The sequence below is a fragment of the Choloepus didactylus genome, chromosome 4 (genome assembly GCF_015220235.1).
Source record: "Choloepus didactylus isolate mChoDid1 chromosome 4, mChoDid1.pri, whole genome shotgun sequence".
NCBI lineage: Eukaryota > Metazoa > Chordata > Mammalia > Pilosa > Megalonychidae > Choloepus > Choloepus didactylus.
This window is the reverse complement of record NC_051310.1, coordinates 195,481,593-195,553,681: the sequence shown is the minus strand read 5'-3', so window position 1 is coordinate 195,553,681 and position 72,089 is coordinate 195,481,593. Positions and strand designations below refer to the sequence as shown.

Sequence of the window (72,089 nt, the reverse complement as noted above, 5' to 3'; positions counted from 1 at the left end):
CAGACCAACTTCCAGAGTGCTGAACCATTATACAGTCCCACCAACAATGAATAAGAGTTCCAATTTCTCCACATCCCCTCCAGCATTTGTAGTTTCCTGTTTGTTTAATGGCAGCCACTCTAATAGTTGTTAGATGGTATCTCATTGTGGTCTTAATTTGCATCTATCTAATAGCTAGTGAAGCTGAACATTTTTTCATGTGTTTCTTGGCCATTTGTATTTCCTCTTCAGAGAACTGTCTTTTCATATCTTTTGCCCATTTTATAATTGGGCTGTCTGTACTATTGTCATTGAGTTGTAGGATTTCTTTATACATGCAAGATATCAGTCTTTTGTCAGATACATGGTTTCCAAAAATTTTCTACCATTGAGTTTGCTGCCTCTTTACCTTTTTGAGAAATTCCTTTGAGGTGCAGAAACTTCTAAGCTTGAGGAGTTCCCATTTATCTATTTTCTCTTTTGTTGCTTGTGCTTTGGGTGTAAAGTCTAGGAAGTGGCCACCTAATACAAGGTCTTGAAGATGTTTTCCTACATTATCTTCTAGGAGTTTTATGGTACTTCCTTTTATATTGAGATCTTTCATCCATTTTGAGTTAATTTTTGTATAGGGTGTGAGGTAGGGGTCCTCTTTCATTCTTTTGGATATGGATAGCCAACTCTCCCAGCCCCATTTGTTGAATAGACCATTATGACTCAGTTCAGTGACTTTGGGGGCCTTATCAAAGATCAGTCGGCCATAGATCTGAGGGTCTATCCCTGAATTCTCAATTCGATTCCATTGATCTATATGTCTATCTTTGTGCCAGTACCATGCTGTTTTGACAACTGTGGCTTTCTAATAAGCTTCAAAGTCAGGGAGTGTAAGTCCTCGCACTTCGTTTTTCTTTTTTAGAGTGTCTTTAGCAATTCGAGGCATCTTCCCTTTCCAAATAAATTTGATAACTAGCTTTTCCAGGTCTGCAAAGTAGGTTGTTGGAATTTTGATTGGGATTGCATTGAATCTGTAGATGAGTTTGGGTAGAATTGACATCTTAATGACATTTAGCCTTCCTAACCATGAACATGGAATATTTTTCCATCTTTTCAGGTCCCCTTCTATTTCTTTTAGTAGAGTTATGTAGTTTTCTTTGTATAGGTCTTTTACGTCTTTGGTTAAGTTTATTCCTAGGTACTTGATTTTTTTAGTTGGTATTGAAAGTGGTATCTTTTTCTTGAGTGACTCTTCAGTTTGTTCATTTCTAGCATATAGAAACATTACTGACTTATGTGCATTAATCTTGTATCCCACTACTTTGCTAAATTTGTTTATTAGCTCTAGTAGCTGTATCATCAATTTCTCAGGGTTTTCCAGATATAAGATCATATCATCTGCAAACAATGACAGTTTTACTTCTTCTTTTCCAATTTGGATGCCTTTTATTTCTTTGTTTTGCCGGATTGCCCTGGCTAGCACTTCCAACACAATGTTGAATAACAGTGGTGACAGCGGGCATCCTTCTCTTGTTCCTGATCTTAGAGGGAAGGCTTTCAGTCTCTCACCATTGAGTACTATGCTGGCTGTGGGTTTTTCATATATGCTCTTTATCATGTTGAGGAAGTTTCCTTCAATTCCTACCTTTTGAAGTGTTTTTATCAAAAAGGGATGTTGGATTTTGTCAAATGCTTTTTCAGCATCTATTGAGATGATCATTTGATTTTTCCCTTTTGAATTGTTAATGTCTTGTAATACATTGATTGATTTTCTTATGTTGAACCATCCTTGCATGCCTGGAATAAACCCCACTTGGTCATGGTGTATGATTTTTTTAATGTGTCTTTGAATTCGATTTGCAAGTATTTTGTTGAGGATTATTGCATCTATATTCATTAGGGAGATTGGCCGGTAGTTTTCCTTTTTTGTAACACCTTTGCCTGGTTTTGGTATTAGATTGATGTTAGCTTCATAAAATGAGTTAGGTAGTGTTCCCTTTTCTTCAATGTTCTGAAAGAGTTTGAGTAAGATCTGTATCAGTTCTTTCTGGAAAGTTTGGTAGAATTCCTCTGTGAAGCCATCTGGCCCTGGGCATTTATTTGTGGGAAGATTTTTGATGACTGATTGGATCTCTTTGCATATGATGGGTTGATTAAGGTCTTCTATTTGTTCTCTGGTCAGTCTAGGTTGTTCATATGTTTCCAGGTAATTGTCCATTTCCTCTACATTATCCAGTTTGTTGCCATACAGTTGTTCATAGTATCTTCTTATAATTTTTTAAATTTCTTCAGGATCTGCAGTTATGTCACCTTTTTCATTCATTATTTTGTTTATATGGGTCTTCTCTCTTTGATATTGTCAGTCTAGCTAGGGGCTTGTCAATCTTGTTGATCTTCTCAAAGAACCAACTTTTGGTGATATTTATCCTCTATTGTTTTTTTCTTCTCTATGTCATTTATTTCTGCTTTAATCCTTGTTATTTCTTTTCTTCTACTTGGTTTAGGATTGGTTTGCTGTTCATTTTCTAGCTTCTTCAGTTGATCCATTAGTTCTTTGATTTTGGCTCTTTCTTCCTTTTTAATATATGTGTTTAGTGCTATAAATTTCCCCCTCAGCACTGCTTTTGCTGCATCCCATAGGTTTTGGTATGTTGTGTTCTCATTTTCATTCATCTCTATATATTTAGCAATTTCTCTTGCTATTTCTTCTTTAACCCACTGATTGTTTAGGAGTGTGTTGTTTAACCTCCAGGTATTTGTGAATTTTCTAAGTCTCTGATGGTTATTGACTTCTAATTGTATTCCACTGTGGTCAGAGAATGTGCTTTGAATAATTTCAATCTTTTTAAATTTACTGAGGCTTGTTTTATGTCCCAGCATATGATCTATTCTGGAGAAAGTTCCATGAGCACTAGAAAAGTATGTGTGTCCTGGTGATTTGGGATGTAATGGTCTGTATATGTCTGTTAAATCTAATTCATTTATCAGATTGTTTAGGTTTTCAATTTCCTTATTGGTCCTCTGTCTGGTTGACCTATCTATAGGAGAGAGTGATGTGTTGAAGTCTCCCACAATTATTGTGGAAACATCAATTGCTTCCTTTAGTTTTGCCAGTGTTTCTCTCATGTATTTTGTGGCACCTTGATTGGGTGCATAGACATTTACGATTGTTATTTCTTCTTGTTGAATTGCCCCTTTTATTAGTATGTAGTGGCCTTCTTTGTCTCTCAAAACATCCCTGCATTTAAAGTCTATTTTATCTGAGATTAATATTGCTACACCTGCTTTCTTGTGTCTGTAGCTGGCATGAAATATTTTTTCCATCCTTTCACTTTCAATTTCTTTGTGTCCCTGTATCTAAGATGAGTCTCTTGTATGCAACATATTGATGGTTCTTTTTTTTTTGATCCATTCTGCAAATCTATATCTTTTAATTGGGGAGTTTAATCCATTTACATTCAATGTTATAACCGTGAAGGCATTTCTTGAATCAGACATCTTATCCTTTGGTTTATGTTTGCCATATATATTTTTCCCCTCTCTCTATTAATATCCTTTATTGTACCGATACCGAATCTCTTTAGTACTGAACCTTTCTCCAGGTCTCTCTGTCCTTTCTTTGTTTCTCTGCCTGTAGGGCTCCCTTTAGTATCTCCAGTAGGGCAGGTCTCTTGTTAGCAAACTCTCTCAGCATTTGTTTGTCTGTGAAAAATTTAAGCTCTCCCTCAAATTTGAAGGAGAGCTTTGCTGGATAGAGTATTCTTGGTTGGAAATTTTTCTCACTCAGAATTTTAAATATATCATGCCACTGCCTTCTTGCCTCCATGGTGGCTGCTGAGTAGTCACTACTTAGTCTTATGCTGTTTCCTTTGTATGTGGTGAATTGCTTTTCTCTTGCTTCTTTCAGAACTTGCTCCTTCTCTTCCGTGTTTTACAGTGCGATCAGAATATGTCTCGGGGTGGGTTTATTTGGATTTATTCTGTTTGGAGTTTGCTGAGCATTTATGATTTGTGCATTTATGTTGTTTACAAGATTTGGGAAGTTTTCCCCAACAATTTCTTTGAATACTCTTCCTAGACCTTTACCCTTTTCTTCCCCTTCTGGAATACCAATGAGTCTTATAATCAGATGTTTTATATTATCTATCATATCCCTGAGGTCCGTTTCAATTTTTAAAATTTTTTCTCCATTCTTTCTTTTATGCTTTCATTTTCCATTCTGTCATCTTCCAGGTGACTGATTCATTGTTCAACATCCTCTAGTCTTGTACTATGAGTGTCCAGTTAATTTGGTCAATTGTTTCTTTAATTTCCATAAGATCATCCATTTTTTTATTTAGTCTTGCAATGTCTTCTTTATGCTCTTCTAAGGTCTTCTTGATATCCTTTGTATTCTGTACTATGGTCTCATTGTTCATCTTTAGTTCTTTGAGTAGCTGCTCTAGGTGCTGTGTCTCTTCTAGTCTTTTGATTTGGGTGCTTGGGCTTGGGTTATCCATATCGTCTGGTTTTTTCATATGCTTTATAATTTTCTGTTGTTTTGGGCCTCTTGGCATTTGCTGAACTTGATAGGGTTCTTTTAGGATGTGTAGACCAATTGAAGCCCTTATCTCTAATTTATCAGATCTACAGCTTCGTGGAGTACACTTTCTCTAACTAACCAGCAGGTGGCGTCCACGAGCCACCTGTTCTCCACAAGCCAGTTCTCCCCTGCTTTGCCTTTGTGGTGAGTGGGGGAGTGAGTCTTGTGGGGTCCAATTGGTGTACCAAGTTTGTGTGTGTAGTTGGTGTTGCCCGCCCTGTATATGGGGCGGGTTTCTGGGCAGTCAGGGAGGGGGGGTGGCTCTAACAATCAAATCTCCCTGGTGATCCTGGAGTTTTAAAGCTGCTGCAATAGTCTAATCCTTCAGTTCAGTCCTGCCACAGTTTGTCTCTGCCACTGACCCACAAGTCCTTGGTATTGGTGTATGGCTCCTGAGACTTGCAAGTGGGTCCCTCTTCCAGGCCGTGCACCCCCTGATACTCTGTTGAGGGATGACTGTGCTATGTCACAGGTGAGTGCCATCCCCCCAGGGCGGTTCTGGGCTGCTGGGCTGTGTAGGGAGGCTCCCAGTCTGCTGAAATGATGGCTGAATGGGGCTTTGTTAATTCACACTGCCCCACCTTCCCAACTCTGGGACAATCAGCTGAGGTTGCAGGGAAGGCTAATGTCCATGCCCAGTTTTGTGGAGTGTGCCTGTTATTTGAAGCACTTCTGTCACACTGGGTTGTGTGGGGCAGCTCTGGGCTATGGGGCTGGCGATGGGCAGGAGTGTTTCCTGTCCACCAGGATGATGGCTGTGAGCGGACACCCCCCTTTTCTTGGGAAGTTGTGGTGTTTAGTGAAATTTCTCAGCCACTGGATTATTGCCTTTTGTCTCAGAGCTCTCTTAGTTCTGCTCTTGTCTTGACCTGCTCAAATTGCAAGTCTTTGAAGCTTTCTGTATTGGGCTTCTTAGAGTAATTGTTTTACAAAAAGAAAAAAGGATTAAAAAAAAAAGGGGGGGCCCTCCTCATAGATCTACTGGGTTATTGAAACGCTAAGAGGAAAAGCAATTAGGGCCATTAAGGAAAGTTCCACAGGGCAGAGAGATCAGCTTTTCTTCAGGATTTGCATATGAGCCTGAGGGCCTGAGCTCTGCCCTTCCCCTTTCTATGTTCACCAGAACTCCAAAAATCCTCTGCTTTTATTTTGGAGTTTTTCATGCTGTTTTTTTCTATGTCTGTCTCCTCTCTGCTGGGCTGGCTGCTCTCAGATTCTCTGGTGTCTGGTCTCAGTCTATCTATGGTCGGAGTTTGGATCAGTAGAATGAGTTTGCGATAAGGGCTGCCACTGCAGTTCTCCCTTCTCCTTCCCGGAGCTGACAGCCCCTCCTCCCATGGGACTGAGCCTGGCAGGGAGGGGCATGGGTCCCCTGGCTGCAAAAACTTACAGATTTCACTGATCTCAGCAGTTTCACATTTTCATGAGTGTTGTATGAATTATGCCCAAAGTCAGATTGCTCTGTGTTGTCCAGTCCACACAGTTCCTGGCTTTCTACCTACTTTCCTGGAGGAGTAACTAAAACATACAGCTCACCAGTCCGCCATCTTGCCCTGCCTACTTTCCACTTCTGAAGTAAATATCATTAATCCCAAAAGGCCTAAACTCAGTGATGGACATTCTTTAGCTTTGTCCCCCTTGGGTATGTCTCATCCAAAAAACAATCAGCAAAATATACCCTCCAGTTTGCCATACCTTATTAAACAATGTTCAGAAAGGAGCACTTTTAACAATGTTTTTGCAAATGTCCAATTTCAAGCCTGTAAATCCAGTCAGAGAAAATGGAGGACTGGCAAAATAGATTTTTCAAATATTGCAGTCAAGAAACTGCTGATTCCAGGAAAGGAAGTATGATTGTGTTACATCATGACTTTTACTATGAAAAACGTAAAGAAAATGGGCAGCCAGAACAGAAGACTGACACAAATCTTAAATGCCTCAGCTGCTTTAAGTTCTAAAAATATTAATTTTATGAACCACATGAAGCAAAGGGATGAAAGCTGGGAAAGGAACAGCACCTGCCAACATGGTCACTGGCCATTCCCCTCTCCTTTCCAGCTACAATGTCATACTGAAAGTGGGCACACCCTCAGGAATCCTCCACTCTCTGTAAAATCTGTGAATTGTCATTTGAAACAGACCAGGTTCTTTTACAACACATGAAGGACAGTCACAAACTTGGTGAAAAGCCTTACATTTGACAGGCTTGCAATTATAGGTCATCACCTTTGCTGGCATGGAAACATTTTAGAATATGCCGTGCAATTCTAAAAATTTGATTTGTCCCTTTTTTCTAAAATGTTAAAAAATGACCTGACCATATGTTTGTCATTGTAGAGGGCACTGAGAAAAGAATGTGCATCAGTGTTCCAAATGCTGTCTACAGTTTTTAACTTTCAAGGAGAAACTGCAGCACAAGACCTAGTATCATCAAATGTTTAAGAAGACTAAGCAACTGGAAGCACTGTCTTCTGAAACAAAAGTGGATATTCAAGTATCCCTGGGACCTCTTCAACCAGGATCAGTGGAAGTAGAATCCATTACTGTGAGCATGTGTGACTTGGAACCATCACCCCTCTAAAAATAGAATTCAAAAGTCCCTCATTATTTCTACTTTTGGTAAATTTTCTAAAGCAGATATTTTAATCCAAATCAAAAACCCCCACAGAAACAAAATTTTCAAACCATGTATTTCTCAATAGGACCAAAAAGAGTGACACAAATGGATCATTCATGAATTTCTTTTAATTCATGTTGTACAATATGGTTTGTTTTGAAATATGAAATGTTACTTTAAAATATATTCATTAGCTTTCATGTAACCATCTAGTTTAACTTATAAAAAGTGTTTGTGTGTGTGCAAGAGAGAAAGCAGGGGGCAAAAAAAAAGGGGGAATACACTTTTTTTATTTTGAAATAAATTTAAAGTTATATGAACAGTTGCAAAAACAATACTAGCCCCATACACAGAACTCCATCATGCCCTGATCCCCCTCCCCCAATAGCTCAATCCACGAACTTTAATGTGCTGTCACATCACTATTTCTTTCCCTCCCTCCCTCCCTTCCTATCTATCATCCATCATCTATTGCTCTGTCTTCTGAACATATGAGAGTTAGCTGCACACATCCTTGAACATACACTATAATTCATGTATATACTTCCCATGAACAAGAACATTCTTTTATGCACTTCCATTAAGCACAGCTAAGAAGTACAAGAGATTCAAGAATGATACAAAGCTTACATTTTATATTTCCTTTTCCTTATGTCTCAACTGTGTCCCTTTGAGCCACCTGTCCTCTATCCTCCAATCTCATCGGAGTTCATCCTTAGCATTCAGTTGTAATCTAGACTTTTTTTTTCAGTTGTGAAAACATATATACAGCCTAAATCTTCCCATTCCACCCCCTTCCTAGCCTTCCATTAGTGGGATTAATCATATTTAGAATGTTGTAATGCTCCTTCCCACCATTCATTACCAGAAATTTCCCTTCACCTCAAACAGCAACCCTACCCTCATTTCTTAACTCCCATTGACCCTTCCCCCATTTCTCTTAACCCAAACTCTACTTTTCATCTCTATGGTTATATTCTCTAATAATTTCTTTGTGTTTACTGTGGGGCTTAAAATTAACCTATTAAATCCATATCAATCTTGTTTTTCTTTGATACCACCATCACTTCAATAGGACACATAAACTATGTTCCTATACTCCTTCATTCCCCCACCTTTATATAGTTGTCTAAAATTACATATTTTACATTGAGTTCAAAACCACTGATTTGTCCTTAGAGTTTGTGTATTTTATATCACATAGGAATTAAATAGTGGAGTTACAGTTCAAAAATTATTGACTTCTATTTGTATACCATTGTGGTTGGAGAATGTGCTTTGAGTATATTCAATTTTTTTTTTATTGAGGCTTGTTTTGTGTCCCAGCTTATGGTCCCTTCTGGAGAAAGATCTGTGATCACTAGAGAAAAATGAGTGCCCTGGTGATTTGGGATGTAAGGTACTATATATGTCTGTTAAAATTCTCTATATCTCTTTCTTCTTTCTTTGTTTCTCTGTTGGTAGGGCTCCCTTTAGAATCTGAATCAGGGAAGGTCTTTTATTGGCAAAGTCTCTCAGCATTTGTTTGTCTGTGAAAAATTTAAGCTCTCCCTCAAATTTGAAGGAGAGTTTTGCTGAATAAAGTATTCTTGGTTGGAAATTTTTCTCTCTCAGACTTTTAAATATGTCATGCCACTGCCTTCTCGCCTCCATGGTGGCCACTGAGTAGTCACAACTTAGTCTTATGTTGTATCCTTTGTTTGTGGTGAATTGCTTTTCTCTTGCTGCTTTCAGAACTTGCTCCTTCTCTTCAGTATTTGAAAGTCTGATCAGAATATGTCTTGGATTTATTCTATTTGGAGTTCACTGGGCATTTATGCTTTGTGTATTTATATTGTGTAGAAGGTTGGTGCAGTTTTTCCCCATGATTTCTTTTAATACTCTTTCTAGACCTTTACCCTTCTCTTCCCCTTCTGGGACACCAATGAGTCTTAAATTTGGACATTTTCTTTTGTCTATCATATCCCTGCGATCCATTTTGATTTTTTTTATTTTTTTCTCCATTCTTTCTTTTGTTCTTTCATTTTCTGTTCTGTGGACTTCTAGGACACTGAGATGTTGTTCAGCTTCCTCTAGTCTTGTATTGTGAATATCCAGAGTCTTTTTAATTTGGCCAACAGTTTCTTTTATTTCCATAAGATTTTCTATTTTTTTATTTATTCTTGCAATGTCTTCTTTATGCTCTTCTAGGGTCTTCTTTATGTCACTTATATCCTGGGCCATGATCTTCTTGATGTCCTTTAAATCCTTTGCCATGTTTTCATTCCTCAATTGTAGTTCTTTGATTAATTTTGTGAGAAACTGTGTTTCTTCCAATATCTTGATTTGTGTGTTCGGAGTTGGATTCTCCATATTGTTTGCTTTTATCATATGCATTAAGATTTTCTGTTGTTTTTTGTCTCTTGGCATTTGTTTTGCTTGATATGGTTCTTTCAAGTTGTAACAAAAAAAGGATATTGATCTAATTTTTCAGAAACAGTTTGGTGATGTACACTTTCTCTAACTAACCAGCAGATGGTGTCTGTGAGTCACCTATATCCCTCAAGTCAGTTCTCAACCTTGTTCCCACGGTGTGTGGGGAAATGATTCTTGTGGGTTCAGTTGGAGAACTCAGTTTGGGTGTGTTGCTGGAGCCATCTGCCCTGAATGTGGGGCATGTGTATGGGTAGCCAGGGAGGAAGGGCAGTTTTAATGTTCAAATCCTCCAGGTTCCAGGAGATTCAAAGCTGCCATAAGAGTCTAAGCCTTCATTTCAGGTCAGCCCCAGACCCTCTCTCTCACTGATCCACAAACCACCGGACTTGGTGTAGCATCCCTGGTTTGTCCAAGCAGGTCCCCCCTCCCAGCCATGATCCTCCAGGAGCTCAGCTGAGAGAATGCCATGCTACATCACCAGTGCATGCCACCCCTCAAGGGAAGCCCTGGGCCACTGGGCCATACTGTGGCACACTCTCAGCTCACTTCAGAATGCAGAATGTCTGAGGATGTCTTTACTGCAACACCTTGTGGGCTGAGAACAGCTGAGGTTTTCTCTACAGAGAGAGGGACAGAAAAACTCCCAGGTTCAACCATCAGCCAGAGATAGCACCCGATCCTCTGGGCTCCCTATCCTGAGACAGATATATCCCCTGACTCTCCCAAGGTCAGTTGTCACCAAAAGCCTCTGTCTGCTTGTTGAGGATTTGCTATCTGTATTGAGCAGTTAATATTAAAACCTCACTTGGAGCTGGGCTGAGAGAGTGCATGGCACAGCTTCCATGAAGGAGAGGCTCTCAGCTCTAGGTTCTTGGCTCTCAGTGTGGGTCTGCAGTTTTACTTACAGATTTTATGCTGTGATCTCAGGCATTCCTCCCAATTCAGGTTGGTGGATGATGAGTGGACAGTCACGTTTGTCTCCCTGCTGTTATTCTAGGTTATTTACTGGTTTTTTGGTTATTTATGAATTGTCCTGGGGGGGGACTAAGTCTTCCTCTCCTCTCTATGCTGCCATCTTCCTGGAGTCAGATGGGAATACACTTTTAATATTTTGTTATTTATTCTAAGTTTGGAAGTTTATCCATCCATATATAGAATGCCTAAGGTTTTTGAAGTACTTAATTTTATTTTCATCTTTTTCCATGCATTGAAGATTTCAATATTAACTCTTTTGCAACTGAAATGGCTTTGTTATGGGATGAGACCTGACCCTGTTCATTGCTGAACTCCCAATAACAGATGGAGAAATGTAAAATCCACAAATATGTGGATATTAAAAAACCTATTCTTAACCAGAGAGTTAAAGAGTGTATTAGCCAGCATTCTCTAGGGAAACAGAAACAATAGGAGGTATCTGCAAATATTAGGAGATTTTGTAAAAGTGTCTCACACAATTGTAGGGATGCACATGTCCAAATTCCATAAGGCAGGCTGCAGGTTGACAACTACAATGACAGTTTTCAATGAATTCCCCAGGAGAATTTGGGTGGCTGAAGTAGAGATGAAAATTTTCCCTTCTGACTGCTGAAGACATCACTTCTTTTTTCAAAGCCTTCAAATGATTGGATGAAAATATCTCTCTTTGCTGGAGAACCTCCTTAGTTTGTTGGAAATATAATCAACCCAAATGCAATCAACTTGATTTAACTCCATGAAATGTCCTCACAGTAAAAGGCTTGTGCTTGTTTGACCAGACCACTAGGGACCAATACCTGGCCAAGTTGACATATGAAACCTAACAATCAAAGTCCACCCCTTGTCAACTATATGTATCACCTTAAACCATACTTGATCTCTAAATAAAAAAAACAACAGTCATATTTTTGCCTAACAATACTCAACTGTCCTGTGTACAACAGGGAATGCACTATATCTCTCCAGAATAGGGTACACATCCTTAGGTAATGTACACTCTTAAACTTGATATCCTACAACTCAAACACTATGAAATGAACAGTACAACTTGTGCCAGATAGGGGATAAGATAGAGAAGAAAACAAAGATATTTGCTTTATATAGATATACAAATACACTCATAACAAAACAAGGAAGAAATATTCATATCATTACAACTCACATTTCTGTAACTGGTCACATGGTTGTGGTTCATATTTATCACTACCTTCTTCCACTACACATTCCATGTCCCTTTTACCCTCAGCAAGCACCTCAATAGGCTGTTGTTCTATAGCTGGTAGGGTCAACCAAATCTTCACTCCTGAACTTTCTGGGCCAATGGTAGCCCTGCCTAGATTGGGTTGTTGCAGCTTTTCATTGATGTAATCACAGGGCATGTTGGTACTAAGAGATTACCTAGAGGATCAACTGTATTCCAGGTAAACCCTTCAATTGTGTAGTTGCAGTGGTATTTCTCCTTGAGAGTCAGGATCAATCACCCAAATCCAGTACAGCAATCCCCTTTCTGCTTGGTGATTCAGAGGCATAAGAAGCCCAAAGTGGGTGCATGACCATCTTAACTTCCAGTTCAACGGAATCATTGTGTTTCCTGGTGGAAGACTTCCTCCTTTTGGAACTAAAACTTGTAGACAAGCAGAGCAGAAAGCAAAAGTTTTCTACTGGATCACTAGGGGTAATAATGAGTGATGTCACTCCTATTTTCACCCCTTGATTCCTGGACCCATGAATCCCAGTATGGGTGAGACATCTCCTTATATTGAATTTTTATTTAGAGCATACACTAGCTTCCTTGAGATAATTGTCCCAACCATGCAAGGTATTTTCACCTAGTTTGTGCCATAATTGAGGCTTAATCATGATTATTAGGCTTAATCATTCTATCAATCCAGCTGTTTCAGGATGATGAGAAATGTTATTGTTCAAGAGAATTCCATGAGTATATGCCCATTCCCACACTACATTTGCTATGAACCCTTGATCAGAAGCAATGTCATGTGAGATACCAAAATGGTGGATAAGGCATTCTATAAGACTACGGATGGCAGTATTTTCAGAAGCATTGTGGGCATGGAATGCAAACCCACATCTGGAATATGTGCCTATACCAGTTAGAAGATGTTGCTACACCTTCCATAATGGAAGTGATGCAGTGCAATCAACCCATCAACAGGTAGCAGGCTACTCACTTTGGGGAATGGTGCTATATGGGAGACTTAGCATATGTCTCCCTGCTGGCAGATTGGGTACTCAACAATGGCTGTAGTCAAGTCAACCTTAGTGAGTGGAAATCCATGTTGCTGATCCCATGCAAAACCTTCATTTCCTACCACAATGATCCTTTTTTTTATGAACCCATTGAGCAGTAGCAGGATGGGCTGAGGAAAGAGGCTGACTGGTATCCATAAAATGTGTCATCATATCCATTTTATTATTGAAATCTTCCCCTGCTGAAATCACCTTCTTGTGAGCATTCTCATGGATGCAAATATCTTCATGTTTTTTGCCCAATCATGAAGGTTTATCCACAGAACTCTTTGTCATCTGTTACCAATCATATTCCTTCCAAGTCCCTGACTATCTAGCCAAACCATTAGCAACAGCCCTACAATCAGTATGCAAATATACCTCTGGCCAGTTCTCCTTCTAAGCAAAATGAACAACCAGGTCCACTGCTCAAAGTTCTGTCCACTGGGAGGATTGTCCTTCAGGGACATCCCAGAAAGTGGTTACAGTGCTGAAGCTATCCACTATCAGGTGGTACCTGCATATCATGCAGAACCAACTATAAATCAGGTCCAAGTTTTCTACTCTTCAGTAAACTGCTTGTAATGAACTCTACAAGAGGCCATAGTTTTGGGGTGGGAAAGAAAAGATAACATGGGAGTGGAGGTTATGGGCATATAGGTAATTTCTTCATTTAACTTACTTGTGCCTTCAGGACCTGCTTGAGTCCTGTCTTGAATACCACTTCCATTTTATGGTGAAGCACTTCTGTGCCTGCCCAACATTATAGCTTGGTTGTCAGACAACACCCAGCTCATGATAGTCAAATCTGTTCTTCTGGTAACTTGGCAGGCCATAATTAATCATTCAGTCTCTATTAAGGCAAAGTAATGGGCCAAAAATAATCTGTAGAGGATAGCAAGGCTTTGCTCTAAAATCCTAAGGGCTTACATTGTGATTATCCTATAGGGCCTGCCAAAGTCTTCAGACAGTGTCTTTACTTGCCACTGATACTTCCAATACCATAGGATCTGCTGGATCACATGAGTGAAGTGGCAGAGCAGCTTTTACAGCATGCTGGACCAGTTGTAAATCCCTTCTCTTTTTCCAGTTCCCACTCAAGGTAGAAACATTTCTGGTCAATAAGTACATGGGCTAGAGTAGAACAACTAAATGAGGAATATGTTATCTCCCAAATCCAAAGAGGCCAACTAAGCATTGTGCATGCTTTTGGTAACCAGAGAGGACAGATGTTGTTGCCACTTATCCTTCACACTGACATGACCACTACCAATGAATACCTAGAAATTTCACTGAGATGGAAGGCCCCTGTATTTTCTTGGATCTATCTCCCATCCTCTGACCCACAAATGCCTTACAAATAAGACTAGAGTAGTTGCTACTTCTTGCTCACTAGGTTAAATCAACCTGATATCATCAATATAAAGGACCAGGGTTATGTCCTGTGGGAGGGGGGAATGATCAAATTTCCTGCAATAAGATTATGACATAGGGTTGGAGAGTTGATATATCCCTGAGGTAGTACAGTGAAGGTATACTGCTGGCTCTGCCAGCTGAAAGTAAACAGTTTCTTCTGGCCCTTACTAACAGCAATTAAGTAAAAGTGTTTACAAGACCAATAGCTGAATACCTGGTTCCAGGAGCTGCATTTGTAGTCACCACCTGGTTAAGTTTATTATAACCCACTGTCTTTCTTCAAGACCCATCTGTTTTCTGCACAGGCCAAAGAGGAGAATTGAAAGGGGATGTGGTGAGAATCAATAGCCCTGAATCCTTCAAGTCCTAAAGAATTGCAATGATATGTGAATTACCTCCAGGTATCTGTTACTGCTTCTGATTTAGTATTTTGCTAGGTAGGAGCCATTTTAGAGGCTTTCCTTGGCCTTTCTTTCATAATTTCCTTCACTCCATAAGTCAGAGAACCAGTGTGGGGATTCTGGCAGTGGCTGAGTATGTCTATATCAAATATATATTCTAGAACTGGGAAAATAACCACAGAGTGGGTCTGGAGACCCTCTGGACCCAATGTGAGATGGACATGAGATAAAACTCCATGAGTCTCCTGACCTCTAGAAGCCCCTACTCTGACAGGTGGGTAACAGTCACATTGTAACTGGATCCTTTCCCAAGGAGAGCCAGCTTTCCCCTCATTCAAGAGGGTATGAGTCTGAGAGTAAACTGTCTCAAGTCTGAGAACTGATTAAGGGGCCATGATTCTCTCACTTTGTAATTCAAATTAGACATACTCACTTGACCTAGATATCTTCTGCTAATACAGATCAAGTAATAATTTAGTAGAATATCCATCTATTTTCCTTCTAGGTAACCCATGATCTACTAGCCAACACCACATGTCTCTGCAAGTCAGACTATTTGGTTGCTGCTTTGAGACTTCTGTCCATTATGGTGGTCATGACCTCCTTGCCTTTGGAAATTAGGGGCTTCCATGTGGCTTCTGCCGACTTGGGATCTGGTCACCCCCATTGTGTTTAATGATTCCAGTTCAGTGACAGAAATTCCCACAGTAATATCTGCCCTTCAGAAAAGAGTGACTACAGAGCTCTTCAGAGATGATGGAGGTAGCCTCACAATTTTATTCCTCACAGTTCTGGTGAAACATGTGTCCTCTGCACATTCCTGGGGCAGGTGAGTAAGTCTTACATGATAAATCCATCCTAACATTCCAATCTCTGTAGGCCCTTGGATCCCCGTATCTAAAGTATACCATGGCAATTCTGGCATATTGACCTCATGTAATTTAAGCCACCTTTGGATCCATTTTTCAGCCAACCATCCAGATAAAGCCCTTTCTAACCTCTCAAGCTACCATATTGAATCCAGAATCTCTGCTTATTGGTCCCATATCTACAAATATTCATTCCAGCATTATCCCACATTCTTAATATCCTTCCCACATATATTCCCCCAATTTCTGTTTATATAAACAGGAAAACTCATGCAGTTCTTTTAGAGTATATTGTACCTCTTCATGGGTCACAATTTGTATCTCACTTTTTGGGCTTGTTGGGAATTACTCTAGTTATAGGTCTGGAAGATGTGGTGACAATTAGTTCCATGTGTCAACTTGGCTACATGATGACAGACAGTAGTCTGGTCAAGTATGCACTGGCTTGTTCCTGCAAGGACATTTCATGACTGGTTAATAAACCAGAAGTGTGGTTTATTAAATCATCAATTGATTGCATCTGTGTCTTATTACAATGATCAACTAAGGGAGTATCTTCTGCAAGGAGAGATTCCAATCAGTTGGATTTAATCTAGTCAGTTGAATATTTTAAGGGAGAAGAACATTCACTTCTTCAGCCAGTCAACCTCTCCTGCAGATTTCACTAAGGACCTTCATCAGAGTAGCCAGCTTGCCACGTGCCCTATGGAATTTGGACACAATTGAGACACTTTTATAGAACCACATAATTACAGCTATCCCCTGTTGGTTCTGTTTTCCTGGAGGACCCTCACTAATGCAGAGGAGTAGTAGGAGTGGTTCATGAAAAGAATTAGAAGTGCCTTTCAAGCCAATTAACTCAGGGCATTATGTTGAAGATTCAATTGCTGAAACAGGATTAATCTCTCCTTTTTCATCAGGGGAAGTGGTATCAAGCACTGTAGGGTTAACCTCTTCAATGGATGTTGCATGAGAGATTCATCAAGGCAGGCTGGAGGACCAGTTGCTGTCTCCTCAGGGCAGTCTGGAGGTCAGGTAGTTGTTTCCTCAGGGCACATCATTACCAGTTCATTTAGTAAAGACTCAAAAACTCAGCAGAATCTAAAGTTTCAATGTCCTCACTGCCATCATTATCACCCCATATACCCCCATTCTGATTTTCAGGATCCCATTCCTTTCAAATTAATGCCCTCTCTTTAACAATAGACACCCTGCAAGGTTGAGATTTTGGTTTACATATAGGTTGATTGTAAAGTTTTCAATAAGGATAGTGGTTATGTTCAAATATTATCGTGACTTTAATTAACAATTCTCTAGTATGTATAGGAGTGTGTTTGAAAGGGGGTATGTTGGATCATGCATGTTAGTAGAATGAAAGTTGGAAGATAAAAATGGGAGAGTATAACAAAGTGAATCCTTTTTTGGACAATGGGCTGGGGTTAACAATACAAATATAAATATATTCTTTCCTGAATTATAATGGATGTACAACATTAAAGAATGTGTTAAAAATAGAAATGAAAATCATTCAACATGGAAATGACAAGGAAAATTTCACTTTTGGCAGATGACATGATCCTAGATACAGGTAGTCCCAAAAAGTATCCTGCAAAATTCTGAGGGCTAATGAACAAATTCAGCAAAGTGGCAGAGCACCAAAAATGCACTGAAAGAATCTGTACTGCTTCTATACATCAGTAGAGAGTGCACAGAAGAGAATCTCAAGGAAAAACTTCCATTTATAATGACAAATAAAAGAATCAAATTCAAATCAGCTGTGTGCCAAGGAAAACCACACAGAGAACGAGGCACCAATTCTGGTTCTTGACTGGTAACTGGGTACTGGGGACTGGCCCTGAAATGGGGATTTCTTTATTTTTCCTCTTTTTCTCTCATTTGAAGTAGCTAATTAGAGGAAGCCTCAGGCATTTTCAATTGTCAGAGCTGACCTACGCAAGGGTGGATTTAAGATAGAAAGGTAAAGGAAAAAGTCAAATGTTGGATGTAAACTCTTAAAGGGATTATCTTCCCTAGGAAAAGGAGTAGGTGGGTCCCAGCTCAAGTGGTTGCCCTCCCTCAGAGAACTAGATCCTAGGGCCTGAGGAAAAAACAGAAACAGCTTATGCTTGGCTTCTGAACTTGTCAGTCCCTGGCAGGGAGAGGGTCTAATGAGAATTAACAGTAACACATTTCTTTATGTCAGTGGGGAGCTGAGGGCTGACAAGCACTAACGCTGGGCAGGATATGAAAAAGCACCATATCTAGAGTCCTCAAAGGAAAGTCTGGCAGCTTTCTGGGTCTCATCCTCAGGGAAATATAACACTGATTACACCAGCTGACTGAGAATTGGGACTGCCTAGTCTGGGAAAATCTGATTGGGGTAGTCAAGGAAACCACATGCTTAGACAACAAAAATTTATGACACACTAGAAAAAATGAAGACATGGCCCAGTCAAAGGAACAAACTTACACTTCAAATGAGATACAGGATTTGAAACAACTAATTAAAGATCTTCAAATGAATATGCTAAATCAATTCAAAAATCAAATCAATAATGAGGGAGAAGATATTGCAAAATAATTGAAGGACATAAAGAAAACACTGGGTGAACATAAGGAAGAGCTTTAAAATGTTGGAGAAAACAATAGGAAGAACTTAAGGGAATGAAATCTATGATATTGAAGAGATGGAAAACACAATGGAGACATACAACAGCAGATTTGAAAAGACAGAAGAAAGGATTCAGGAACTAGAGGGCAGAATATCTGAAATACTACCCAAAAAAGAACAGATAGGGTAAAGAATGGAAAAATATGTGCAGTGTCTCAGGGAATTCAATGACAATATGAAGGACATGAGTGTACATATCATGGGTGTCCCAGAAGGAGAAGAGAAGGGAAAAGAGGCAGAAACAATGATAGAGGAAACAATCACTGAAAACTTCCAAATTATTATGAAAGACATAAAATTGTAGACCCAAGAAGCACAGCACACCATAAACTGAACAGATCTGAATAGATCTACTCCAAGCAGATTTTCAAATGTCAAAGATGAAGACAGAATTCTGAAAGCAGCAAGAGAAATGTGATCCATCACAGACAAAGAAAGCTCTATAAGACTACATGCAGATTTCTCAGTAGAAGCCATGTAGGTAAGAAAGCAGTGATAAGATATATTTAAGATACTGAAAGAGAAAATCTGCCAACCAAGAATTCTATATCTGGAAAAACTGTCCTTCAAAATGAGAGATAGTTTAAAATATTTTCAGACAAATCACTGAGAGAGTTTCTGAACAAGAGACCTGCTCTACAAGAAATAGTAAAGGGAATACAACAAGCAGATAGGAAAGGACAGGAGTGAGAGCTTTGGAAAAGAGAGTAAAAATGAAGGCTCTCAGTATGGGTAACAGTGAGAGAGGGAAAATAAAATAAAATAAGGTATGACATATAAATTCCAAAAGTAAAAATGTTAGACAGTAGACGTTACTTTGAGTGAAATTAGCTAGAAACAAATGAAGTGCACTCTATGGACTTATTACTATAAACTAAAATGGGTAAGAGAAATTTGAGAGTTAAAGTTGAGAATAAAGGCCATCAAGACTTAGAAAGAGATTAGAGATTGTGCATTTGATGCTGAAGGAGTACGTATTGGTAAACAGGATTTCTTATATAGATCCAGAAATGGATAGAATAATACTGTGTGAAGGTGGCATAATATTGTAAGTACTGTAAGTACTCTGAACACAGATGAGTGTGAGTATGGTTGGATAGAGGAAGGCTTAAGGGCATGTATGGCACCAGAAGGAAAGATAGAAGATAAAGACTGGGATTGTATAACTTAATGAAATCTAGAGTGGTCAATGATAGTTATTAAATGTACAAATATAAGAAAGTTTTTAAAAGAGGGAGAACAAATGAATGTCAAAATTGCAAGGCATTGAAAATTGGATAATAGAAGAGAAAAAATACAATCAATGCAGACTAGAGTCTATAGTTAATGTTAACATTGTAAGAAACTCATTAATTGTAAATAAGGCAATATACCAAAGCTAAATGCTTATGACATGGAGTTATAAGGGAGTGACACAGAATATTTGGTGGTTGTTTTGTTGTCTGACCTTATTGTATTTTACTTTAGTTTTTTCATCTTTTATATTTTTTCCTACATTTTTCTCCTTTTCCTCTTTCTTTGCAGAAGAAATGTTCTCATATAAGTTGTGGAGTTGAATGTATAACTATGTGACTATAGTGGGAATCATTGAATGTTTACTTAGAATGGATGGTTGATGTGTTAATAAAACCATTTAAAAATAAACAAAGGGGTTCACTTTCCAGAGAAAATTTGGAGGGTGATACCTATTCCCTGTTGGTAGGGAAGTAGAATGATGCAGCCTATCTGGAGGGCAGTATGGTTCTTCCACAGAAAGCTAATTATGGGATGCTATATGGTCCTGCAACCCTGTTATTGGGTATACACTTGGAAGATCTGAGAGCAGGGACATGAATGGACATTGCACATTGGTGACTATCATGACAGTATTCACAACATGCAAAGGACAGAGGTGACCTAAGGGTATATCAATGGACAAATGGAATGGTAATCTAGGTATATACATTCTATGGATTATTGAGTGGTGCCAAGAAGAAATGAAGTTGTGAGGTATGCAAGAAGGTGAATGGACCTTGAAGACAGTGTGTTGAGTAAAATAAGCCAGAATCAAAAAGATATACATTATAACACTTCACCAATATGGACTAAGTATAATGTGCAAACTCTGAGAACTGAATATGAGAGTATAGGTTACCAGGGAAGTCTTATGCTAAAAATTCCTCTATTGTAAGCTCTCACAGAAGCCACTTGTCTTCATTAGTTCTAACTTTTTTTTTTTTTTTCTAAATTCTGAGATGAGGTCTTTCTGTATAACCTGGTTAGTCCCAGGAATTTCAGATATCTGTGTGACACCTGAGACTTGGAGCCAGAGTTCAGCAGCTATGGATGGCAGCATTACTCCATACAGCAAAAATAAAGAAACTGAAAAAGAGATCTAATTTTAATTACAGAAATGCAGAAAATGGACTTGGTTAGAACTAAGGTAAACCAGACAAAAGGGAAAGGGATGGTATTGACTATATTCTGAAACTTCAACTTCTATGTGAGACCAAAGGGAGAGACTTTTATTTGGTGGAAAATCTATATTTTCTGTATCATGCTATATAATTTAACATGTATGGTTAGTTTATTCAAACACCATAATTACATAGATCCTTAAATAGGCAGTAAGAACTTACTTTGCACAGGTTAGTGTGATGCCTTGACCATCCTGATGTATTTGGACAGAGAATATAAATCTATTTGCAAAGCCCCATTGAGGGACTTAGGAAATCCATGGAAATATTAAACTTACCTACCTGGGGGACTCCTGATATTCTTGCAAGCATTTGGGATTAGCAATTTAATATGCAAAGTCTGTGATCTTGGCAATTGCCCTTATGAAGCTTGTACTGCAAAGGAGAGGCTAAGCCTGCTTATAATTGTGCCTTAGAGCCATCCACAGAGAACCTCTTTAATTGCTCAAATGTGGCCACTCTCTCTAAGCCTACATTGCAGGTAAACTCAATGCCTTCCCCCCTACATAGGACATGACTTCTAGGGGTGTAACTGTCCCTGACAACATGGGACATGACTCCAAGGTATGAGCCTGGACCCAGCATCGTGGGATTGAGAAAGCCATCTTGACACAAAGGAGGAAGAAAAATGAAACAAAATAAAGTTTTAGTAGATGAGTGATTTCAAATGGAATTGAGAGGTCATTATGGGGGTTATTCCTATGCATTTTATAGATATCCATTTTTAGTATCTTGTGTATTTGAATAGCCATAAGGAAATACCTGAAACTGTTGAACTGCAATCCAGTATCCTTGATTCATGAAGATGACTATATAACTATATAACTTATATGATGTGACTGTGTGATTGTGAATGCATTGTGGTTCACAATCCCTTTATCCATTTTAAGGACAGATGAGTAGAAAAAGGGGGGGCAAAAAGTAAAGAAATAACATGGGGAAACAGTGTGAACTATTCTGGATGAATTTTTTGCTTTTCATTTTAATTTTATTCTTATTTTCATCTTTATTTCTTGGATTAATGAAAATGTTCAAAAAATTGAATGTGGTGATGAATGAACAAGTATATGATGACACTGTTGACAATTGATTCCACACTTTGGATGATTGTATGTTATGTGAATATATCTCAATAAAAGTTGCAATAAAAATGGCCTGACTTCAATAGACATTTTTCCAAAGAGGAAATATGATGGGAAAGAAAAGCACATGAAAATTTGCTCAACATCACTTGCAATTGGGGAAATACAAATCAAAACCAAAATGAGATATCATTTCACACAGCAGAAAGGCTACTATTAAAATAAAACACTGTTTGTTAGAAGTGTTGGAGAAGATGTGAAATAGGGACACTCATTATTTGCTGGTGGGAACATAAACTTTTATAGTCCTGTGGAAACCAGTTTGTCACTTCCTCAGGAAACTATGCATAGAAGTACCATATGACCCAGAAATCCTGCTACTAGGTATATACTCAGAAAAATTGACAGCAGGGACATGAACAGATATTTGTGCACTGATATTCAAACAGCAACATTAACAACTGACAAAAGATGGCACCAACCCAAGGGACAAAATGATGAATGAAAAAACAGAATGTGGTCTCTACATAGGATGGGATATTACTCAGGTGTAAAAGAATGAAGTCCAGATGCATGCAGCAACATGGATGTAACTGAGGACATAATGATGAGTAAAATATGCCTGGTACAAAAGGCAAATATTGTATGACCTCACTTATATGAACCTATTAAAATAACCACAATTGCAGTGTTAGAACCTAGCATAGAGGTTACTAGAAGATAGCTAGTCTGGCATAGAGAATGGGGAACTGGTGGTAATATGTACAGAACTTCTATTTAGGATGATTGTATAGGTTTGGAAATGGATGGTAGTGATAGTAGCATACTTATCTGCATTGAATTAACAGCACTGAATTATGTATGTGAATGTGATTGAATGGAGAAATTTGTGTGGTGTACATAACTAGAATGAAAGATAGAAGTTAAAACATGGGACAGATAATACAGTGAATGCTGTTGTGGAAAGTGGACTGGGGTTTATAGTACAAGCATAAGAATGTTATTTCAGGAATTATAAAGAAGGCACAATCCGCTAATACAAGATGTTAACATTAGGGTGGTAAATGGGAAAATATACCTAATGTAAACTATGGACTATATTTGATAATTCTATTTTACTATTCTTGCTTCAGTTGTAACAATGGTATAAAACTAATACAGAATGTCTACAATAGTTTGTTATAGGAACATTGTATATTTTACATGACTTTTCTGTAAGCCTACAAATTCTCTTATATAAAAATATAATTTAAAATCATGCTAAATGAAAGTACTTTGATGCAAAGTTCACAGCTTTTGAAAACTGACAGAATTAAATATGTGAAAGAAACCCCAAATCTGAATAGGAGATGTTGGTACCACTCTCTTAGCAGGAAATAGGATAAGAAGAAAAAAGATCAACCAGACTAGAGAGAAATAGATTTTCATAAATAATAAAGTTTACTTAATGAATGTGTAATGCATAATATTACTTACTGAGTATAAGTAAAACACTGCAAACACCAAAAACAACTATTTTTCATGCCCTAAAGAAACTATAGGGATAAGAAAGAAGAAGGGTGTTCAGGAGCCAAACATAACCATCCTGAAAGATACAAAATTGTTTCTGACAAGATTAGTAAGGAGGACATAAAGAAAAAGTGGTCAGATGAGGAGGGTTTCTGAAAGATAGATGTGAAGTGAAAAGTCAGAAGTCCAGGGAGACCTCAAACTTTGGCCTAAACACCTGTCAGGATGGAATCCATGTACAAGGAATAAGGCAGAGACCAAGGAGAAGCAGGTTTAAGGAGTTGTCTAGAGTTTGGGTTTGATATGGTAGACATGGAAATTGGACATCCTTGAGGATGCAGTGTTGAATGTGGACCATGAGAAAAGGTTTAGCTTGGTTAAATATTGGCAGTAATCATGCAAGAAAACATGGTATTTAAAACAAAGATAGTTGATATACTCAGAATTTCAAATTTCTAATCCAGTTAGTATTTTTAATTTAATGTATATTGGCCATCTGAATTCTGTACTCCCCAGTGGTGCAGTGAGGGACTGGACAGAGGACTATGTTACCCTGAAAACTTAACTTGCAGAATAAGTCTTGGATAGTTCACAGGTGAGGCTACTCATGATGTCAATGATGGGAAAACCAAGGAAGGATCTGACCACAAGGAGATTCTTGAGTTTACTTCTTTAGTTCTGTCCAGTCCTTAGAATCCTTCTCTGTTATACTCATCTCACTCACTGATGACTCATCACATTTTTAATGTCCCTTGTGATCAATCTGTGCCCAAGTTGCTTATAAAATCCTGAAAATTTGAATCATCTAACCTGATATCTCTGGGGCTTCTGAAACCTCACTACTCCCACATATATCATTCCAATTCCACTAAGTTCTCTCCTCTGCTAGTCATACCTGTTTCATGGAATGCTACCCTCATGCACATGCCCTGCCCATTTTCCTTCTCAAACTCATATCTCCCTGCTTCTCTTGCATGCAGAATAATCAGCAAGCCTCACAGCCTGGTATCTAGATCTGACCTCATTTCTGCTTCTCCATCTCTAATCTTATTAAATTTATCCAGAAACTTTACTCAAAAATTATAAAATCATTTCAATTTCATATATTTCTCACCACCTCCATGGTTAATAGTAGCCAGGTTTAAACCATTATTATAATTCACATGGGTTAACTTCCCCACAATCTCCCTGCCTTCTGTCTTATAATCTGTTAGTCTTGTCTTAACACAATGTTCAAATAGTCTACTATATCTCATGTCAGATATGGAAACTCTGTTCAAATTCCTGCAATGATGGCTTCATATTCCACTGTAAGGCCCATCTTCCTTTACTACTTTACCCTATGAAATCATCCCTTTCCCCCCCTTTGCCCACTTGCTCCCATGTTGCAGGTCCAGCAGACTCCTCACTGGTCCTCTGCACTTCAAGCCTCTGCAGCTGCTTCTTCCTTTGTCTGGGGTCTCCTCCCCACATCTGTGCATGTTCATCCCTTGCATCCTTCAGGCATTTGCTGAAAAGTCACCTTCTGTACATTTCATTATAAAATCAACCTCAGCACAATTTACTTTGTGTTCTTATATTTCTTCAAATTTTCTGAACATGATCTAACACACTCATGTGTGTGTCTATATATGTGTATTATATATGTATATACATATATATTATATATGTATATAAATATATATGTATATACATATATATTATATATGTATATAATATATATATGTATATAATCACCTGCCTATAACAAGTAAGCTCATGGTAAGGGTTTTAGCTATTGTATTCAGTGTGTGTTCCCACCTTCCATATGACTGTTGGGCACATAGCATCTGTTGAATAAGTAAATAAAAGAATATTAAACTAATGCAGGTTATTAAAATGCAAATGGTTTAATTTTTATGTTTTTAAAGGATACATTACTGATAGAATCCCTTTAACATACTTTAAGATATGTTCTGTGAGATACAATAAAAGGACATAAATTTTGAAAAAAGCCAGATCTTTGTGTTTATCTTAAATCCAAACAAATTTGCCATAAAATAGGATCCACTTATTTTTTTTAACATGGATAATGATGCTTAATGAAAGATGCAAAATCCTTTGAAACCTTTTGACCATATATAGAATGAGTCTACTCTTTATAAAATTTTAAAACAGGCAAAAACACATTGTATGGTTTAGGAATAAATAATGGGTAATACCAAACTAAAACAAGGAAGTGGTTATTGTGAAAGTCAGTAAAGTGACTGCTTGTGGGGGTGAGGGAGCATTTGTGACCTGGATAGAGCACATGGCACAGGATCCACTTAAATTTTGTAATAATGAAGTTAATTTTTGTAACGGAAATAAATAAATGTTTTCTAAAATCAAACAACAATCAATTTGTACATATAAGTCAAAGAGGTTTTATAACTGCAAATTTAAGATAATTATGCACTGAAACAAACTCAATATAATTTCTTGGATAGAGGTCCTAAGAAATCAGTGTAATTTACAGTAAACAAGGTATCCATTACCTCTTTTGTCTTCTGAATATGCCTTTGTTATGATAGTTCTTCATTCAGTTAGGTCCCAATTATCTGCAAAAGATAAGTACAGCTTAAATATTATCTATCTAGAGACTCTACTGTAAATGCATTAATCTACAAATTAATGTTTACATTAACAGATAAAGCAAAGAAAAGCATTGTACTTAGCAGCAAGTATTCCTATTAGGAAAAAATGTCTTATAATGATCATAGGCTTGTTATTTTTGATTATATTAAATGTAATAATGCTGTGATGGGCATAATTTAGTGTTAAATGAAATGAACTCTATGAGGCAGAATAATTGTCCCTTGAAGATATACATGCTCTTATTCATGCATTCTAATCCCTGGAACCAATGAACATAATCTTGAACAAATGCTTTGACAGATGTGACTAAGTTAAAGAGTTTGAAATGAGGAGGTCCTTTCAAGTTGTCTACATGACCCAAACATAATCACAATGATCCATATTAGGTAAAGAGGGAGGCAAGAGAGCAAGAAAAGGAGATGTGATGGTGGAGGAAATGTTAAAGTGATGTGATTGCTGGAATGGGACCCAGGATCCAAGGAGTGTGGGAAGGCTCTAGAAGCTGGAAGAGGCAAGAATGCCTTCTCCCCAGAAAGCATTACAAGAAATGCAGCCTTTTAAATATCTTGATGTTTACCCAAGAGTCCCATTTTGGACTGACTTTCAGAATCTAGCACTATAAATCTGTGTTTTTTAAGACACAAAATGTAGGATATTTGTTAGGCAGCAATAAGAGACTAACACTCCAATAAATAATGTTAGTTTTTAAAAGTAATTGAGACAAGTTGCTAATAGTAAATCAACCAGTACTCATGATGAGATGAAATGTGAAGACAAAGGTCTGATTGTATTCATCTAGGCACATTGTATGGCCAAAAGCAGAGGGTTGAAACTTATATATAACTTAAACATTTAATTTTCCCTATAGTACATTACTAAAGCCTTCTCAACAGGCTTCACACCAGAGAGAAACAGTCACTTTCTCTTCTTCTGCAAAAACCACATAGTGTAGAAATGGTTATGGGCCAATCTTATTCAACTTGAGCCTCTAGGTGATACCTGGGTTGTATTAACATTGAGTATTTATGAATGCCTCTCATAAATAACTGGAGGGAATGGAAATAGGTATCACTTTTCTTTTAGAGAGAACCAAAACAATATAAGTGCCTTTAAAAATCTGTGCAAGCTTCCTTTCCTAGAAAAATTTGGCATGGAAAGAATCAGATGGATGGGCAATTTTAATTTGTAAAAATTATACTTCTTGGTATTGCTTGTAATGGATAGAAACCTGAGGTATCCTAGGCATCTGCTAATTGGAGACAAGATAAATAACAATTTTTTAATGAAAGTAGAATTCCAAGAATTCTTTGAAAAATAAGGTGGATCTAGATCCATTAGCATGTGATGACAATCTCATTGTACTCTTGAGCACATTTTAAACTCCTCATTATTAATTTAATATATATATAAATATATATGATGTACATGTAATTATAACATTAATAAAAGTTTTCACTATCAGTAGAATTCATTTTTTCTGACTTTATTTTCTTTTTTAGACAATTATCATAGGTTACATAAATACAATAATTTAATTAAAAATTCAATGATAAACCATAAATTAAAAACATGGGCAATAAATAGATAGTTTTCTTCATCTCAGTATTTCAACCTCTGGATATTAACTGATGTGGCAAAAATTTACACTTGGAGTCCCATTAGTGATTTACACTAAGATGTATATTTTGGTCTCCTCTAGGAAGGCTATTCCTATGCAGGATGTCAAGTTTCTGTGACAGGATAACACACACTATTGCCCATATCTATACCTGTGTCCTAGAGAAGAATTCATCTGATTCCTCCCCAAACTTTAAGCCTCATGCTACAAAATGTTTACCTGAAATATATGTTCCCATTTTTAAATATGGACTTTGGCCACAGTAGATTATATTTTAAGGTACTCACTTATCTACACTCATAAAAAATCACGAAGTGTGAAATAAAATAGAAACAAACTAATGTAATAGAAATGTGGAATAGTTCTTCAGCAAAGAGAAGAGAAATGCATACCAAAGAATGCCCCCAAATGGTAGGGACTTGTCTCTTTGAATAAAGCAAGGTGTCTAGGGTAAATCTGTTTTCTACAGTATATCATACTCTAAGATATCATGGTACCTTTCACTCTTGGGGCAGTTCAGTCTATTAAGTGTGCAGAGTCTGGTCATAAATTGCCTGGAGTCTGCCCCTTACCAGTCATAAAACACTACGCAATTCACTACTTGAGTTCCTCATTTTGCAATGGGCATAACAATCCCCTCCTCAGTATCACTGCAAATATTAAATGAAATAATATATGTAAGGCCTCTTACAACAGTATCTGGAACTGCATCATATTATTGAAATGTTGGCTATAATTTTTAGGATCTCTCCTTTGCAAAAAGTATTTCCCCACTATTGGTAACAATGGGAAGAGAACAGTCTCCAAAATGGGAAGAACTGAATTAATTTCTGAAATCAAAACTGACCAGTATATAACAGTGTGTTTTAGTCATCTTCAGGCCTTATCTAGTTTTGCCAGTATATAGAATAGATATCATAGAAAATATACAAGATTATGAAAGCATTCATTGCCTCAAACATATACACACAATAAAACTGGAGAACTGGTTCAGTTTTCCATATTTAGACTGAAATTATGAATACATGCACAGTATATTTCATAATCTTCTTAAAAAATACTTGAAGATAAAGATGATTACAATCTTCAAAAGTCCCTTTCAATGTTCTTGAAGAGGCTATTGCCTCTGGGTTTTGGGACTTGACTGCCATAGTAGTTCTCTGAAGGATTTACATTTCTGAAGAACAAACTTAGTGAGTGAAACTTTTATAGAGTCTCAGACAGGTATCTGAGAATTCTTTAAAGTTTTCAGGAATACTATTGACTTGACATTATCATATTGTGGTCCCTTGGCATATCTAGTTAAAGCTTGCATAGGAGTAACCTCCAGAACAGCCTCTTGACTCTGTTTGAATTCTCTTAGCTGCTGAAACCTTATTTTGTTGCCTTTCTTTTCCCCTTTTTGGGTCAAAAAGGAATTCTCAAACACTCAATTGCAAGATCTGGCTCAATCCCAGGTTCTGTGTCCCAGATCACCAGGGAGAATCATTCACCTGGGGGTCCTGTCCCACATTGGGGAGAAGGTGATGAATGTATTTGCAGAGTTATGGTTGGAGGGATAAAGTCTACATTTGAGCAACAAAAGTAGTTGTCTGTAGGTGACTTCTATGCATAATTACAGATGAGCTTAGCCTCCCATTTAAAACCATAAGTTTCACCAGAGCAGATGTGTCCCCTTTTCACATAATGTCTACACCCATTTTCAACATGAACAAGTTAGGGTGTTACTGCATAGACATCTTTGAAGGTTGGGAAACTGATTAAACCAGAGAAGGGTTAGCAACAGACAAGATGGAATCTAACAAAGGATTATGAATGCTGAATCTCTATACAATTTTCTTTTTTTTTTTTTTTTCATTGCTAGTGTATTAGAATAGCTAGAAGGAAAGAATTGAAATGGTGGAACTGCAACCTATAGCATCATTTCAAATTTGTTCCATAGCTCCTTCTTATATTGCAATTTGAAAGTTATCACCTTTTTGTATGTATGTTATATTTTACAATAAGGAATAAATTGAAACTGTGTTAGTGTAACTCATAACATTTTTGGAAATATTTTTACATAACTACTTGTTAAAACACACTTTGAAAGATATTACCTTTTTGTATATATGTTATATTTCACAATAAGGAAATCAATGAATCTGTGGAAATGTAACCCATAATATTTTTTGAAATTTGATCTCTGTTTGCTAAATTGCACTGGGAAAGTTATCACTTCTATGTATATATGTTATATTCTACAATAAAAGTATATGATTTCTAAAAAGGCCCCTTCAAATAAGAAATAACCATTATTTATGTTTAATCTTGCCTTATGTCAAAATAATATTACTCTACTCCCTTAGAAATGTAGTCTGGGAAGGCAATCAATTAACTGATTTTACTTTGCCTACATTAGTTTCCAGACAGGTGAGGTCAAGAGATGTGGTTTAAACTATGTTCAAACAGGTTTCCTGATGGCAACTTTCTAAATTTCTTGGATAATATGTTAAAATCCCTTCTCACTTCAGTTAAGCACATTGAAAATTCAGAGAATGAACAATTTTAATGACAACAACAGATATGAGTAATACCAGCTTTTTCTTTTTAATCAAGAAGAGATGAAAACCCCATCAAAAGGAGTTTTATTGCCCAGCAATGTGAAGGTGAGCTGAAGCCTAAGAAAATGGTGACAGCCCCAAACTAGGGCAACAGTAGGGCTTATAAAGGATGACTGTTGGGAAGTTCTTTGTCCAGGGATAGGAAGGCTGGCAGGTATATGTTGGCAGTTTCTCAGTGGTCACTTTGGGGTATGGGAGTATCCAGCAAGTTTCCATTTGTTGGTTTGAAAGCAGGAGCTTGGGGAGTGGGGACTGGAGAGTGGGGATTTGAGTGGGAAAGTTTATAACTTAAACATTATGGCAAGCACTCAGAATTCCTGAAGGTGGGGGTGGGGGCTAATTGTAGATGTGCAGGGTTCCTAGGACATGTATGGTGGTGGCTTTATGGCAAACTTGCAGAATTCCTGGAGGAAGGGTGTTGGTTTATTGTTGAGGCACAGAATTTCTAAGGGTGGGGGTTGGGGTGAGGGCCAGGGCCTAAACCTAACAGCTTTCACATCTAAGTTTTCAGTCAATATGGAGGAAATCATCTTTCTTTTCCCCACTAGCATGAGCAAATGCCTACATAAAAGACTTACCTCCTGCTTGCAAAGGATAAAGAATATGCAAGACTATCATAAGCCAGTGATGTTTCTTCTCAGAAGCCAAAATTTTTCCAGACTTTGTAGAAACTGGAGAAAACTTGGTGAATTTGGAAAAATTTGAGTAGTTTTTTTGTTTCCAGCTCTCCTTTGACATGCAATTTTGTGTGAGCTTGTAAAATTCAACCAATTTCTTTGACCTCCAGATTCCACTGCAACTCTTCAACCCTGGAATGTGCAGGAAAAAGAAAAACAAAAAAGAATATTTTTAAATGAAATTTGTACTCTTTAGTGTTAAAGTCTTCTAAAATAAAATTTCTCATTCAATCATTCAACTAATAATTATTGAGGATATATTTGTATCAGGAAGATTTTTAGTTCTTGGAAAGCAACACAGAACAAAATAAAGATCCCTGTCTTTGCTTACATGATGAATAAAATCTAATAATTTAAATATATAAGGCTATGCAAAGTAAAATAAATATGGATTAATCACAGTTGATTCTATAGGCATATATGTATCACATATATTCTCAGCAAGTTGTACAAATCAAAGGAATATAGTGGAGAAATAAACATTTAGAATTCTCAACTTTGAAGTTCTGGAATTTTGAAAAAAGGCACATGCAGGAATGTCTGGTAAATGTGTGGCAAGATCAAGATAGATGTTCAGATTTAAAAAGATTTAACCTCAAGACAGTAATAACTTACAATGATTATCAAAGCTCTTCTGGTTTTAGTTAGTTATGTGTTTGTGAACTGGTCTCCTATTTTAGCTTCCTAACCTGTCCATGTCATGAAATAATCCAGTGTTACAATTGTCCAACCTTGTCTAACTGCATTCTGGAGTCTGGCACTGATGATTCATACATTTTGTTCTCACATTGTTTACAGATCTGTTAGCAGGAATTGACTTCATTCAAAGTCAGTAGTGGTCTGCAATCACTTCTCCACACTAAATAAAAGTCTAAATATTTTCAACTTTTCCTATTATTCCTTTTTGTTTGAAACTTTCCTGTGTATTTAATAAATATTTTGCCATCCTTTATAAGAATTTTTCATATTATTATGAAATAAATGCACAGAAGCAAGTGCTCAGTTAATATAAGTTTCATATCCCTCACCTGAAAAAAGACCCCAGAGGGGTCTGGCTGCCCCTCAATCATGGGTCATTAGGTCCTTGGTAGACCAGCGAAGATGGTGTCCTACAGAAAAGGAACACAAGATTTATTAAACATTTGCTCCCTGAGGGACACTGCCCAGGTCTTATTATTGGCCTTAACAACCTGAGAGCTGCAAACACTGTGGAGCACCCTTCTTGCCTAAGGAAATTTTCTAACAGTTGATAGCAATATCATGATTTGGCAACAGATTATTGGATGAGGATTCAGAAGATATGGTTTTGAGGCTCCCATCTGTTTGTTGCTTGGGAGAGACAATAATTTGCTTTGAATATCAGCTTTTCCATCTCCCATGTAACTAATTGCTCAACACTTTGTACAGCTTTGTAAGGATCAGAATCAAAGCCAGATATTGCAGTTAAATATGCCAAAAAATTCAGGGACACTTTTATCTTTGTCTCTTCCCCCAAATCTTGAACAATGTTTGATATGCTGCAGTTATATAACAAATTTGATTTTTTATTAATTTTATTATAATTTATAATTGCCATTTCATATTATTTTTAATAAAGGGCAAAATACAGTCATTGTAAATTTTTATTTATGAGAAGTCAGAAGACTGGGGGTATCCCTGACCATTCTCCTTTAGATTGACCTGTTCTATGTATAAGTTTGAGTTAGCACCCACCATATATATGATGTGACTTTTTATTTTAAATTTTATTGAGATATAGCATAAACACATCATCTAAATGTTAAGCATAATAAATTATCATAAAGTGAATGCTCTGTTTAACCACCACTGATGGTAAGGAATACTGTATTAACAACATCCCATGAGTTCCCTATACATAATTCCTATGATATCCCTTGGAACTCATCTAAATACACCCACTTGCTTGTTTTTCAGGTACCTTTAATTTTCATTATTGTATGTGTTAAATGCTCTTGTTAAATGTGGAAACAATTTATCTCAGAAATGCAGGAAAGAGAGCTCTTTTAGATATACTGCAATCCAGTCCTAAGTAGGATCCTGAGGAAATAGGAAAAAAGACAAAAGTGCCATGGTAAGGGAGAATTGTGTAGAACAAATTTCTTTTGGGCAGAGGGGGATGGAATGGAGAGAAGGCATTAGCATAAGTGCAGAGAATCAAAACTAATTGAAAGGGAGGAGAAAGCAGGAGTCCTTGGAGGAAGGGCAGCCACTGGGCTTGCACTCTGGATGCACCTAGCAGTGCACAGTGTGGGTGCCTGCACCTGCAGCATTCACATGTTTGGTGTGGTGGAAGGTGGAAGATGGGTTCTAGGTCTCACCCCCACCAGCCCCAGGGCTCTCACTGGTGGTAGAATGGAAAATTCCCAACTTCCTGATTTTAAATTTCCTTTTGCTTCAGATAATGAACAACAAATCCCAAGGAATGCAAGGGTCACCTGTTCCTCAGTTCGAAACACAGAAGGCTTTAGGACCAGATAATGAACAACAAATCCCAAGGAATGCAAGGGTCACCTGTTCCTCAGTTCGAAACACAGAAGGCTTTAGGACCAGATATGGGACTATAAATACATTAGCCAAAGTTTCAAAGAAGAGAAAATTGGTCACAGGCAATTTAGTGATTTACTCCATAAATCTCTTCCATGAAGTAGCAGTAGCATTAAAAAAAAGTACAAATATTTAATTTAATGTATGGCAAAACACATTCTAATTTCATCAAAGAAACAGATCTCCTTAAGCAACTCAGTCACCCAAATGTAATTAAATATTATGCATCATTCATTGAAGATAATGAACTAAACATAGTTTTGGAACTAGCAGATGCTGGTGATCTATCCAGAATAATAAAGCATTTCAAGAAACAAAAGAGATTAATTCATGAAAGAACAGTTTGGAAGTGCATTGTTCAGCTCTGCAGTGTATTGGAACATATGAATTCTCAATGAGTCATGCATAAATATATATAACCAGCCAATATGTCTGTTACAGCCACAGAGGTGGTAAACGTTGGAGATCTTGGGCTTAGCCAGATTTTTAGCTCCAAAATCACAGCTGCATATTCTTTACTGGGTATACCTTATTATGTCTCTAGAGAGTATACACCAAAATGGATACAACTTCAAATCTGACATCTGGTCACTTGGCTGTCTACTCTATGAGATGGCTGCATTGCAGAGTCCTTTCTGTGGTGAAAGAAACTAACTTATATCCCCTGTGTAAGAAGATAGAACAGTGTGACTATCACACCTCTTCCTTCAGATCACTACTCAGAGGAACTATAGCAGTTAGTTAATAGGTGCATCAAGAAGAAAAGCAACCAGATATCACCTGATAATGACGTAGAAAAGAGGATGCACACATGCACTGCTAGTAGCTAAACACATGAAAAATCATGAAGAGCAAATAACCAAAATAATTTAAAGTATTTTTGTGAAAACCATACTTCCAATTTTTGTCTGCATATTGTTTAATATTTCAGAGCTAATGTGCTTTGAATCCTTAAACAGTTTTCATATAACTTCATTTTGTACCAATTAAAGTCACCTTCTTGGAAACCCCAAATGACTTTGAAAGAATCAAATTTTATGTTATGAGAATAATGAAACATGATGGTATTTAATAAGTAATGGATTTTGCATTTAATTGGACTTTTGTATACAATTGTGTTCATATAAATTTCAGTGCCAAATATTGAATTTGTGGCTTGATATACATCAGCATAGTCATGCAAACTGAGAAAGAGTATCTGAACATGTGACTCATTTGGTTTTTTATCATATATGGATTTGAGATTAAAATTGTGAAATTTTGTAATTATTTTATTTTTAAAAGTTTGAAGTATGTGTTTTAGTTCTTAGCATTGTTGTTTTCAAATATAATTCTTTAGATACATGTGGACAAAATATTTGAAAAAAATTTAAAATTCTTAGCTTACACCTTCAAAATACAACTGTTAAGTGTGAAAAGGTTTGGGAGCAAAATGTGAGTCAGACACTTTTTGTTTCCTTCTAATATCTCTAATATTCTCTTTGCATTAAAATGGTATAATGAATCATTTTAAAAAGTGGTTAAGGATTTGTTTGGTGGGTGGGAGAGTATTTTTTTAAAAAATATATTTATACCTTTTATTGAGCACCCTAGGTTTCCCTGAGTTACACAGTCCCAGTCTTTAACTTTTGTCTTTTGTTCTGGTGTCCCACATGGTCCTAACCTTCTTCTTTCAACCATACTTACAGTCATCTTTTTTCAGTGTAATTACATTGCTATGCTACTATCTCCTAAAATTGTGTTCCAAACCCCTCTCTCCTGCTTTTCCTTTCAGTCTGCAGTGCTTCCTTTAGTGTTTCCTGTAGAGCAGGTATCTTGTTCACAAACTCTGTCATTTTCTGTTTGAAAATATTTTAATCTCTCCCTCATATTTGAAGGACAGTTTTGCCAGATATAGGATTCTTCATTGGTGTTTTTTCTCTTTCAGTATCTTAAATATATCACCCCACTTCTTGCTTCTATGGTTTCTATTGAGAAATCCACACATAGTCTTATGAAACTTCCTTTGTATGTGATGATTGCTTTTCTCTTGCTGTTTTCAGGATTCTCTCTTTATCTTAGATGTTTGATAATCTGAGAATTAAGTGTCTTGGCATGGGCCTATTCAAGTTTATTCTTTTTGGGGTTTGCTGCACTTTTGGATCCATAATTTTATTTCTTTCATAAGAAATGGGAAATTTTCATTGATTGCTTCCTCTGTTATTTCTTTTGCTCCTTTTCCCTTGTCTTCTCCTCTGGGGACACCAATGACATGTACATTCCTGATTTTTGTTTTGTCCTTAAGTTCCTGGAGATGTTGTTTATATTTTTTCATTCTTTTCTCTATCTGCTCTTTTGTTCAGGTGCCTTGTTCTCCAGTTCCTGAGTGTTTTCTTCTGTCTCTTGAGATCTGCTGTTGTATATTTCCACTGTGTCTATCATCTCTTTTGTTTTGCCTTTTATTTCCATAGATTCTGCCAGTTGGTTTCTCAAACTTTCAATTTCTACCTTATGTAAATCCTGTATTATCATTATATGGTCCATCTCTTTTGTCATATCCTCCCTAAACTTTTTGAATTGACCTAGTATTTGTTGTTTAAGTTCCTGTATCTCAGTTGAAATGTAAGTTTGTTCCTTTGGCTGGGCCATAACTTCATTTCTCTTAGTGTAGATTGTAGTTTTCTGTTGTCTACTCATGGTTTCCTTGGTTATCTCAATCAGGTTTTCCCAGACCAAAAAAGGCTCTGTTACCAGAAGAAAGAACTACACCATACCTGCTTTCCCTGAGGATGTGTCTTAGAAGATTAGTGCACTCTGTGAGGCCTCAGGTCACTGTGGCTTCCTGCCCAGCAGGTGACACCTGTCAGCCTGTAACTCCAGACTGGTGTAAGGAAGTGTGGCCCATGGCTGTTTTCCCCCAGGCTCAGGGTGTTGTTCTGAATGGAAGGCAGGTAGTAGAGCTTGGCCCCACCCCTTTCCTCTTAGGGAACATAGAACCATAGGGAGAGGTCATTAGCATTTGAATGGTCTCTCTCTGCCTCTGCTATCTCCACCCTTGTCTGGGTCACAACACTGGGAACTGAAAATTGCTGTCTTTCTTTACTGAGCCCATACAGGGACAGAAAGCCCCCTTCAGGGCCAGTCCATGTCACCCTCTGGCTCTCCAAGGTCAGTCTTCACCCAAAGCCTCTGTCTGCTTGTTGGAGATTTTTAGCTTGTATCAAACAGTTCATGCTTGTTAATTAAAACCCCAGTTGGAGCTTAGCTGAGCTGCATTCACTTGCTTGGAGAGAGCTGCTCTCTAGCACCATGAGGCTTTGCAGCTTGAGCCATGTGAGAGGGGTCTCCTGGATTGATCCATGGTTTTACTTATAGATTTTATGCTGCAGTCTTGGGCATTCCTCCCAATTCAGTTTGGTGTGTGATGAGTGGATGGTCATGTTTGTCCCCTGGCAGTTTTTCTGGATTATTTACTAGTTGTTCTTGGTTGTTTATTAGTTTTTCCAGGGGGACTAACTAGTTTCCACTCCTCTCTATAATGCCATATTAGATCCCACCAAAGCTTGACTTATGACAAACTTGATGAAAATCAGCAACATCTGATTTCTTTAATATATAAAACATTTCCTTGTACAAATCACACCTCTGAATCATAGTCAAGGAGACAGAATGTAAAGATATTACAACTAAAACTGTTTACAAGCACTTCTGCAATACCTTCTTGAAAAGTAAAATATTTATGCAAGCTAGCAGTATCCTTATTTTGACCAAACTTACTTAATTTTGTTTTCACTTAGACATGTATATGAAATTAATATATCTCCTGAAATTTTTAGATCAAGTTCTGATCATCCCTTTAAAAGCATACTTTGAGGAACTGAAATGGACAAAAAAGTGACAAATAAATCAAAGATGAAAATCACTTATGAAAACAAATTATTTCACATCAAAATGGGCCACAAAATTTTGTTTCACATAACCATTCTAATTGGACCCCACAAAGCATTCAAAAGGGGGGGGGGATCACTTGCATCAACTTAAGTCTTTTTGATAAAGGAATGAAATCTTTTCCAATTCCTAGATTCTATTTTAGAGTAGACTCTAAAATACTGGAAAATAAAACCTGAAAATTATAACTTAAGTCAACATTTTTAAAATAACAGATGTGGAGAGTAAAAGAACTACAAATTGGTTCTAGTTCACAGGTGCATGAACTCATGTGTGTTTGTGTGTGTGTGTTTATGTGTGTGCATGTGACAGTAACAGACCTTACTAGAGGATTAGAAGCATATGAAAGAGACTCAGCAAAAAGGAGCATATTTTATCCTTCTCAATGAATCAAATATATAAAACTTGACACATATTTGAGATATGTAATAAGTGTTGTAGCATGTGATAGGTGACATCACAAATAAACAGTTTAATTAATATCTACAGTGTGAATAAGATAATGTTATGAGCTATTCCTCTTTAGGTCAGGTTCACAGCAACAAATTTCAGAAACCATGTTTAATTATTGCTTAACATATGTGTAGTTTGGTTTATTCACACTTTCAAAAGTCCTAGATTCCATTACCACTGGTAAACTTTCTTTCATCAGCACCATTTTCCATTGCTCAAAGCCATCAGATTTTTTCCCACTTTTCTATCTAATTGGAGTCTTCTAGAAAAAGAAAAACCTTTTTATCCATATAGTGTCAGCTCCAGGCTCTTCTGTTGTTCAAAGTAGAAGACACCTTGGCAAGTGATAACATCACAGAGTAATGTTGCATAAACACCTGATAGTTATGGGAGGTGAGGAAGAATCTATCCAAGATGAACAGGACACTGTTAATATGGGCTTAGGATCAATGATGTCTTAATATCTATGCGCTGTGATTGGAATGGATGGGTGAGCTTGGGGAGTGACATTGATCTCACCCAGGGTGAGTTACACAGTACAAAAAAATAAGAAACCAAGGGGGATCTGTGTGCTGGAATGTCAGTTGGTTGAAGTTGCATGTTTTCAGGACCCCAGAAATTTCTAGGGTAAACCACATATCAAAGCACAGTGTTTGAGCCTCACAGAAGCTTGTAAGAAGATACCTTTTAGTGAGATGAAGTAATATTCTATAAGAAGAAAATGGTCTCCCCAAGATTTAGAGTTTTCAGACCAATCTTTTGTGAGACCATTTTCCCAGGAATCCATCATGACCAAACCATGGGAAGGGAACTGTTATTTTGTTTTATGTAGAAATAATGTTGTTAACCAGAAATTACTTCCTCCATCTGACACTTACTTCAAAAGCTTATAATGCCTTCAAAAGGCAGAGATTTCCATTCACTTCTTAGAGATAAAATCTCTCAAGTGCAAATGCAATCTACGTTCAAGGCACTGTGTCAAGTGTTAAGTTTAACATCTCCAGTTTCCAAAGAATGTACAATAGGGATTAAGAAATAAAACATGCATCAAAACAATTACCAAAAAGAAATGTTGTATCTAAAATTGGGATTACTAGGGAAGACAAACACTTTACACTGAGAAGACCGGAAGTCTTTTAGCAGAAATAACATGTACAGTAGCAGTTCATACAACTACATTTTGTAGACTCATCTAAATAGACCAGGGAATGCCATGCAATGAGGTGTTAAAGCAATCTCTTGTAAAGGCCCTACAGAAACTGCTACCTTATACATGCCAAATTATTTCTCTGGACTTCTGTTTTCTTAAGGTATAAAGATAGGATTTTATCACAAATTAAAAAAAAACATATAGCTCAAAGATCAACAGATTATTTTATTTCTACTCAGGAAAAAGTGATTGAGGATAACATATTGGAACACATCTACTTTGGGAAAGTTTGTAATAAAACAACTAAATATGTGGAAAGCAACAAGAGAGGGAGGAGGAGAAACAAGAGGTTGCAATGTCCCCAAAACAAGACAATGCAAATAAAGTTTGGCATGTGCCAGGGAGATTTTAAATATTTTGCATATAATGAGTTACAGTAAACAGTCATTTCCAAGAAGACTCTGTGCATTGGACCAAGTAATTTATATCAGATTCTTTACCACAATGAGTTCACACTATGCCAAGAGACTGACAGAAACTGAAAGCACAGAACACTCAATTAATAACCACTTTGGAAATAGCAGTGATTCAATAAAAATGAAGAGAAGAGGGGTTAGAACAAAGAGTATGACAGCAGAGGTGAAAATTGGTCTTATTTTAAAATTTAAGATTTAAAAAGAAAAGGAAGTGCAGAATTATGGATGGTTTAAGTAATATACAGAAGGGTCCTCAGGTAGACATTAACAGGGCACATGGTATGAAGGAAGTGAGGTGGGGGATTCTAGTCCAACTACAGCTGAAGGGCACCTTGGAGAACTATTATGTGATGAGTAGGTTGGGAAAGGATTATACTGGGTCTGAAAAATAAAGACAGAGATATTTTTGACTAAAAATATCTGGAAATAGGAAATAGGGTGTAACTGTCAAATGTTTGAGTAGGAAAGTTACATGATGATATAGCTAAAGATAAAGTTTGGCAGTTTTATTCAAGATAGTATGAAAGCAAAATGAGGATTTTTTTTTTTTCTTGAAGATACACTGATCTGTAACCACTGAACTTTTTTTTTTCGTTCTTTGGTTATACCCACACCTGCAATCTTCTGTCTGCTCTTATAAATCAGGAAAATGTTTGGGCTTTGGTTGTCCTTTCTTCCTATAGCAAACTTTATTCAATTTATCTCTTTACCCTCACCCTATCTCAAATCTTCAATTTATCTCTTTTCCTTCATCATATCTCAAATATTCATTAAAACATATCTCTAGTTGTCTGTTTACCTGCTGTATTCATCCAAATGATACCCTATTTAATTAGTGCAATGGTAATGAATACATTCACTATTTCCTTCCACCAATTCACTGCCAATTTAGGAATTTTTAAGGTGGAATGTCAAACAGAAAACTGCAAAAATAAAATAGGCTTCCCTCACTTTAAAAAATAAAGGGAGCTTTATATTGGAATTCAGGTAACATATCTGACAAACCAACTGTGTCAAGAATCACTGATTTTTGATTCAAATTCCAGGGATCAATTTATCTGAAAAATATTGTCAAAGAAACAATCATTGATTTAAAAAAGGGGGGTGCAAGATGGTGGAGTGGTGAGGTGTGCATTTTAGTTACTACTCTGAGGCAGCTGGTAGATATCCAGGAACAATATGCAACAGACACTGCAGGGAAAGCTATGATCATTCATGCATCATACAACAGTCTGGAACATGTGGAACAGCTGAGATCAGTGAAACCTGTAATTTCCCATGGCCAGTACTCATGTGATACCCTGCCAGCAAGGTGGACTGTTTTATGGCTGATTTCCCATGGGATGAGAGGGCTGTCAGTGCTGGTAATGAGAAGGGAGGCTCAACCCAGCCCCAGTTGATGGACTGATTTAAAAACTGACTGCTGAACAAAAATATCCACCATAGATAAACTAAGACCAGACACTGGAGAATCTGGGAGCAGTCACAGCAGCAGAGAGGAGAATGGGATAGGTAAAAACAAACAAACAAAAAATGAACAAAAAACCAGAGACTTTCAGAACTGTGGGTGAGCATAATACAGAGAAATGCTGGGCTCCAAAGAATCAGGCACATATGCAAACCCTGAAAGCCAGGGCTCTTTTCTGAAAAGCCATTTTTTTCTGGTTCCTTGTTTCCTTTTCAACTTCTCTTTAAATCCATATTTTTTGTATTTCAATAGTCCATCAGAAATCCTGTGTCAACCTGCCCCCTGCAAGGGTGGAATTAAAGTTTTCTCAGAGTAACTATCCAGTAGGAAGAGATAATAAGACTTAAGGATTTTCTTTACATAGTCTATACTGGAACTTTCTTTTTTTCTTTTTTCTTCTTTTATCCTTTTCTCCTTTAAAAAATAACTATGCTATGTAGCTCATTATAGAAACCCTCAAAGGCGTGCAATTGGTCTCTGAACCCAGGCAAAAGCAGAGCTAAGATAGCTCTCAAAGGCAAAGTAATGTCTAGTGGGGCAGACAACTCCATAAATACCTTACCTCCCCCAAGAAAAAGTTGTGTTCCAGATCGATTGGCAGTCCTCTGTCATGGAACCCAGACCACAAGGTATGGAATTCAGAAACAAAATTCAGTCAGCCGTGCCCTCAACAAGGTCAGAGTCACTGAGAGAAGTAAAGTCTTCACAACTCCTTACATTGGTGGGGAAGCTGTGGACTGACAAGTTCCACCTTCTGGAAAGGAAATGAAAAGTAGAGACTAAAGGCTTCACAGGAGAGTGTCATTCTCAGGTTAACTCCATAATCTCCTTCTGAGGCCTGGGTCTCTCTGGACTGGGAAAACCTGACTGGGATTGATCATATCTGAAGAGACTGTCTTGCAAAAAGGCTACAAAGAGGCAGGGCAATAAACAGAAAAACAAGAGATGAAAAGCTATGATCATATAAATAGAATCTAAGTTAAAGTCCTAGAATAAGTTGAACTGAGCAATGAAGGTTAGAGAACAAAACCAACCAACAAGAAAACCCTAGGTAAGAGAGTTAAAATGAGCTACAGAATAAACCAATCAAGAAAATCAGATACCTAGAAAACTTAAGATAATGAGCCATACAAGGAAACACGAAACTATGGAACAGACAATGGAACAAACTAATAGCTCAACCAAGATACAGATGTTGAGAAAACTAATGAAAAATTGGTTCAATGAACTGAGGGAAGATATAGCAAAAGAGTTGAAGGACATAAAGAAAGCACTGGATGATCAGAAAGGAGAATTTGTAAAGTTGACAAAACCAATGGCAGAACTTGTGGGAATGAAGGGCATAATGGAGGAGATGAAAAACACAGTGGAGGGATACAACAGTGTATATGAACAGGCAGATGAAAGAATCAGTGACTTGGAAGAGAAAACATTTGATTCATACACACAAAAGAACAGCTGGTGAAAGGAATGGAAAAATATGAACAGGGTATTAGAGAGCTGAGGAACTACATGAAGCACAGGAATATATGTGGTATGAGTATCCCAGAAGGAGAAGAAAAGGTAAATGGGGCATAAAGAATAATAGAAGAAATAGTCACTGAAAGATTTCCAACTCTTATGAAAGACAGAAAATTACAGATACAAAAATACAGTTTACTGAAAACAGAATACATTCCAAGAGACCTACTTCAAGATCCTTACTGATAATATTGTCCAAGGTCAAAGACAAAGAGATAATTCTGAAAGCAGCAAGAAAAAAGCAATCCAGCACATACAAGAGAAGCTCAATAAGACTGTGTACAGATTTCTCTGCAGAAACCACGGAGGCTAGAAGACAGTCATATTACATATTTAAGATAATGAAAGAGAAGAACCACCAATGAAAAATTCTATATCCAGCAAAACTGTCCTTCAAAAATGAGGGAGAGATTAAAATATTTTCAGGCAAACAGACACTGAGAGAGTTTGTTGATAAGAGAACAGCACTACAAGAAATACTAAAGGGAGTGCTATGAGATGACTGGAAAAGGCAAAAGAGGTTTGAAGAAGAATGTAGAAATTAAGATTATCAAGAATGGTAAAAGGAGACAGAGAGAAAAAATAAGATATGACATATAAAATCCAAAAGACAAAATGGTAGAAGAAATTAATGCCCAACAATAATAACACTAAATGTTAATAGATTAAACTCTCCTATAAAAAGACACAGACTGGCAGAATGGATTAAAAAACAGGACCCATGTATATGCTGTCTACAAGAAACTCACTTTAGACACCATTACAAAAGTAGGCTGAAAATGAAAGGTTGGAAAAAGATATTTCATGCAGACAGCAACCAGAAAAAAGCAGAAGTAGCTATATTAATATCAGGCAAATTACACATCAAAAGTGAAACAATTCAAAGAGAAAAATAAGGACAATATATATTAATAAAAGTGTCATTTCATCAAGAAAACATAGAAATCATAAGTCTTTATATACCAAGCCAGAGTGCCACAAAATTTATGAGGCAAACATTAAGATGAGAGACAGGTTCTTCTACAATATTAGTGGAAGACATGAATAAACTGCTGTCATCAATGAATAGAATATCTAGATGGAAGATGAATAAGGAAATGAAGATGATGAATTGTATGATAAATGAATTATATTTGACCAACATGTATAGAAAACTCCACCACACAACATCAGTATACACATTTTTCTTAAATGCTTATGGAACATTCTCTAGGGTAGAACACAAGTGTCACAAAGAAACTTCAAAAAATTGAATATTGACATTATATAAAAAGCTTTCTCAGATCATAATGGAATGAAGTTGGAAATAAATAACAGGCAGAAGATTGTAAAATTCACAGACATATGGAGTCTAAACAACTCTTAGAAAACCAGTGGGGAAAGGAAGAAGTTACAAGAGAAATTTGTAAATACCTTGAGGCAAATGACAATGAAACACAACATACAAAAGCTTATGGGATGCAGCAAACATGGTGCTGAGAGGGAAATTTATTGCCCTAAATTCCTATATTAAAAAAGAAGACAGAATAAAAATTGAGGATTTAACTGTCCATCTGGAGTAACTAGAGAAAGAAGAGTAACCTAACAGCAAAGCAAACAGAAGGAAAGAAATAATAAAGATTAGAACAGAAGTTGATGAAATTGAGAACAGGAAAACAATAGAGAGAATCAACAAAACTAGTAGCTGGTTCTTTGAGAAAATCAGCAAAATTGATGGAACCCTAGCTTGGATAACAAAAAATAAAAAAGAGAAGATGCAAACAAATGCACTCAGAAATGGAGAAATGGGAAAGGAGACATAACTACTGACCCTGCAAAAATAAAGGAGATAATGAGAAGAAAACTTTGATGAAATGGAGAACTTCCTAGAAAAACATAAACAACTAAGATTGACTCAAGAAGTAATAGACAACCTCAACAAACCAATCACCATTGATAGAGTCAGTCATCAAAAACTCCCCCCAAAAAACATCCCAGGACCAGATGTCTTCACATGTCAATTCTACCAAGCATTCAATCTGCTCAAACTCTTCAAAAAATTAGAGTATGGAAAGTTACCCAACTCAATGTATGAAGCCAATATAACCCTAATACCAAAATCAGACAAAGATACTACCAAAAAAGAAAACTATAGACCAATCTCTTTAAGGAAAGTATATGCAAAAATCCTCAACAAAATACTTGCAAATTGAATCCAGCAGCATATTAAAAAAATAATGCACCATGACCATTTGGAGTTTACTCTAGGTATGCAAGGCTGGTTCACCATAAGCAAATAAATTAATGTAATACACCACATCAATATATCAAAATGGAAGAACCACATGATCATCTTGATTGATGCAGAAACAATGTTAGACAAAATTCAATATATTTTCTTGATGAAAACAATTCAAAATAGTGTGCAACAAGAGGAAGAAATAAGGAAAAATTCCACTTACAATAGCAACTAAAAGAATTGAATATTTAGGAATAAACTTGATGAATGCCACCAAAGACCTATACAGGGAAACTACAAGAAACTGCTAAAAGAAATTGAACAGGACCTAAAAAAATGACAGAACATACTGTGTTAATGGGTTAAAGTCTAAGCATAATTAAGATGTCAATTCTACCTAAACTGATTTATATATTCAATGCAATACCAATTAAAACCCCAACAACTTACTGTACAGAAATAAAAAACCAATAGCCAAATCTATTTGGAAGGGCAAAGTGCCCCAAATTGTCAAAATACATTTAGAAAGAGTAACAAAGTGAGAGGACTCACCTTACCTGACTTTGAAGCATAATCCAAAGCTACAGTGCTCAAAACAGCATGGTAATGGCAAAAGGGTAGATATGCTGACCAATGGAAGTGAATTGAGTGTTCAGAAATAGACCCTCACATCTATAGAAAATTGATCTTTGATAAGGCCATCAAGCCAAAGCAACTGGGACACAGCAGCCTCTTCAATCAGTGGTGTTTGGAGAACTGGATATCAGAATGAAAAGGACTCCTGTCTCACAGTTTATACAAAAATTAACTCAAAATGGATCAAAGACATAAACATTAATGCTAAGACCAAAAAATACTTGGAAGAAAATATAGGGCAATATCATAAATATCTTGTGATAGAGGGTGGTTTCCTAGACCTTACATCCAAAGCAGAAACAACCAAAGAACTAATAGACAAATGGGATCTCCTCAAAATTAAACACTGTTCCAGTTTGCTAATCCTGCCATTATGCAAAACACCAGAAATGGATTGGCTTTTATAAAGGGGGTTTATTTGGTTACAAAGTTACCATATGAAAGGCATGAAAATGGCCAAATGAAGGCATCAACACAAGAGTACCTTCACTGAAGGAAGGCCAATGGCATCCAGAAAACTTCTGTTAGCTGGGAAGTCACATGCCTGGCATCTGCTTATCCCAGGTTGTGTTCCAGCTCCACTCTTAGCTCCTCTGCATTCTTCAAAGTGTCTCTCTTGGCTGGAGTACCTTCCTCTGTCTAAGAGCACTTTTATAGGACTCCAGTGGTTCAATTGAGATCCACCCTGAATGGGTGGGGTAACAGCTCCATGGAAATTATCTAACCAAAGTTCTTTCTCACAGTTGATTGAGTCACATCTCCATGAAACGTTAATTCAAAGGATTCCAACCTAATTAACATTAATACATTTGCCCCCACAAGATTGCTTAAAAGAACATGGTATTTTGGTGGACATAATACATCCAAACTGGCACAATTTTGTACATCAAATGACTTTGTCAGTTCTCTGGTTTGACCATGCTGCTGGAACACAAATCACCAGAAATGGATTGGCATTTATAAAAGGGAGTTTATTTTGTTACACAGTTAGTCTTAAGGTCATAAAGTGTCCAAGGTAAAACATCAACAACTGGGTACCTTCACTGGAGGATGGCCAGTGGCATCTGGAAAACCTCTGTTAGCTGGGAAGGCAAATGGCCAGTGTCTGCTTCAGAGTTCTGGTATCAAAACAGCTTCCTCCCATGAAATTCCTCCCTAGGCTTCAGCTCCTCAAAAATGTCACTCTTAGCTGCTCTTCAGGCATTTGTCCTCTCTTAGATTCTCCAGAGCAAAAGTCTGCTTTCAAAGGCCATCTCCAAAATGTCTCTAAGCTGAATCTCCTCTCAGCTCCTGTGAGTTCTTCAAAGTATCCCTCTTGGCTGTAGCAAGCTTGCTCCTTCTGTCTGAGCATATATAGTGCTCTAGTAAACTAATCAAGGCCTATGCTGAATGGGTGGGTCCACACATCCATGGACATTTTCCAATCCAAATTATCACCCACAGTTGGGTGGGGCACATCTCCATGGAAACAACCTCATCCAAACATTCCAACTTAATCATCACTAACATGTCTGCCCCCAGAAGATAGCATCAAAGAACATGACTTTTTCTGGGGGACATAATATATACAGACTGGTACAGTCAGAAATGTTAAAAGGCAGACTATGCAAAGGGAGACAATATTTGGAAACCACAAATCAGATAATGGTTTAATATCCTGAATACATAAAGCAACCCTGCAACTCAACAACAGAAAGACAAGCAACCCAATTAAAAAATGGGGAAAAGACACGGGCAGACACTTTTCTGAAGAGGAAACACCAATAGCTCAAAAACATATGAAAAAATGCTCAACTTCACTGGCTATTAGGGAAATGTGAATCAAAACCACAATGAGATATCATCTCACACCTACCAGAATGGCCATAATCCAAAAAACAGAAAATTCCAATACTGGATATGATATGGAGAAAGAGGCATATTATTTACTGTTGGAGGGAATGTAGAATGGTGCAACTGCTCTGGAAGACAGTGTGTTAATTCCTCAGGAAGCTAAATATTCATTTGCCATATGACCCAGCTATTCCATTACTAGGTATATACTCAGAGGAACTGAAATTTAAGACACAAATGGACTTTTGCAAACCAATGTTTATTGCATTATGATTCACCATAGCCAACATATGGAAACATCCCAAATGTCTGTTAGCAGATAAATGGATAAAAAACTGTGGAAAATAAACATGATGGAATATTATGCATCTGAAAGACAGAACAAAGACACAGAACATATAATAACATGAATGAACTTTAAGTACATTTTGTTGAGGAAAGTTAGCCAGAAACAAAAGGACAAATAGTGTATGGTCTCACTAATATGCACTAACATTTATGCACAAACTTTGAGTGTTAAAAGCTGATAACACAGGCTATCAGGAGATAGGAAGAGGGTAGAGATCAGGCATTTGACACTGAAGGAGTACAGAATGTTCAGCAGGATTTACTCTATAGATCCAGAATTAGATAACATAATACTGTGTGATGGTAGCACAATATTCTGAGTACACTGAATAATGATGTCCATGATTAAAGCTGAAAATGGTAGGCGAAGAGCATATATGACACCTGAGGTAAAGATAGAAGATAAAGACTGGTACTCTCTAACTTAGCAAAAACTGGAGTGATCAATGATTGTGACTAAATGTACAAATATAAAAATATTCTTGCATGTGGGAGAACAAATGAATGTCAACAATGCAGAGTGTTGAAAAGGGGATTGTATTGGGGAAAATATAATCAAAGTAAACTGGAGTCTATGGTCAACAATAACATTCTAATACACTTCCATTAAATGTAACAAATGCAATATACCAAAGCTAAATGTGCATGAGAGGTGGTATAAGGGAGGGATATGGGATTCTTTGTAGTAGTCTTGTTGTCTGATGTTACTATTTTATTGTATGGTATATTTTATTTTTCTTTTCATAACCTTCTATTACTCAAAATTTTTTTGTGGTAATCAATATGTTCAAATGCTGACTGTGGTGATAAATACACATCTATATGATGATACCATGAACAAGTGATTGTACATAGTGGATAATTGCATGGTATATGAATATAGCTGTATAAAATTGCAGGAAAAATATAAATAGGAATAAAAATACTGGAGAAAACATGGAGAGAGGGATGGACATATTTACTGTGGGTTAGGAGGCAGAATGGTGTAACTGTCTGGAGGACAATATTGTTCCCCAAGGAGCTATGTGGGTGCCATAAGGTCCCACCACCATATTAGTTGGCATATATGTGGAAGATCTGAGAGCAGGGACATGAATGGATATTTGCACATTGGTGTTTATGGAGTCAGTATACATGAATTTCAATGGGCAGAGGTGGCCTAAGGGTACATCAACTGAGGAACAGAATAGTCAACTGTGGTGTGTGCATACCATGGAATATTGAGGACCCAGGAGGAGTGAAGCTGTGAGACATGCAATGAGGTGAATTGATCCTGTAGACAGCATTTTGAGTGAACTGTGCAAGAAACAAAGGCAAAAACTATAATGCCTCACCAATATGGAGTAACTACATTGTGTAAATTCAGAATTGAATATTAGAGCACAGCTTATTAGGGGAATGCTTACTGTAATTTTCCCTAGATTGTAAGCTCTTATAGCAGTCACATATATTCCTGAATTGTAGTGGTTATCTCCAGATTATGTGATTCTGATCCTTTTGTGTATAACCTGATTGATCCCTGGAACATTGGATCTGTGCAACAACTGAAACTGAGCTAGATTTTGGCAGATATGAATGTCAGTATTAGCACATACAGCAACTGCTGAAAAAGCTGAAAGAAGAGTCCAGACTTCAATTAGAGATATGAATGAAGTAGATCTGTTTAGGACTAGGGCAATCAGGCCAAAAGGTAAAGGACAATACTGAGTGTGTTTTAAAACTTCAACTTCCATGAGAGACCAAGGGAAGATATATTTATTTGGTGCAGATCTATAATTCCTAAATGATTTAGCTTATACAGTTTGTTCAAATACCATAATTACATGGAACTTTAATAGGAAGTGAGAACTAGTAGGTTTGCATAGGTTAGTGTGAAATAGTGACACATCCCAAAGTAATTTGGACAGAGAATAAAGATATATATGTAGAGTCCCCTGAGGAGCTGGGAGAAATATGCAAGTGTTGGACTTCCTCACCTGGATTGTTGTTGATGTTCTCACAAACATTGAGGACTGGTTATGTGGTATGCTGAGCTCTCTATTTTGGGGCTTGCCCTTATGAAGCTCATTACTGCAAAGGAGAAGCTAAACCTGCTTATAATTGAGCCTGTCTTCCCCTGGGTATCTCTTAGTTGCTCAGAATTGGCCCTCTTTCTCTAGCTATCCCAACTCAGCAGGTGGAGAATTGGAAACCATTGACTTGCAAAAGGATTTGGAATCCAACCCTTAGGGTAGTTTGCGTTCTCAATTTCTAGGAAGTATATATAAAACCTATATACCAATAGTTATCAAATGACTGTTCATTACACCTCTCTTTCATTTACAAAGAGTCACCTTGCTTTTATTTAATTTTAATTTTTTTTCCATTCATCACCACAATCTTTGAATGGCACCTTGCTTTTAAACTGATATTCACAAAAAGATTTGGGGGAAAAACACCAAACATACATTTAAATTTACCCTTATCAACACAATAATTTTGATGAAATCCTTTGGTCTCAGCCCAAGCTTTAAATAATTTTCCATCTGAGCTTTGGAACTGAAGCTTCAGTTTTTTTTTTTTTATTTAAGGAAAATATCCACCAATTAGCCTTGTTCACAAAACTAGTCCTCGTTGCCAAACCAATTAGCCAAGTCAAGTTTAGTTATTTTGAAAAAATGACACACTTTCAGAAAAGTTCAGTAAACAAAATTATATAAGCCAATTAATAATCAAAAAAGCAAATACAAATGTAAATATCACTCTTTGCTGGCATCCCAGAAGCCTCACCTCATGTCCCTTCCCAATAGCACTCCCCTCCCTTCTCATTAGAAGAGACCATTCTCCTTCATGCCTTTCTTCTTAATAATTTAATATATTATTATTAAATTTATTGATAATTTAGCCCCATGTATATGCTCAGTTAGTATTGCTTAATTTTGATTTTTTACACATGGAAAATAAAACAGAGGTTGTGTTAGATATACTACCAATAGTATTAGATAAATGTTCTAAATTCCAAGCCCCCAGAAGCCAGAAACATAATTTCTATTTTGACCCCAGAAATATTTTTCTGAGCAGTCCTGTCAGTCAGTGTGCATGGTGAAAAATGGAAGTAAAAGAATGGCATATTGGAACCATTTATGTCATATGCCTAATGCTAAATAAGAGGAAATGGAGACAAGAAACACTGGGAAACTACAGGAGACCTGCAGAAGCAGAGTGGGTGTTGAGAAGACAAGACCTACAGTTCTAAAATAGTATATTCTCTATTTCAACATACAATCTACATATCTGACACAGATAAACCTATGTTGCTTCAATCATTGAGTCCAGCAAGCTTTCAAATACCCATGATAGAAATATGTTCATGGGATTTCTTTAAGTAATATTACCTGTCTATATAAAAAAAGGTTTGGTTTTTGAAGTTCTGAGAGCGCATATGAATGGTTTATGGGATAAGGAAAAGAGAAGGTATTTGAAAAACCAGAAGCATAAAAGAAAATTTTCAGTATATTTTGGTCTGCTTCAAAGCATGCAGAAAATCTTTACTTACATCAGACCACATACAAAGAAGGAAATTCTTGCTTTAAAAATATTCAGGGGGCAATCCATACTTCTTCTTAATAGTTCATACAATTACCACTACACATTAATGTGTGAAAAACTCATAATGAATACTGTGTACTTTTCCAAATAATGACACTTACATTTCCTTTTTCTTGTTGAATAACTCTAACCATGCCCTTTTAAATAATTAGATGACTCCGCATAACTCCCCATGTTTCAAGCAAAATTATTCCTTTTCAAATAGTTGTATTGCCAGAGAGTAAATACATTTATTTATCCTTCCTAACCGTGAAGAGACCATTGCCTCAGTCTTTAGCAGATACAGCCAGAGCATGGTTAACTTTTAAAAGAGTGCTGCCTAAAGAAAACCTCCCCATTTGGGGAGATGGACAATCTGGTTTCCATGAAAATCTAAGATCTTACCTCAGAGTAGTTGAGTCCAAGTTTTAGTCAGTAAAACTACAGACTCCTTAAATACTTGTGTATGGTGGTTGGACTTTGGCAAAGATTGGTATTTCCACATCTCCCAGGAAGAAATCCCAGTCTACAATTTATCCAACTTTTCTGGGTTTGCCTTATGCATTAGATGATCAGCCAAAGCCCTTCACAACTTGTCAGAGGTTACATTCTTTGCCCAATTGAAAGGTTGTAATCATTTCTTGATATTTCATCATATATCTATTCACCTAGTTCTGATGTCACTCCAGATTAATTTAAAAAAAACATGATTTGGGGATGAGGGACAAACAGGAAAATATTGAAAATTTCTAATAGACACTGTGGCAATGAGATAAAAGTATGCCAAACTGAGAAACCTTTTCCTTTCATGTCATTGACCTGTATTGTTTGGGGATAAATATATTAAAGTATGTGTATTTGAGAATCAAAGTTAGAGGCCAGGTATTTTCAAAATTATTCATCAAATGGGTAGCAGAGAAGGAATTCAAAATCAGTATGAAAAACAGAAGAGATGAGAAAGGGAAGGAGAGATGAATGAAAGGGAGGAACGATGGAGTGCAAAGGGAAAAGGAAAAAGAAAGAGGTGATGAAGTAAAACAGGAAGAAGTCATACCTTTTCCAAAAGTTCTTTTGCATAGGTATTTTAAGAGATTGAAATATGAGGGAAAATGAATTTTCTAACACTTAAATTATTTTATTTCTCTAAAGATGAAAATAAAGAAGAACCATATATAGTCAAAGGTCACATATGTGGAGGAAAGCAACTTATGTAAGAACAATAATAATAATCACTGTTGAATGCTTATTGCACAGTAGTCATTGTAATGTGCACATTACTTATATGATTTCTAATCATCACAAAACCATTAGATATAGACCATATACCTCTAATACTACAAATGAAAAAAGTACACATTTCCAACTATTTAGAATGTTACTCAATGACTAATTCTTCCTAAAGAATACTTATGAGGCATCAATAAATTCAAAAGTTCTTAAAATAGATATTGAATTAATCTAAACATGTTTCTATCCAGTGTGAAATGGCTCACTACAGAGGTACACAGGTGTTATAACCAGATCTAAGTCTTTTCAGTCCAATTCAGAATAGGATTGAGCTGGCTAAAGGCAACAAGGAGTTGATTTAACTGTCAGCAGCCACCTCAGTTTACACCAGTTTGCCATATGACAACCATTGACTTTGATTTCCATGTCATGACAATTATTGGGATATACTTCCATAAAAATTAGATCAGGCTTCTATCATTATTATGAGTCTGTTAAGGAACATAGCTCAAATATAAAGATTGTATGGATCAGTCCATGTTCCTGACACATGTATTACTATTTTTCTTCCAGTGTTGAACTTCATGATTTGAAAGAAATGGGAGTCCAAATTATTTATAATATTTATGTATTGTGTAACTCCTCAATCTGCCTTTCCATGGTTCTCATTCCTTTTTGTTTTCTTCTCCTCCTCCTTCCTTACCTTCAGCTCCTTGAGCCCTATTCCAATTATGTTTCTAATATAAAGGTAGAAACAGACATTATTCATAAAATCTAAAATGGTGATTCCCATACATGTGATGCTGGAATACCAGTCTTTGTATTGATTTCAACTAATTTGTTTTCATTTTAAATAATTCTGTCTTCCATCTGAAATCCAATGAGCTTCCTGACATTAAGATTAAATAATCCTCATTTGGAAAGCTTGTTATTTATCATCTTAAGATATGATAATTTGTTATGAGAAACTGCTTTTCAAATTCCTAAAAAATTTAGCTCATTTCTCACATCCATGGAAGAGACACATAACAGTGGATCCCCAGCTGGAGAAGCAGAGTTAGCATAATAGTGTAGAAGGCTGTGAGAAAACTAGAAAGGGACAATAATATCATAGCTGAAAGAATACTGGATGAAGAAGATACCTCTGAAATCATATAATCAAATCATCTACTTTGAAGAATTATTAACAAGGTCAATCCTTGTTAGGAAAATGCTAAGAGATTAACTGAATTTGGGATGATGACACTCTGCTGCAACAACAGAGAGTCATTTATTGTGCATCCTTGGGTATGAAATTCCATTTTTAGTGGCTAGTTTTCCATGTGTTAAATTAGGTTTCACACAATTGTCTCTGAGTTTTCTTCAAGCTGCAACATTTTATGATGCTGAATTTAAATGATGTTTGTTGTGTTAATTCTTATGTTTATTATGATCAGCATGCAGGCATCTTACCACTATTACTAATGTTGACTTAACATATTTATTAATTTCAAAACCAAGTGAAGGAAATTGTGTTTATATCACTTCTCTTGAGATTATTAAGGAGCCCTGGGATACCACAAAGACTGGGAATCACTAAACTAAGAATCTATATTTAAAACAAATGATGTTAATGTAAACAGAAAAGTAGCAGGCATAAATGGAAGATTTTGCCTACCCAGAGTACATGTGAAGTGATTAGATATCTAAAACAGAGAATACTGTCATGAATTGAGAAATTGTCTGCCACAAATAGCCAAAATTTCCCCACTTTTCTCATTCTTCATGGAGCATTTGGAATCTCAATGTTGGGGTATACCAAGCTATTTCATATTTAAACATTTTTATATCAACATATTAGAAACAAAGTTTTCTGTTAAGCATAGTAACTAGGAAGGAGATATAGATTTCCCTACTTTATTCAAAACCTTCATGGGGCCAGAACCTGAATAGGGAGTAAATGTGTATTTCTGTCCAAGACAAAAGCAAATCTTCTTAGGATAAGTTTCTACTACAATTCTCTCTACTTTAGTTAAATCTACTTTCCCTATCATAACATAGTCAATACACTTTAGAAGCACATTTACAAATAAACTGAAATATCTCTGTTCCAGGATGTTCTGATAATTTAGAAAAATTAACCATCCCATGTAGCTCTGGGAAGAATAGCATCCCTGCAAAAACATCAATGGGTCCTGAAGCATAACCAAAATAACAGAAAAGTGAGGGAGTGGACAAAATATAAGAGCAAGGGTGAAACAGAAAAGAGAGCAGTTTTGGAAGTGGAAGGTAGGCATAGTTAGACAGGAAGACAAGAGGAAGAGAAATCAAGGAAAGATGAAGAAGGAAGAAAGAAATGAAGCAAATTTGAAAGGAGAGGCTAGGCCTCCCTATAATTGTGCCTAAGAGCCTCCTCCCAAATGCCTCTTTGTTGCTCAGATGTGGCCCTGTCTCTCTAGCTAAGCCAGTTTGAAAGGTGAAATCACTGCCCTCCCCACTACATGGGATCAGACACCCAGGGGAGTGAATCTCCCTGGCAACGTGGAATATGACTCCCAGGGAGGAATGTAGACCTGGCATCGTGGGACAGAGAACATCTTCTTGACCAAAAGGGGGATGTGAAAGGAAATGAAATAAGCTTCAGTAGCAGAGAGAGTCCAAAAGGAGCCGAGAGGTCACTCTGGTGGGTACTCTTACACACACTTTAGACAACCCTTTTTAGGTTCTAAAGATTTGGCGTAGTTGGTGGTGGATACCTGAAACTATCAAACTACAACCCAGAACCCATGAATCTCAAAGACAATTGTATAAAAATGTAGCTTATGAGGGGTGACAATGGGATTGGGAAAGCCAAAAGGACCACACTCCACTTTGTCTAGTTTATGGATGGATGAATAGAAAAATAGGGGAAGGAAACAAACAAACAAACATGTGATTTTATTTTATTTTATTCATTCCATGATTCAGCATCATCAGCTTTAATGCATCCTTTCTAAAGTAAATGTAATAACTAGAAGTATTGTCCAATCCCCACTTCCAGTGAAATCACCCTTATTGCATTTACATTTTTTAAAATTAAATTTTAAGAATTTACAAAAATAAAATATCAGCATGAAATGAATGAATGGGAAAACCAATTATCTTTTGCAAATCTTCAAATTGGAATTGATTTTGTGGCCCTTAAGGTCTGAGTTTTGTGTAGGCTGCCCACACACAGTTCCAGTTTTGCCATAGCAAAAGTAGAAAACAGCATTTTAGGAAAGCTTAAGTGGTAAGGAGAATACTGAATAAAATATGTAGACATTAAAATACTTTATCCTGAGAACACAGATTTTGGAAAGATTATTACTATTGACAAGGTAAGTAAATCTCCCTTCAGTTAGGAGTACATACAGAAATTGCTGTTTTCTGATTCAGAATGTTTCCCTATTATTTCGTTATTATGTTATTGTGTGTAAAACTTTTAATATTCTGATGGAAACAGAAAGTTTAAGAAAGATGTGTGGCAAAATTTCAAATTTATATGTAGAGGTAATTTTGAAAATAAGATCTGTGAATTTTTACCTCTCTAAAATGAAAACTGACTAGGATCTCAGAAAAAAATTAATTATAATTTTAATATATTCTATATGTTCATATGCCTAAAATTAATATGAGAAAAGTTTCAAATATTTGCATTTGCCACAAGTGCTTGTTTGCATTTTATTTTCTTATCATTAGAAATCTGTTGTTTAAAACCTTGGTTGCTTAAAATACTACTTCCTAGATGTTTTAGTTACTCCTCCAGGGGGTAGGTAGGAAGCCAGGAACTGCATGGACTGGACACTGCAGAGCTATCTGACTTTCGGCATACTTCATACAACACTCATGAGAACATGGAACTGCTGAGATCAGTGAAATCTGTAAGTTTTTGTGGCCAGGGGACCCATGCCCCTCCCTGCTAGGCTCAGTCCCATGTGAGGAGGGGCTGTCAGAACTGGGAAGGAGAAGGAAGAACTGCAGTGGCAGCTCTTATTGAAAACTCATTCTACTGATCCAAATTCCAACCATAGATAGACTGAGACCAGACACCAGAGAATCTGAGAGCAGCCAGCCCAGCAAAGAGGAGATAGGCATAGCAAAAAACAGCAAGACAAACTCAAAAATAAATGCAGATGCTTTTTGGAGTTCTGGTGAACATAGAAAGGGGAAGGGCAGAGCTCAGGCCTGCAGGCTCATTTGCAAAACCTGAATAAAAACTGATCTCTCTGCCCCCTGAATCTTTCCTTAATAGCCCTAATTGCTTTGTCTCTTAGCATTTCAATAATGCATTAGATCTGCTGGGAGGGCCCTTTTTTTCTTTTTTTTTTTTTTTTTTATTTAATCTTTTTTCATTTTCTAAAACAATTACTCTAAGAAGCCCAATACAGAAAGCCTCAAAGACTTGCAATTTGGGCAGGTCAAGACAAGAGCAGAACTGAGAGCTCTAAGACAAAAGGCAATAATCCAGTGGCTGAGAAAATTCACTAAACACCACAACTTACCAAGAAAAGGGGGGCATCCTCTCACAGCCATCATTCTGGTGGACAGGAAACACTCCTGCCCATCACTGGCCACATAGCCCAGAGCTGCCCCAGACAACTGAATGTGACAGAAGTGCTTACAATAACATGCATAAACCACAAAATTGGGCATGGACATTAGCCTTCCCTGCACCCTCAGCTGGTTGTCCCAGACTTGGGAAGGTGGAGCAGTGGGAATTAACAAGCCCCATTCAGACATCATTTCAGCAGACTGGGAGCCTCCCTACACAGACTGGCAGCCCAGAACCACCCTGGGGGGATGGCACTCACCTGTGACATAGCACAGTCATCCCTCAACAGAGGACCAGGGAGTGCAAGGCCTGGAAGAGGGACCCATTCACAAGTCTCAGGGGCCACACGCCAATACCAAGGACTGGTGGGTCAGTGGCAGAGACAAACTGTGGCAGGACTGAACTGAAGGATTAGAGTATTGCATCAGCTTTAAAACTCCAGGAACACCAGGGAGATTTGGTTGTTAGAGCCGCCTCCCTCCCTGACTGCCCAGACACACGCCCCTTATACAGGGCATGGAACACCAACTACATGCACAAGCTTTGTACACCAACAGGACCCCACAAGACTTACTCCCCCACTCACCACAGAGGCAAAGCAGGGAAGAACTGGCTTGAGGAGAACAGGTGGCTCGTGGATGCCACCTGCTGGTTAGTCACAGAAAGTGTACTTCACGAAGCTGTAGACAAATTAGAGATAAGGATTTCAATTGGTCTACAAATCCTAAAAGAACCCTACCAAATTAAGCAAATGCCAAGAGGCCAAAAACAACAGAAAATTTTGAAGCATATGAAAAAAACAGATGATATGGATAACCCAAGCCCAAGCACCCAAATCAAAAGATCAGGAGAAATACAGTACTTAGAGCAACTAATTAAAGAACTAAAGATGAATGATGAGACCATGGCATGGGATATAAAGGACATCAAGAAGAGCATGGAACAGGATATAAATGACATCAAGAAGACCCTAGAAGAGCATAAAGAAGACATTGCAAGACTAAATAAAAAAATAGATGATCTTATGAAAATTAAAGAAACTGTTGACCAAATTAAAAGATTCTGGATACTCATAGTACAAGATTAGAGGAAGTTGAACAATGAATCAGTGACCTGGAAGATGACAGAATGGAAAATGAAAGCACAAAAGAAAGAATGGGGAAAAAAATAAAAAAAAATTGAAATGGACCTCAAGGATATGATAGATAATATAAAACGTCCAAATATAAGACTCATTGGTGTTCCAGAAGGAGAAGAAAAGGGTAAAGGTCTAGGAAAAGTATTCAAAGAAATTGTTGGGGAAAACTTCCCAAATATTGGAAACACCATAAATACACAAATCATAAAGGCCCAGTGAACTCCAAATACAATACATCCAAATAAACCCACTCTGAGACATATTCTGATCACACTGTCAAATACAGAAGAGAAGGAGCAAGTTCTGAAAGCAGCAAGAGAAAAACAATTCACCACATACAAAGGAAACAGCATAAGACTATGTAGTGACTACTCAGCAGCCACCATGGAGGCAAGGAGGCAGTGGCATGACATATTTAAAATTCTGAATGAGAAAAATTTCCAACCAAGAATACTTTATGCAGCAAAGCTCTCCTTCAAACTTGAGGGAGAGCTTAAATTTTTCACAAACAAACAAATGCTGAGAGAATTTGCTAACAAGAGACCTGCCATACTAGAGGTACTAAAGGGAGACTTACAGTCAGAGAAACAAAGAAAGGAGAGACAGACATGGAGAAACGTTCAGTACTAAAGAGATTCAATATGGATACATTAAAGGATATTAATAGAGAGAGGGAAAAATATATATGACAAACATAAACCAAAGGATAAGATGGCTGATTCAAGAAATGCCTTCATGGTCATAATGTTGAATGTAAATGGATTAAACTCACCAATTAAAAGGTATAGATTTGCAGAATGGATAAAAAAAATGAACCATCAATATGCTGCATACAAGAGACTTAGACATAAGTACACAAAGAAATTCAAAGTGAAAGGATGGGAAAAAAATATTTCATGCCAGCTACAGCCAAAAGAAAGCAGGTGTAGCAATATTAATCTCAGATAAAATAGACTTTAAATGCAGGGATGTTTTGAGAGACAAAGAAGGTCACTACATACTAATAAAAGGGACAATTCAACAATAAGAAATAACAATCACAAATGTTTATGCAACCAATCAAGGTGCCACAAAATACATGAGAGAAGCACTGGTGAAACTAAAGGAAACAATTGATGTTTCCACAATTGTGGGAGACTTCAACACATCACTCTCTCCTATAGATAGATCAACCAGACAGAAGACCAATAAGGAAATTGAAAACATAAACAATCTGATAAATGAATTAGATTTCACAGACATATATAGAATATTACATCCCAAATCACTGGGATACACATACTTCTCTAGTGCTCACGGTACTTTCTCCAGAATAGATCATATGCTGGGACATAAAACAAGGCTCAATAAATTTAAAAAGATTGAAATTATTCAAAGCACATTCTCTGACCACAATGGAATACAATTAGAAGTCAATAACCCTAAGAGACTTTGAAAATTCACAAATACCTGGAGGTTAAACAACACACTCCTAAACAATCAGTGGGTTAAAGAAGAAATAGCAAGAGAAATTGCTAAATCTATAGAGATGAATGAAAATGAGAACACAACATACCAAAACCTATGGGATGTAGCAAAAGCGGTACTGAGCGGGAAATTTATAGCACTAAATGCATATATTAAAAAGGAAGAAAGAGCCAAAATCAAAGAACTAATGGATCAACTGGAAAAGCTAGAAAATCAACAGCAAACTAATAATAAACCAAGTAGAAGAAAAGAAATAACAAGGATTAAAGCAGAAATAAATGACATAGAGAACAAAAAAACAATTGAGAGGATAAATAACACCAAAAGTTGGTTCTTTGAGAAGATCAACAAGATTGACAAGCCCCTAGCTAGACTGGCAAAATCAAAAAGAGAGAAGACCCATATAAACAAAATAATGAATGAGAAAGGTGACATTACTGCAGATTCTGAGGAAATTAAAAAAATCATAAGAGGGTACTATGAACAACTGCATGGCAACAAACTGGATAATGTAGAGGAAATGGACAATTTCCTGGAAGCATTTGAATAACCTGGACTGACCAGAGAAGAAATAGAAGACCTCAACCAACCTATCACAATCAAAGAGATCCAATCAGTCATCAAAAACTTCCCACAAATAAATGCCCAGGCCAGATGGCTTCACAGGAGAATTCTGCCAAACTTTCCAAAAAGAATTGACACCAATCTTACTTAATCTGTTTCAAAATATTGAAGAAATTGGAACGCTACCTAAATCATTTTATGAAGCTAACATCAATCTAATACCAAAACCAGGCAAAGATGCTACAAAAAAGGAAAACTACCAGCCAATGTCCCTAATGAATATAGATGCAAAAATCCTCAACAAAATACTTGCAAATCGAATCCAAAGACACATTAAAAATATGATACACAATGACCAAGTGGGGTTCATTCCAGGCATGCAAGGATGGTTCAACATAAGAAAATCAATCAATGTATTACAACACATTAACAAGTCAAAAGGGAAAAATCAAATGATCATCTCAATAGATGCTGAAAAAGCATTTGACAAAATCCAACATCCCTTTTTGATAAAAACACTTCAAAAGGTAGGAATTGAAGGAAACTTCCTCAATATGATAAAGAGCATATATGAAAAACCCACAGCCAGCATAGTACTCAATGGTGAGAGAATGAAAGCCTTCCCCCTAAGATCAGGAACAAGACAAGGATCCCCACTATCACCACTGTTATTCAACATTGTGCTAGAAGTGCTAGCCAGGGCAATCTGGCAAGACAAAGAAATAAAAGGCATACAAATTGGAAAAGAAGTAAAACTGTCATTGTTTGCAGATGATATGATCTTATATCTGGAAAACCCTGAGAAATCAATGATACAGCTTCTAGATCTAATAAACAAATTTAGCAAAGTAGCAGGATACAAGATTAATGCACATAATTCAGTAATGTTTCTATAGGCTAGAAATGAACAAACTGAAGAGACAGTCAAGAAAAAGATACCATTTTCAATAGCAACTAAAAAAATCAAGGACCTAGGAATAAACTTAACCAAAGATGTAAAAGACCTATATAAAGAAAACTACATAACTCTATTAGAAGAAATAGAAGAGGACCTTAAAAGATGGAAAAATATTCCATGTTCATGGATAGGAAGGCTAAATGTCATTAAGATGTCAATTCTACCCAAACTCATCTACAGATTCAATGCAAACCCAATCAAAATTCCACCAACCTACTTTGCAGACTTGGAAAAGCTAGTTATCAAATTTATTTGGAAAGGGAAGATGCCTCGAATGGCTAAAGACACTCTAAAAAAGAAAAACAAGGTGGGAGGACTTACAGTCCCTGACTCTGAAGCTTATTATAAAGCCACAGTTGTCAAAACAGCATGGTACTGGCACAAAGATAGACATATAGATCAACGGAATCAAATCAAGAATTCAGAGATAGACCCCCAGATCTATGGCCGACTGATCTTTGATAAGGCCCCCAAAGTCACTAAACTGGGTCTTAATGAGCTTTTCAATAAATGGGGCTGGGAGAGTTGGCTATCCATATCCAAAAGAATGAAAGAGGACCCCTAACTCACACCCTACACAAAAATTAACTCAAAATGGACCAAATATCTCAATATAAAAGAAAGCATCGTAATCTCCTAGAAGATAATGTAGGAAAACATCTTCAAGGCCTTGTATTAGGTGGCCATTTCCTAGACTTTACACCCAGAGCACAAGCAACAAAAGAAAAAATAGATAAATGGGAACTCCTCAAGCTTAGAAGTTTCTGTACCTCAAAGGAATTTCTCAAAAAGGTAAAGAGGCAGCCAACTCAGTGGGAAAAAATTTTTGGAAACCATGTATTTGACAAAAGACTGATATCTTGCATATATAAAGAAATCCTACAACTCAATGATGATAGTACAGACAGGCCAATTATAAAATGGGCAAAAGTTATGAAAAGACAGTTCTCTGAAGAGGAAATACAAGTGGCCAAGAAACACATGAAAAAATGTTCAGCTTCACCAGTGTTCTAGTTTGCTAATGCTGCAGAATGCAAAACACCAGAGATGGATTGGCTTTTATAAAAAGGGGGTTTCTTTGGCTACACAGTTACAGTCTTAAGGCCATAAAGTGTCCACGGTAACACATCAACAATCGGGTACCTTCACTGCAGGATGACCAATGGTGGCTAGAAAACCTCTGTTAGCTGGGAAGGCACGTGGCTGGCGTCTGCTCCAAGTTCTGGTTTCAAAATGGCTTTCTCCCAGGATGTTCCTCTCTAGGCTGCAGTTCCTCAAAAATGTCACTCTTAGTTGCACTTGGGGTATTTGTCCTCTCTCACCTTCTCCAGAGCAAGAGTGCTTTCAACAGCCGTCTTCAAACTTTCTTTCATCTGCAGCTCCTGTGCTTTTTCAAAGTGTCCCTTTTGTCTGTAGCTCCTCTTCAAAACATGACTCACAGCTGCACTAAGTTCCTTCTCTTTGAGTCAGCTCATTTATATGGCTCCACTATTCAAGTCCCATCCTGAATGGGTGGGGCCAGACCTCCATGGGAATATCTCATCAGAGTCATCACCCACAGCTGGGTGGGGCACATTCCAAGCAAATCTAATCAGCACCAAACGTCTGCCCCACAAGACTACATCAAAGATAATGGCATTTGGGGGACACAATACATTCAAACTGGCATAACTAGCTGTTATAGAGATGCAAATTAAGACCACAATGAGATACCATCTCATACCGATTAGAATGGCTGCCATTAAACAAACAGGAAACTACAAATGCTGGAGGGGATGTGGAGAAATTGGAACTCTTATTCATTGTTGGTGGGACTGTATAATGGTTCAGCCACTCTGGAAGTCAGTCTGGCAGTTCCTTAGAAAACTAGATATAGAGTTACCATTCGACCCAGCGATTGCACTTCTCGGTATATACCTGGAAGATCGGAAAGCAGTGACACGAACAGATATCTGCACGCCAATGTTCATAGCAGCATTATTCACAACTGCCAAAAGATGGAAACAACCCAAATGTCCTTCAACAGATGAGTGGATAAATAAAATGTGGTATATACACATGATGGAATACTACGCGGCAGTAAGAAGGAACAATCTCGTGAAACATATGACAACATGGATGAACCTTGAAGACATAATGCTGAGCAAAATAAGCCAGGCACAAAAAGAGAAATATTATATGCTACCACTAATGTGAACTTTGAAAAATGTAAAACAAATGGTTTATAATGTAGAATGTAGGGGAACTAGCAGTAGAGAGCAATTAAGGAAGGGGGAACAATAATCCAAGAAGAACAGATAAGCTATTTAACGTTCTGGGGATGCCCAGGAATGACTATGGTCTGTTAATTTCTGATGGATATAGTAGGAGCAAGTTCACAGAAATGTTGCTATATTAGGTAACTTTCTTGGGGTAAAGTAGGAACATGTTGGAAGTTAAGCAGTTATCTTAGGTTAGTTGTCTTTTTCTTACTCCCTTGTTATGGTCTCTTTAAAATGTTCTTTTATTGTATGTTTGTTTTCTTTTTAACTTTTTTTTCATACAGTTGATTTAAAAAAGAAGGGAAAGTTAAAAAAAAAAAAAAAAAACAAGGAAAAAAAAATGCAGTGCCCCCTTGAGGAGCCTGTGGAGAATGCAGGGGTATTCGCCTACCCCACCTCCATGGTTGCTAACATGACCACAGACATAGGGGACTGGTGGTTTGATGGGTTGAGCCCTCTACCACAGGATTTACCCTTGGGAAGACTGTTGCTGCAAAGGAGAGGCTAGGCCTCCCTATGGTTGTGCCTAAGAGCCTCCTCCCGAATGCCTCTTTGTTGCTCAGATGTGGCCCTGTCTCTCTAGCTAAGCCAACTTGAAAGGTGAAATCACTGCCCTCCCCCCTACGTGGGATCAGACACCCAGGGGAGTGAATCTCCCTGGCAACGTGGAATATGACTCCCGGGGAGGAATGTAGACCTGGCATCGTGGGACGGAGAACATCTTCTTGACCAAAAGGGGGATGTGAAAGGAAATGAAATAAGCTTCAGTGGCAGAGAGAATCCAAAAGGAGCCGAGAGGTCACTCTGGTGGGCACTCTTACGCACACTTTAGACAACCCTTTTTAGGTTCTAAAGAAATGGGGTAGCTGGTGGTAGATACCTGAAACTATCAAACTACAACCCAGAACCCATGAATCTCGAAGACAGTTGTATAAAAATGTAGTAGCTTATGAGGGGTGACAAGGGGATTGGGAAAGCCATAAGGACCACACTCCACTTCGTCTAGTTTATGGATGGATGAGTAGAAAAATAGGGGAAGGAAACAAACAGACAAAGGTACCCAGTGTTCTTTTTTACTTCAATTGCTCTTTTTCACTCTAATTATTATTCTTGTTATTCTTGTGTGTGTGCTAATGAAGGTGTCAGGGATTGATTTGGGTGATGAATGTACAACTATGTAATGGTACTGTGAACAATCGAAAGTATGATTTGTTTTGTATGACTGTGTGGTATATGAATATATCTCAATAAAATGAAGATTAAAAAAAAAAAAAAAAAAAAAAAAGACATAATGCTGAGCAAAATAAGCCAGGCACAAAAAGAGAGATATTGTATGTTACCACTAATGTGAATTCTGTGAAAAATGTACAATGTTTTATACTGTAGAATGTAGGGGACCTAGAGATACCAATTAGTGGAGGGGGAATGATAATCTAATAAGAACAGATAAACTATGGAGGGTAATCTCAAGGTTATGGGAATGCTCAGGAATGATTATGGTTTGTAAACTTTCTTGGATATAGTGAGATCATGTTGGAAGCAATAGAGTTATTTTAGGTTTTTTTTTTTCTCTTATTCCATTGTTTTCTTAGGGGTTGTTAATTTTCTTGGGGTATGGTAGGAACATGTTGGAAGCAATGTAGTTATTTTAGATTATTTGTTTTTCTTACTCCTCTGTTTGGACATGGTTTATTAATTTTCTTGGGGTATGGTAGGAACATATTGGAAGCAAAGTAGTTATTTTAGGTTATTTGTTTTCCTTAATCCATTGCTTTGTTTGAAATGTTGTGGGGTTTTTTTGGTTTGCCTGTTTGTTTTTAATGTTTTGATAAACAAAGTTAAAAAATTGAAAAAAAATCAGTAGAAAAATGGGAGTAAAAACTAAATGACAAATAGGGTGGGATGGGGGGATGGTTTGGGTATTCTCTTTTCACTTTTATTTTTTATTCTTATTCTGATTCTTTCTGATGTAAGGAAAATGTTCAGAAATAGATTGTGGTGATGAACGCATAACTATATGATCATACTGTGAACAGTTGATTGTATACCATGGATGACTGTATGGTTTGTGAATATATTTCAATAAAACTGAATTTTAAAAAAAAATATCAGACACCAAACAAATTTGGGAATTCAATTTACATTGTAATGCAGGCAAACAGGGAGGAACTGAGACTAATTTTCCGATTTTTCAGGTATGTGGCTGCAAGAAATAAGATTTTAATTCATGGAACACTTAGATATTTCATGTCCTTCATATGTTGGTTACATTGGGAATTTGAAGCCTTGATTTCATCCCTTTCTTTTACAACTCTATCCAGTGGTTTTTGGAATAAGCAGCACAGGTCACTAAGATTGTGCAATTTTTTTAATTATAAAAGTTGAGGAATTCAGAATAGTCATGCATGAAATACAGGATTCAATTGTACCACCCTAATATTAACACATCTTTTGTTGTGGTATGTTGATCAAAGTACCTTTTTCTAATTTTACTATTAATTATAGTCCATGGCTTACATTAGAGTTCACTGTTGGGTAGTGTAATTCCATGTCTTTTTTTTAAATGTTTCTGTTACAATATATACTATGTGATGTTTCCCTATAAACCTCATTCTGAAATATATTTCAGTGCAGTTAATCCTAAACCATTTCTATCATTTTAAATTTTACTATTTTTTTAAAGCCTTAACTTCCCATTTCCTATCCCCTACCATAGTCACCTGGTAACCTATATTATAGATTCTGATTTTATGTGTTTGCTTATTTTAACTGTTTCATATCAGTGAGATTATACAATATTTGTCTCTTTCTGTCTGACTTATTTAATTACACATGTCTTAAAGGTTCATTCATTTTGTTACATTTCTCAACTTCATTTCTTTTTGCAATGATATAGTCTATTGTATGTATATACTTATTTTGTTTACCTTTATATTAATAGATGGACAATTGGGTGCTCCCATCTTTTGGCATTTGTGAATAATGTTACCATTAATATCAGGAAGCAAATATTTGTGTTCCTGTCTTAAGTTCCTTTGGGTATATACCTAGTAACTGGGATTAACAGAATATATGGTAATTCTATATTTAACTTTCTGAGGAACTACAAAACTGTCTTCCACAGCAGCAGCACCACTTTACATTGCAACCAGCAATGAATGAGTGCTTCTATTACTCTGTACCCTCTCCAACACCTGTAATTTTCCTTTTTTTAAAGTAATAGCCATTTTAATGGGTATGAAATGGTGTCTTGTGGTTTTGATTTGCATTTCCCTGATAGCTCATATTAATCAGCATTTTTTCATGTGTTTTTTGCCATTTGTAGGTCTTCTTTGGAGTGCTATCTATTCAAAGGTTTTTTGCCAATTTTTAATTGGGTTGTTAGTCTTTTTTGTTAAGTTGAAGGAATTCTTTACATATTCCAGGTATTTAACATTTATGAGAGATGCAGTTTCCAAATAGTTTCTCCTGTTGTGCAAATTTGTGCTTTACTTCCATTTACTTCCATGATAAAGTCTTTTGACACACAAAAGGTTTTTGTTTATTTTTAACCTTGGTGAAGCACAATTTCACTATTTTTTCTTTTGCTCTTTGTGCTTTCAGTGAAAATTTGAAGGAGACATCACCTAACACAAGTTTCTGAATATGCTTCTGTGTATTTTCTCCCAGAAGTCTGGTAGTTCTGGCTATTTTATTTAGGTTTCTGATCATTTTGTGTTGATTGTTGTATAAAGTTTGAAGTAGGGTGTTCTCCTTTTTTTAAAAATGGAGATCAAATTTTCCTAGCATCATTTGTTAAAAAGACTAATCTACCCCAATTGAGTGGTCCTATAGTCCAAAACCAGTTGGCCATAAAGGTGAGAGTTAATTTCTGAGCTCTCAATTCAATTCCATTTGTCTATATATCTACCCTAATGCCAATAACATGCTGTCATGATTACTGTGACTTTGTAATAAGTTTTAACATTGGGAAGTGTGAGTTCTACTTCATTCTTCTGTTTTAAAATGGCTTTGACTATTCAGGGCCCTTTAATCTTCCATTTAAAGTTGATGATTGGCTTTACCATTTCTGCAAACTTGTTGGAACTTTTATTGAGATTGTATTTAATATATAAATTGCTTTAGGCAGCATTGGCACCTTAATATTTAGTCTTCTAATCCATGAAAACAGAATATCCTTATATTTATATGGGTCTTCTATGATTTCTGTTGGTATCATTTTGTGGTTTTCTGTATACAATTCCTTTCATCCTTGTTTAGTTTAATTCCTGGATATTTCATTCTTTTAGTTGCTATTTTAAAAGTAATATTTTCTTGATTTCTTCTTCTAATTGTGCATTCCCTGTTTATTGAAAAACTATTGATTTTGGGGTGTTGATCTTTTACTCTTCCACTTTGCTGATTTGTTAGCTCTAGGATCCTTATTGCCTATTTTTCAGGATTTTCTGTATGTGGGAACATGTCATCAGTAAACAGGGAAAGTTTTATTACTTCCTTTCCAATTTGGATGCCTTATATCTCTTTTTCTTGACTAATTTCTCTGGCAAAACTTCCTGTACAATGTTGAATAACAGTGGGGAAGATATGCATCTTTGTTTTCTTACGTATCTTAGAGGAAATGTTTTTAGTTTTTCACCATGAAATAATTAGCTGTGGGTTTCTCATATATGCCTTTTATTGTGTTGTGGAAGTTTCTTTCAATTCCCATCATTCTAAGTATTCTTAATCAAAAGGGGCATTGAGTTTTGTCAAGTGCCTTTTCTCTATCAGTTGAAATGATCATGTTTTATTTTTCTGTGATTGTGTTGATGTGGGGTATTATGTTATTTGATTATTTTACATTAAACATTAGAGTGTGTTCCCACTTCTATTTATTGAATGAGTTTGAGCAGAATTATTGTTGTCTTACTGGAATGTTTGTTAAAATTTCCCTGTGAAGCCATCTGGTCCTTGATTTTTTGTTGTCGGGAGTTTTTTGATGACAGATTCAATCTCTACTTGTTATTGGTTTGCTGAGGGCTTCTATTTCTTCTTTTTAAAATTTTTTACTGATTTTTTTCTTTATTGGAGAAGTTGTAGGTTTATAGAAAAATCATACATAAAATATAAAACTCCCATACACCAACCTATTATTGACATATTGCATTGGGGTGAAACATTTGTTACAACTGATGATAGCACTTTTTTATAATTGTACTATTAACTAAAGTCCATGGTTTAACTTAGGGTCCACTGTCTGCAAAGTTTAGTCCCATTGATTTTTTAAAAAAATTTTAATCTGTTACTATATACAATCTGACATTACCCCTTTCAATCACATTCAGATATGTATTTTAGTCCTGTTAATTGCATTCACAATGTTGTTACTGATTTGGTTTTTTGTTATTTTTTATTCAATTTTTTGAGATATATTCACATACCATACAATCATCCAAAATGTACAGTTATTCACAGTACCATCATATAGTTGTGCATTCATCACCCCACTTTGTTTTTTGAACATTTTCCTTGTACCAGAAAAAGTGAAAATAATTAGTGTAGGTACCTTGTGTTTTTCTAAGAATTTTTCCATTTCTTATAGTTTCTCTAGTTTATGAGTGTAAAGTTGTTCATAGTATCTCAAAATTGTCCTTTTTTATTTCAGAGCATTTGGTAGTACTATTCCATTTTTCACATCTGATTTTTGTTATTTCTAACCTCTCATTTTGTAATCAGTCTAGCTAAATTTTTATCACTTTTATTAATATTTTTGGAACCAACTTTTGATTTTGTTGACTCCCTATTGATTTTTTGTCCTCTATTTCATTTATCTCTGTTCTAATATTTGCTATGTCATTTCTTCTGTTTGCTGTGGGTTTATTTTACTCTTCTTTTTCTAGTTCTTCTGGTTTTGAGATTAGGTCTCTGACTTGAAGTGTTTCTTCTTTTTCTTCTTTTCTTAATGTAAGCATTTTTAGCTGTAAAGTTTCCTCACAGCCCTGCTTTTGATACATCCCATTAGGTTTCATTTGTTGTATTTTGGTTTTTATTTTTCTCAAGATATCTCCTCAATTCCCTTGTAATTTCCCCTTATACAATTGGTTGTTTAAGAACATTTTGCTTAATTGCTACATATTTGGGAATTTTCTACTTATGCCTCTGCTAATTATGTCTAGCTTTATTCATTGTGTTTGGAAAAGACACATTGTATGATTTTAATGCCTTTGAAGTTATTGAGACTTTTTTGTTACTTAAGATATGCTCTATTCTGGAGAATGATACCTACGCACTCAAAAAGAATGTGTATTCTTTGTAGTTGGGAGAAGTGTTCTATATATCTCTTCTAGGTCTAGATGCTTTAGGGTATCATTGAAGTCCTGTATTTCCTTTTTGATCATCTGACTAAATGTTTTATCATCCTTGAAAGTAATGTATTAAAGTCTGCTGCTATTAATGTAGAACCACCATTTTCTCCCTTTAAATCTGTCAGTATATGTTCCATATATTTGGGGACTTTGTTCTTAGGTGCTTATGTATGTAAATTTGTTACATCTTCTTGCTGAACTAACCCCTTTATCAGTATAGAATTACTGTCTTTGTGCCTCAAAACTGTTTTTGTCTATTTTATCAGATGTTAGCATAGCTACCCAAGCTCTCCTTTGGTAACATCTTGCATAGTATACTTTTCCCACCTTCTCATTTTGAACCTACTTGTGTCTTGAATTTAAGGTGAGACTCTTGCAGAAGCATCTAGTTGTATCATGAATTTTTATCCATTCTTCAATCTTTGCCTTTGACTGGAGAGTTTAATTCATTTATATTTAAAGCCACTACAGATAATGCAGGGCTTTCTTCTGCCATTATGATACAGTGTGTTTATAAGTCTTATGCATATTTTGCCCCTCAATCTTCCATTATATATGTTACCTTTTTGTGTAGTAACAAATTGAGGCTTTCTCTATTCCATTTGGATATATATATTTTTTCATATATTTTCCTTGTAGCTATTGTGGGGATAAAATATATCATCCTAAATGTATAACAGTAATATTTAGTTTGGTTCCAACCTGACTTCAATAGTATGTACATTCATTTTTACTATACTCCTTGGTCCCTCCATTTTTGGTACATGTTACCATTTATATCTTTTACATGATATGTCCAAAACCATGGATTTATCTTTACTTTTTATTGATTTCCACCTGTTGGAGGTTAGAAGTGGATCTATATAGCAAACAACTAAATAAAATACAATAATTTTCATATTTTAAATTATCCAAATGTTTATGTTGGCTGGAAGTCTTCATTCCTTTATGCTGCTTTGAATGACAGCCATGTTTCTTTTCTTTTAAGCCTGAACTACTCCCTTTAGCATTGCTTATAAGGCAGATTGAGTGGTGATGTACTCCAGCTTTTGTTAATCTTGGAATGTCTTAATATATCCAACATTTTTCAAAAAGTTTCATTAGATATAAAATTCTTGGTTGGCAGATATTTTCTATCAGCACTTCAAGTATTTCAACCCATTGCCTTCTTGCCTCCAAGGTTTCTTATACAGAATCTTCACTCAATCTAAGTGGGACTTATATCTTCATAATATGTTGCTTTTCTCTTGCAGCTTTCAGAACTCTGTTCTTTTCATTCAATAGTGTGAATAATATAAGATGGGGTACATTTTTCTTCATATTTTTACTTTTGGTATTGTCTCAACTTCTTCGATGTGCATATTCATGTCTTTGGCTGTTTGAGGAGTTCTCATTCATTATTTCTTTAAATATTCCTTCTGCAATTTTCTCTCTTTCTTCTTGGACACCGTTTGTATTAGTTAGGGTTCTCTAGGGAAACAGAATCAATGAGAGGTGTCTCTGATTATCAAATTGTAAAAGTGACTCATGCAACTGTGGGTATGAACGATTCCAAATTCTGTAGAGCCATCAACAAACTGTCAACTCCAAGGAAGATTTCTGATGAACTCAGGAAATGAACTGGCCACTTTGATGAACTCCTCAGGAAATGAACTGGCAACTTTGACAAACTCCTCAGGAAATGCTTCACTGGGCAGCCAAAGAAGTGAAGGTCCGGTATTTGTCTTGCTTATAAGTCTTCAACTGATTAATTGGATCAAATCCAGCCAATTGCATTCTCTCATTGTGGAAGGCAGGCCCTTTGGTGAGTCATCAGTCACAGCTGCAGTCAACTGACTGATGATTTAACAAATCAGCCAGCTGGTTTATTAACCACCTCAAATGTCCTCACAGCAATTGTTAGGCCAGTGTTTGCTTGACCAGACAGCTGGGTCACCTGGCCAAGTTGACACAGGAACCTAACCATCACAGTCCACCCCTTGTCAACTTGGCAGTTATACACATCACCTAAAACCGTACCTTCAAAATGAACATTACAGCTTATGCCATATGATAAGGGGATATGACAGAGAAGAAAGCAAAGATATTTGCTTTACAGACAAATACAAACATAAACATAACAAAATGAGGAGCAAATACACATGTCATCATATTCCTCATTTCTGTAACTGGTCATGTGGCTGTAGTTCATATTTATCACAACCTTCTTCCACTACCCATTTCATGTTCCCTTTACCCTCAGCAAGCACTTCAGCTGGCCATGGTTCTTTGCCTGGTGGGGTGACCCAAACCTTCATTCCTGAAGTTTCTTGGTCATTGGTAGTCCTGCCTGGATGGGGTTGTTGCAGTTTTCCATTGACTTGGATCACAGGGCATGGTAGTACTAAGAGATGCCCTAGGGGATCTCCTGTATTCCAGTAAAACTCTTCTTTACTTCCATTGTGTAGTTGCAGTGCTATTTCCCCTTGATAGTCAGGATCAATCACCCCAGCCAGTACATAATCCCCTTCCTTGCCTGTTGATTCAGAGGCATAAGAAGCCCAAAGTGGCCAGGTGGCAGTCTTAACTTCCAGTTCAATGGGATTATTGTTGTGTTTCCTGGTGGAAGCACTCCTCTTTTTGGAACCAAGACCTGTAGACCAGCAGAGCTTAAGCTTGCAGGGACAGGAAGTAAAAATTTTACCTAGTGGAT

General features: G+C 36.7%; 1 pseudogene; it reads left to right on the top strand.

Annotated features, from left to right (window-relative positions):
- Positions 1-33,222: 33,222 nt before the first annotated feature.
- Positions 33,223-34,119, top strand: LOC119532510 (annotated as a pseudogene).
- The last annotated feature ends 37,970 nt before the right edge of the window (positions 34,120-72,089 follow it).